This window comes from Gymnoscopelus braueri (assembly GCF_963280865.1).
Source record: "Gymnoscopelus braueri genome assembly, chromosome: 12".
In the NCBI taxonomy this organism is placed as follows: domain Eukaryota; kingdom Metazoa; phylum Chordata; class Actinopteri; order Myctophiformes; family Myctophidae; genus Gymnoscopelus; species Gymnoscopelus braueri.
The window spans coordinates 30059714-30131802 of record NC_137614.1 but is presented as its reverse complement, the minus strand read 5'-3'; the positions used below and the strand labels follow the sequence as shown (position 1 = coordinate 30131802).

Genomic DNA, 72089 nt, shown 5'->3' with positions numbered 1-72089 from the left:
GTCTCTCTCTCTCTCTCCCCTCTGGCCCTCTCTCTCTCCCTGTCTTCCTCTCTCTCCCTCCCTCGTTCCCTCTCTCTCTCTTTCCCTCCCTCCCTCTCTTCCTCTCTCTCTCTCTCCCTCTATGTCTCTCTGTCTCTCTCTGTCCGTCAGCGAAAATTCTCTCGCTGTGTTTGGCTAACTATTCTCTCTCTCCCACCCTCCCTCTCTCTCCCCCTCTCTCCCTGTGTGTAGGGTGCCTTATTCGGATACATGCGTGTGACTGTTCGCCCCTGCCGGTTCTCTGAATTTTTATTTTTAAATAGGCTCTGTCATGATTAATTGACCACACATATGAAGTGAAACAACTAAATTCTATCCAAACGATATGTTATAAGTGAATTCCGTGCCTCAAAGAAGAAGTTTGAGAGCGTTTAATAAGCGAAAATAAGAAGTGAAGGCACTCGCACCCTGACTCGCACAAACAACAATGGCTGCCGTTCGTCTTTTTTCAGGCTGCACTCGGAGCCATTCGGGCTCACTCGAACTCGCCACCTGATTGGCCAACTTTTGCTGTCAATCACAGAACGATGAGCGACGACGCTGATAGGCTCGGAGAGTGAGGTTGGGTTGGCATGTCCAGGTTGCCATGTCCAGGTGTTGTAAGCGTGAAGTGGGTGTAAATTGGTTAGAGAAAGTGCGTCGACGCATGCGCAGTGCGCAGTGCGCAGCTTTGTGTTTTTTCATGAAGCTGGTTGCTTGTTGCTCGCGCATGATCTGGCAACAGCGGTGCATACGCATGCGCAGTGCGCAGTTTTTTTTGTACAAACACAGGTTCAGCCAGTCTGCCAATTGTAATATAGATAATGCAGGGATTCCCAATCCCAACCTGTTAGTCAGGGCCTACTGGTGGGCCTTGAGGGTATTGCAAGTGCGCTCCCAAATAATTGTCAAAACACTACGATTTTAGTGATAATATATAATATATAATATAATAATATAATATAATGTATAATAGTTAGAAACCGTGTTGGAAAAAAATGTAATGGTATTTTTTTCTTTAAAACCTGGGGAAATGGGTTTGCATTGTGATACTGATAGGAACTTAAAGCCGGAACACAATCGATCGATTCATCATTAAAATAAACATGAAAATGCACGCGGCCCACCCACCGAATGGCTGCTGTGTTAAGTGGTCAGATGGGTGGCCCGCAAACACATTCCAGATTTTCAAGTAGGCCCTGATCCAGAAAAGGTCGGGAACCAGTGACATACAGTAATGCATATATAATGCAAATGAACATGAATATCTGTAATATTGACTGTAGGCTCCCATGAACAGTGTAATAAGCATTCTATTTATGTACTGGCTATTGTACTAACTCTAATGCTTTCATAAAAAGTGCTGAGCCCTTGTGGCAGGGCCCATTTTGACTGAGACCGTAAGTATAATAATTGGGAGCAGTTTGGGTTGGCGCCCCAGTCTGTGTCTTCCGTGAGGAAGAAGCCCAACGAATCCACGGTGAGACCTTTAGGAGGGCCATTCAAGCAAGCCGCAAAGGGAGCCTGCAGTACCACCACGGGCCAAGACACCATCACACCAGAATGAAATGTTTGGAGCGGGGGAGTCTGGTGCAACGCTCAGGTCCTGGACCTGGTGAGACGGAGGAGGAGCCCGGCCAGGAGGCCATCCACAGAGCCTAGTCCCTCCACGTGCCAGAGCCTCTCCTCTCCCCCATTCCTGGCAGAGTAGTTTCGGACAAGCGTATTGAGTGGCCCTGTCTTTCCCTATTTAGGACTGACCGTGCTACCTGGGACGTAAGTAGGGGCTTGATCAACCCTGGCTGGGTCACCTGGGCGAGGGTGTATGTTGCGAGACCCGAAACATATGACCCCAGGCTACAACACTGATGATACGTCCCAGGTGCATCTATGTGATGTTTTTTCGTTATTGAATGCTCAAATAATTTACACAGTTTTACATTCGTAAACTTCATCACTCATTTCCCCCATTTTCAACGTGATATAATTGATTAATTTGCATTCACAGTTATGAAGTAAAAGGTAATCAGTTTGAGCATACACACAGAAGGACACAATTTTGTTAACATTAGGAAAACAAGCAATGCAACAAGAAACCTTTCTTACTTCTTTTGTTTTTTGAATCCTAATGTCATTGTATAATTGTGTTTCCTTTGCTTGATGTTCGGTGTAAAGCACATTTAATTGCCTTGTTGCTGAAATGTGATATTTAAAAAAAAGTTGCCTTGCCTTGCCTTGCCTCTAATAAATACCTTTTTGCAGTAGACATAATTAAATAAGTTAAATCATTTTAGCTAGTACAAATAAGTTACAACATCCAATGTAGTCAGATTTCAGCATGCAATGGGCTTGAAGCTGCACAGTCAGACCTTTTTGAAATAAAATGTGAGTTGAGAGTGTTTTTTTTTTCTTTATTTAGACAGATGGAATGTTGAGGGAAAGAATGGTCATTCATCTTAATTAATCATAGCTAAACTGTGATTAATCTGATTGAAATGTTTATTCTTTTGACAGCCCTAACAGCAATGTATTGAAATATTAATTTCAAATTATATGCATGTCAGATACAGGCCATTAAATACAGTTATTTGAAACATGCACAGAATAATTTAATGTATCAGCTGTATGAAAATAATTCAAAGAACATCACCATTGTACCATAGGTTACTTATCATTGCATTGTGGCTGGTGTGGCATGTCATCCAGTATTATACATGTGGACAGTAGTGTCCTCTAGTGGTTTCGTATATTATTACATTACCTACAATGCTGTGTTTTTGATCGTCATCTTGCTTTTTCTTCACCCTGGTTGGAGCTGGAGATAAATGTTTTTGCCCCTGTGTCTGTGTGTGTGTGTGTGTGTGTGTGTGTGTGTGTGTGTGTGTGTGTGTGTGTGTGTGTGTGTGTGTGTGTGTGTGTGTGTGTGTGTGTGTGTGGCCAGCTTGTAATGCTGCTTTTTTTAAATTACCACCTTCCTTTTCTTCATCAATTGCATCTTGTCACATGGAGTCTATTATGGGCATATAACACTATTGCGAATTAGTTGAGAATCACAAGTCAGTTGATAGGAGAAGGAAATGCTGCCACTCTTCAGATTTTTTTTTTTTTTTTTAATTAAACAAATATATATCATTTTAAAAGTCTATATACACACTTATATATTAAAACAATGATGTATTTAACTTTGGGGAATAAAATATTTGTTGAAAAAGGTGAAAAAATGTGAAAAATTTGAAAGAAATCGCGGGACACATGTGAAAAAAAATCGTCCCCCGCCCCCCCTGGCATAAATGACTTCCAGCGTCCCTGATCCACAGGTAGGTCCAAGGAAGAGCAAAAGTTTAAGACCAGCCTGAAAACAGCCTTGTTTAGCAGTCTGACGGGGGAGCGTAACGGATGGAAGCCGTTCATGAACCTGGTGGTGTTGCTCTTGATACTGTGGTAGGCCTCCTTACCCGGCCGCCGTCGTTGCATATCAGTTGTTGTGGACAAGAATATTTTATGATTATGTTGAATTTGTAGGCCTATTGACAATTATAATGCATTCATTGGTTTCACTGTAAATGCATTTTAGAAATTAAAAACATTATTAAGTGTTAGGTGGCAGATGATACTGTATACTGTATGCTTGCGTACTCAGTATCAGCAGCACTGTGTTGTGGCAGACATACAGTAGCATGTCCATTATGATAACTGTGGATGGCAGTGTCCTCTAGTGGTTTAAGATATTATTTCATATTACTTCGATTATGCTGGTAAAGCTGCTTTTTCTGTTCGCCACCTTCCTTTCCCTTCATCATTTGCACTATGTCACATGGGGTCTGCTATGGGGCAGGCATGTAACCATTGCACTTATTGCCAATTAGTTGAGAATCACAAGTCAGTTGATAGGAGAAGGAAATACTACCACTCCTCAGTCCACAATGATGCGATCCTCCTCCTGCCTGGATGTCTGCGTAACAATTACCATAATGCTGATGTTCGGAAGGATCTATTTCCCACACCTCCAAGACTAGGTTAATGTGGGTGTTGACATTACCAAAGTTATAGGTTATATACCAAAGTGGATCATGAGAGCTGATCATATGGGTTTGATACCGTGTACCTCCATGGATAGCCTTTACGTATATCTCTGGTTGAAACCACCAGTCCCCATGGATATTGTAGCCCCTCTCCACTACAACTGTGAGATGACCCCTCCCAGCCAATAGGGGGCAGCAGTCAGGAGAGAGGTTTGGCTTTGGGGTACATATCTGTGGATCATTTTTTTCAATGCCATTTTCAATTACATACTCACTAATGGCTGTTTGCAGGTTGGACCTAATATTTGGGTCTGCGACCAACTCGTGCAGAGGTGACATGGTGAAAGACAATATGTCAGGCAACTTTTTAAGGCTGTTCTTCCATTTTGTAAAGCCGTCAGAGTCCTCTGTCGTCAGAGAAAACGCTCCGCTCCAGCCGTTTCCTCCAACCACCTCAGTCATATGATTCAGAAAACCCTTTTCGTAATTTGTCACAGTGTCGCGGTTGTTGACAACCTTTGTACATGCCTCACTAGTCATATTGAGGGCCAGGTTTGCGAACCCCAGCCCCACCTTGATCCCCATGCTCATGCATTTCTCCACCTGACCTGCAGTGACAGTATTCAGGGTGGCCAGACAAGTGCGCATGGTCGTTACTTTGTTCAGTCGACCCCCCAGGTCCACCAGCCGAATGTAGTGCGTCCCGTAGATGTCAATAAAGCGCCGGTATGGCGCGGTGGTGTTGGCCGTGTACTCCAGTGGAAGAGACTGGATTTCTCGCTGGAACTCCCCTGACAGAGGATATCTGTTGGACACTCGAAATCTACAGCATGAAGGAGAAGGATGGCATATTTAGCTTGAATTATGGTATGGTTAGTTGTTAGTTGTTGTACAGTTTGTGTCCTCATAACAAGTGTTCTGACGCCTTAATGGTAAACGTATTCATTGAGCACCACAACTACTAAATAACAAATAAAGAAATATAGCTGCAAGCAGCAATAAGCGGGTTCGAGGGAGAGGGAGAGGGAGAGAGGGAGAGAGGGAGGGAGAGAGGGAGAGGGAGAGGGAGAGGGAGAGGGAGAGGGAGGGAGAGAGAGAGAGGCAGTGTGAGAGAGAGAGAGAGAGGCAGTGAGAGAGAGAGAGAGGCAGTGAGAGAGAGAGAGAGAGGCAGTGAGAGAGAGAGAGAGAGGCAGTGAGAGAGAGAGAGAGAGAGAGGCAGTGAGAGAGAGAGAGAGATGCAGTGAGAGAGAGAGAGAGAGAGAGAGAGAGAGAGAGAGAGAGAGAGAGAGAGAGAGATAGAGATGCAGGCAGAGAGAGAGAGAAGAAGTGAACATGCATAACAAAGTCATGATTTTTGTTCAGTAAATTATATTTGGACTGGTTAAATTGGGGTTTGAACCAGGGACCTACAGACTGGCAGGCAGACAAAGTATTGACTGAGCCATTGGATATACGGAACTGGATTTCATGTGTGGTAACTTATCATACAGCATGGATTGCTTATTATATATATACAAGCTCATAACGCGTCACATTGTAGATCGGCTATATGTGGTTACTGTAGGTGTTGTATTAATAATTACATCTGCAAAGTAACAATAACTAAAGCTGTCATATGCTGTAATTGGCAGCATATGACAGGCATTTGGCATTGGGCGCTTAAAGTTAAATATTTGAAAAACTACACATTATTTCAAAGAAAGAGCCACCAGGCCACTAATGAGTTGTGACAGGTGTGATTGGTGATGAGTGACAGGAGGTGAGAGGGGTGGATCCAATCCATGGGAATAGGGGGAAGTTTGCTGACTAGATGACTCTTTTCTACACCCACCCTCACTAACCTTAACCTCAGTAAAACAACGACCTAACCTCAAGAAACACTATTTGTAAAACTAAGAATTCCAAATGATGATCACCTCAACACATTGTTGGGGACAGGGATCAAACCAGTGACCTATGGATTCACAGGCTGCCTCTCTTCTCATTGAGCTAGAGATATGGCCTCCTTGACAGTGTCTGTTGATATCTATAGCTTTTTCCGTCCGTTATGAACCAAGCCTCTGTTTCGTTAACTACTCTAGATCACTGGTTCACAAAACATTTACCAATAAAGATTGTTTTTGTCTCCTCGGAATGGAAACTAGTGAAAATAGTCGATCTACAAGCTCACAACGCGTTGCTATCTGAAAAGTTGTGAGATTGTAGATCGGCTATTTTCACAAGAAAGTATGTCATACATAAAAAACAACTACTCTCAAAAAAGCAATTCATGTTATTTTTTAAAATTGCACATGTCTGAATTAACAGGGTCATGTTTTGTACAATGCAATTTAAATGTAAACTGTAATGAGTGGGATTTGAACCGGGGACCTTCGGAACATGAGGCTAAGACTTTACTGATCGAGCTATTCAATCCACAGCCTTGGTGAGTGACAAAGGAGAATCCAACAAAACAAAACAAAAGGGGGAATGAAGTACGTCATACATTGAAAATAACTACTCTCAAATAAGCGTTTCATGTTACATTTAACAATTGCACATTTATTCATTGATTTTTTTTGTCTCCTCGGAATGGAAACTAGTGAAAATAGTCGATCTACAAGCTCACAACGCGTTGCTATCTGAAAAGTTGTGAGATTGTAGATCGGCTATTTTCACAAGAAAGTATGTCATACATAAAAAACAACTACTCTAAAAAAAAGCATTTCATGTTATTTTTAGAAAATTGCACATGTCTGAATTAACAGGGTCATGTTCTGTACAATGTAATTTAAATGTAACCTACTTTGAGTGGGGTTTGAACCGGGGACCTTCGGAACAAGAGGCTAAGACTTTACTGACTGAGCTATTCAATCCACAGACTTAGTCAGTGAGAAAGGAGAATCCAACAAAACAAAAGGGGGAATGAAGTACGTCATACATTGAAAATAACTACTCTCAAATGAGCATTTCACGTTATCTTTAACAATTGCACATGTATTCATTGATACAGTCATGTTGTGTGCAATGCAATTATAATGAAGTCTGTATGAGGTGGAACTCGAACCAGCGACCCTGTGGTTTCAAGGCAGATGATTAAGCAATCAAGCCATTGGACCAACAGACCCGAAGTGGTGAAAAAGGAGATCAGACATTTGACACAGTTTCACGCAAATTGCTCAGAAATCCTTGGTTTAAATGTTTTTCAAACTGCTCAATATGGCGTAAAATCTGAGGGCGGAGCTTACTGGTCAAAGTGATAGATGTGTTCCTCATGAGTCAAGGCACATGTGTAAGCCAGTTTCACGACTGTCGGCCAAACGAGGCATGACTTTTGCCTGTTTAAAGTTTGCATGTTAAAAAAATAGCGCCCCCCTTTGACCAATTGGAGTAAGATTGGTTTCAGTGATACTTGGAATGACCCTCTACATTATTGCAAAGTTTCAAACAAATGTGAGTCTGTATGTATGTGTTAGGGGCAGACGAAAAATGTTCATAAAACTGCAATATTCATTGGCTCATAAAAGCTTAACGTTTTCACTTCCGCTTGCTCACGTCTGTCGGTATAGGTCCAAAGTTCATGTGTAAAAAGTTTTGTGCAGATTGCTCAAAAATCCCAGGATGCTATAGATTTTTACTGCTTTTCATATAATTCGAAATTATGGGAGATCTAAAGGTCAGAGGTCAAAAGTCAGACCACGGAAGTTGTTAGGCATGAGGAGACGCATGTGTGTATCGAGGTTTAATGGCTGTGGTTCAAACAGGGCATGAGCTGTACCTGTTCAAAGTTGGCATTTTCAATTGAGTGCTATAGCGCCACCCTTTGGCCAATGGTTGTGAGTTTCGGGCCTTGGTCGTTTGGCATTGCCCTCTACCATATTGCCGAGTTTCGTAAAAAGTGACCACACGGTTAGGCCAGAACTGCAAAAACTGCGGAATAATCAATAATAGTGAAAGTGTAGAGATGCAATAAGGCTTCGAGCCTGATAGGCCTCGAACCCTTAATTAAATACATAAATAAGTATTCAGTGCAATAAGAGCTTTTTGTCCAGCTGTGTTATCCATTTTAACCACACAAACCCTATTTTAGCCTATTATGTCATAATACGCAAAGATAGGTGAACGTCAGTTAAAATTGCAGATCTATAAACTCTCAACACGTCACGTTGCAATGCCTTGTGAGAAAAGAAGGGGGCCAAGGAGACCCCTGGGGGACCCTGGTCAAGAAAGTACATAGGATTTAAGTGATTCAAGATGTTGATGATCTTGGATCAGCCCTAATGACTTTAGATATAACAAGCAAAGAGCAAAAACCATGATCTGACCTGTAGTGAATGCAGGAGAACTGGTTGACGTTGACTGAAGATTTGTCTGACTGGAAAGAAGAGGATGCAAAGCTATGCACCTTAGACTTACTGCCCGCCATCTGCACACCCACTTTGTCCCCCAGGCCTAGCCCGATACCCCAGTCATTCCGTATCACAGAACTGGAACTCTCCACCACAGAGGTAACCGATGAAAAGGCAGAGGTCTGAATCACTCTCATGCATTGGTTCTGAGGGCGCCAGTCTGCCATGTAGTAAGGCAGCTTCTGCAACTGGCCGCCCATCAGAGGATTAGTACAAATCCTGCAGGAGTTTGTTGGGTTCAGGTAGTTGTAGACGTCAAACACATAAGCACCTTTACGCTCCAGCTTCACCACGTCGTAGCCCTCTCCCGCTCGTTCGTACCCCGGTACGAACGGGAGAGTGTGACATTGTTCCAGGGTACCTGTGCGGCACGTGAGAGCTCCATCGAGGTTAGAAACGATCAGGAGACCCAGGAGCATCAGGTAGTGACACATGACTGTAGTCACCATTGTCTTTTGCCTCCAGCAGTCTACGAGGTCTCACTAAAAGAAAGCACCTGTTACTTTACTACAAAATGCGCTGATGTATTAGCCTTAGGCTGGTCATTGCAGGCTACTACTGAAAACCATTTTGTGTGTAGTTATTAATACAAATGTAGTCTGCATGATATGTTGGATTGACTAATACAGTATATCGGGCCGGTGTTATATTTGTGTTTGTTTCAAAATAGTTATGCACATTGTTAGTAAAACATTTTATTATCTGTTATAATTCCAAAAACTATAACTGATAATATTATTAAAAGATTTATTGTGCGCAGACAATGAATCAGATGCCTTTTACGGTACAAAGTTCACTACATTAATTATGGATATTTAAATTTTTGAGAGAAAAAATAAATCTGCTTTCCTGTTCTCCATAATATAGGAATCAGTATCAGACTTCCAGACCAGACTACCTCAATTTACATGCATTTGAATGCTTAATCATCAAATACAAATGCACACCTATTTGATTATCAAGTATCAAAGAATTAATCCCAATTCTTCAAGTGACAAGATAAACGGTTCATACTCACTGTGTGGCTCTTTGTCCGGACTGTAGGTCCTGGTGAAAGCAGTTAACTGGGTGTTTTCCTCTTTATCATGACTGAAGGGTAATGTTCTGTGAGATAAGCTATGTAAGCTGACATTCAGTGATACTAGATGCTTTGGTCTTTGGTCTATTCATTTTGGCATCAGAGCAGCTTTCCCTTGGCCAGCGATTCTGAAGCATGAAGTTGGATGGATGAATGAATGGGTTATGATATATTAGCACTAATAGCACATACTATAGAAACATATAACAACCCAGATCTTTTTTTATCTCAGTTCTTTACAATTCTAAGAACAGCCTAAATGGTTGAGTTGATGTTTTCCAGACATCCTTATACAACACTTTCAATTAAGGCAACTGGTTGTAAATAAGTGAGCAAACCTTTTTTGCAATCAATCATAGTTTACCATCATTTGAGGATACATTAGATAACACTGCCAGTAAGCAATAAAACACAAGGAGCTAAGGCTTTTTGCCAAAGTGTTATGCTTATATTCTTCTGTGTTGTTGTTGCTATTCAGTTCAGTGATTTACAAACTTAATGATTTGCCAACTTTGGAGTTTAAACCAACACGTTTAAAAAAAATTCATGGTCAAATGATTCATTATAGTATTTCATAAAATTTGAATCAGTGTCTATTGCTTTAAAAGTTGACTTGCCTGAGCCAGAAACTGCTTATGCTCTTGAAGTGACTTGAAGTGAAGTTCCAGCAGATCCAAGCTGGGGTTTGCAGCCATGCAGCCATGTCCAACACACACTGGTTCTGTTTCTCTCAACATTGAAGAGACTTCCTTGTGGACCTTTTTCTGGGTGGTGAGTGCAGACAGTTTCCTCAGACAATTAACACATTTTAAACTAACATTTTGCTTTAATTTTTTTCTCTTTCCCCAACACAATCAGAACTTTCCATTGACTTTGACTGCATTGTCATTTCTGGAGACTTATACATTTATATCGACAATCCCTACAATTCAGATACAAAACAGTTGATCAATGTGTGGCATTCACATTTTCAAACGTTACAGGGCCTACTCACATAAAAGGCCACATGTTCAACTTGGTTATCTAAAATTCTTAACATCAGTAACCATTTTACAATCCCAGTAAATTCAGCCATAATCATCAAGCGTTTCACCGATGCAAAGACAGCAGTTGTTTATCAGTGACTGTACAGAGTTCACATTGCCCATCAATGTGATGCCAACTGTAACTGTGACCTGTTCTGAGACAAATCGATTGATTTGAACTAAGCAAAGCTCCTTGGAGGAGAGAGAACAGAAGAAAGCCTGTCAGAAGCCCAAACTTAAATAATGGTTGTGATGGTAAAGTTCCTGGTTGTAATGACAAATGTAATCACAAAGAATATGTCATCAATATGACATAGTAATGACACAAGTAAGACGCGCGAACGCGGGAAGCGAACGCAAAAAAAATAAAAATATTAATGATTTCTTTTTTTTTTAAAGTAACCAAAAAAAAAAAAAAAAGGAGCATCTTAGAAAAATACAAATTCAAAAAAACGTTTTTTTGAATGTTTTTGAACAATTCAACAAAGTGTTTGAAGTGCCTGTTTCACCCACTTCCGGGGGGCGGAGCCAAAATCCGAGGCCAAAGTATTTGTTCGTAGACCCCCACTTAGGGGGGGTAGAAAAAGTTTGGGAGCGATTCGGGCACTTTTCATTTAACATGGGGTTTCAATGGGGAGTTTTTAGGAGCCTTCTCCGGGGCGTGGCTTCCGGGGGAAGGGGCGGGCTTAAACGCAACCTTGACAGGTGTGTTCAGTTTTCAAAGACCTTTCATTTGATGTATGGTACGTCTATATTGGACATTTACTTGGCTGCACACAGGCAGTGCACACAATAGTGCACACGGACACACAGACACACAAGCCGAGCACGGTGTCATAGTAAGCTCCACTTGAGCGGATCATAGACTGGCCTCCAAGATAACTAGACGGGCACCGGCCTACTCAGGAACGATGCAAGTCGGGAATGATGCAAGTTGGAAATGTATGCCTAACCCAGTTAGCAATACCCGTTGTATGAGTTATTGTCTCCGCCAGGCCGAAGGCGAGTATGTTTTACGTCTTGTGTGTGTGTCCGTCTCAGCCAAGCTAACATTGGTCAAGCTTCACGTGACATCACAATATGTAATATAAATAGGTAAGACAGGATTAATCAGGAACAGTACTCGCCTGGCGGAGACCTGTGCTCCGAGGAGCACATTTTCTAGTTAGAGTATCCGTTCCACCCGTCTGTCTGACGGTGTCGGTTTTATGCCCATATATGGAGATACAGTATATGGGCATATCTGTCTTATCCATATCTGTCTTATCGGCGGTTCTTGACAACTGCTTATCCGATCGACTCGACACCACAGCACTCCCTCTGGTCGTCGGCGACACACGCTCAGAGTGTGATGATGTCATTTGATGTCACCGTGTGACATAACAAACAGCAAAGGATTACATCACTTGATATAATCTTGCGTGGTGATTCCAACCCATTTACAGTTGGAGTCTATCCGTAGGATGTCCATTTATTGCACTGAGTAGACAATCTCAGGCAAGTCGGAGGCATCTGGGACCATGCTGTCTCGCCTTTTCAGACTTTATGGCCTGCTGGTGGCATCCAACCCATGGGAGGTAATTGTGGCCACCATTGCCCTCACTGTCTACTTCATGTCCATGAATGGCCTGGCAGTTAACAACGAAGTGTGCAGCTGGAAGGAGTGTCCCAAGCTTCGGGGAGAAGTCCCGGGCAGTGACATCATCATTCTAACTGTCACACGCTGTATGTCAATTGTCTACATGTATTTTCAGTTCAAGAAACTTAGACACCTGGGCTCAAAATATATTCTGCGTATTGCTGGGCTCTTCACCATATTTTCCAGCTTCATTTTCAGTGCAGTGGTCATTTACTTCTATGGGAAAGAGCTGTGTGGCCTCAATGGAGCAGCACTACCATTCTTCCTTATTGACCTGTCCAAAGCCTGCACATTGGCCAAGTTTGCCCTCAGTTCAAAGTCTCAGGAGGAGGTAAGGGAGAACATATCTCAGGGCATGGCCATCCTAGGTCCCACCTTCACACTAGATGCACTTGTAGAGTGCCTGGTCATTGGAGTGGGCACCATGTCAGGTGTGCCCCAGCTAGAGATCATGTGCTATTTTGGCTTCATGTCTGTTGTGGCCAATTACTTTGTCTTCATGACCTTTTTCCCTGCCTGCGTCTCACTGGTCCTGGAATTGTCCAGGGAAAGCCATGACGGCCATCCTATATGGCAGCTGAGCCACTTTGCCCACGTGCTGGCTGAAGAGAACAACAAGCCAAATCCTGTCTCCGAAAGGGTTAAAATTATCATGTCTCTGGGCTTGGTCCTGGTCCATTCCCTCACACGATTAGCTGCTGAGCACACAGGCCAGAATCATATAGTCAACAGATTGGACTCCAGCAGTTCCATGTGGCCTCTGCATGTGACTACCCTGGGACTAGCCCTGCTACTGGCCGTGAAGTACATCTTCTTTGAGCAGTCAGAAGTAGACATCCTGACATATAAGCTGGAGGCTGTTATGGATACCCCAGAGCGGGGGGTGGCTATGAGGAGAGAAATGCTGTCATCCAACTTACCTGACCCTTCTGCCATAGCTCATCTACCTTATAAGGACTATGATTATTCTAAAGTGATGGGCACCTGCTGTGAGAATGTCATTGGATACATGCCTGTTCCAGTAGGTGTTGCTGGTCCTCTTCTATTGGATGGGAAGCGGTTCCACATTCCTATGGCAACCACAGAAGGCTGCCTGGTGGCCAGCACTAACAGAGGTTGCAGGGCAATTGCTTTGAGTGGTGGTTGCAGAAGCATGATTCTATCTGATGGCATGACCAGCGGTGCTGTTGTACGGCTGCCTTCAGCGTGCCGGGCTGCAGAGGTCAAAGTCTGGCTGGACTCCATAGATGGATTCAATATTATCAAACAAGCATTTGACCAGACTGGTTGGTTTGCCCGTCTAGAGAAGCTGCGAATAGACTTAGCTGGGAGGAACCTGTATATTCACTTCCAGTCCCAGACAGGGGATACTATGGGCATGAACATGCTCTCAAAGGGAACTGAGAAGGCTGTGAGCAGACTTAAGGAACATTATCCAGAGATGGAGGTGTCATCAGTCAGTGGGAACTACTGTACAGATAAGAAGTCTGCTGCCATGAACTGGATTCTGGGCCGCGGCAAGTCTGCTGTTTGTGAGGCCACTATACCTGCCAAGGTGGTCAAAGAGGTCTTGAAGAGCAGTACAGCTGCCTTGGTAGAGCTGAACATCAATAAAAACCTGGTTGGCTCAGCCATGGCTGGTACAATTGGTGGCTTTAATGCTCAAGCTGCCAACATTGTAGCTTCTATCTACATTGCCTGTGGACAGGACCCTGCACAGACTGTGGGCAGCTCCAACTGTATAACTCTGATGGAAGCTGCTGGTCCTGAGGGAGAGGATCTTTACATAAGCTGTACCATGCCATCTATAGAACTTGGAACTGTGGGAGGTGGCACTAATCTGCCACCCCAACAAGCCTGTCTGCAGATACTTGGTGTTCAGGGCCCCAGCCCAACTCAGCCAGGCGAGAATGCCCGTCAGCTGGCCAGTGTGGTTTGTGCTGCTGTCCTGGCAGGAGAACTCTCAATTATGGCTGATCTTGTGGCAGAGTCATCCGTGTTTCTTAATAGTCCAGTCATCAGCTCCCCTCCTACACTGAGACACAGAGGGACAACAGAAGACTGTTGCAGAAGGGAGTTGCAATCACCCAAACCACTGAAGAGTGCAGCTGCCAATTCCTCAACACCAAACCCCACCCTTCTCACTGACTCTAAATCATCTGAGCCTGACATGGTCTCCAAACACAAGGAGGTGATTCAACCCCTGGCAGGCTCAGTGGAAATGATTTGTCCCTGTGATTCAAGTGAAATGGATTCTTCTGGTGAGACCCCCTCTTCTCAATGTGTTATAACCTCAGAGCCTCGAAAGCTGGACAAATGTTTGGCCATCCTCATGGATCCCCAGATGGGTCCCAGTTTCCTTACTGATGCAGAAGTGGTGAACCTGGTGATGTCACGCAAAGTCCTGAACTACAAGCTGGAAGCTGTCATGGATACTCCAGAGCAGGGGGTTGATATTAGGAGAAAAATTCTTTCATCAAACTTAACCAACCCTTCTGCCTTAGCTTATCTACCTCATAAGGACTATGATTATTCTAAAGTGATGGGCACTTGCTGTGAAAACGTCATTGGATACATGCCTGTTCCAGTAGGAGTTGCTGGTCCTCTTCTTTTGGATGGGAAGCGGTTCCACATTCCTATGGCAACCACAGAAGGCTGCCTGGTGGCCAGCGCCAACAGAGGTTGCAGGGCAATTGCTTTGAGTGGTGGTTGCAGAAGCATGGTTCTATCTGACGGCATGACTAGGGGTCCCGTTGTACGGCTGCCTTCAGCATGCCGGGCTGCAGAGGTCAAAGCCTGGCTGGACTCCATAGATGGATTCAATATTATCAAACAAGCCTTTGACCAGACTAGTAGGTTTGCCCGTCTAGATAAGCTGTTTATACGCTTAGCTGGGAGGAACCTGTATATTCGTTTCCAGTCCCAGACAGGAGATGCTATGGGCATGAACATGCTCTCAAAGGGAACTGAGAAGGCTGTGAGCAGACTTAAGGAACATTATCCAGAGATGGAGGTCTCATCAGTCAGCGGGAACTACTGTACAGATAAGAAGCCCGCTGCCATGAACTGGATTCTGGGCCGTGGCAAGTCTGCTGTTTGTGAGGCCACTATATCTGCCAAGGTGGTCAAAGAGGTCTTGAAGAGCAGTACAGCTGCCTTGGTAGAGCTGAACATCAATAAAAACCTGGTTGGCTCAGCCATGGCTGGTATCATTGGTGGCTTTAATGCTCAAGCTGCCAACATTGTTGCTGCTATCTACATTGCCTGTGGACAGGACCCTGCACAGACTGTGGGCAGCTCCAACTGTATAACTCTGATGGAAGCTGCTGGTCCTGAGGGAGAGGATCTTTACATAAGCTGTACCATGCCATCTATAGAACTTGGAACTGTGGGAGGTGGCACTAATCTGCCACCCCAACAAGCCTGTCTGCAGATACTTGGTGTTCAGGGCCCCAGCCCAACTCAGCCAGGCGAGAATGCCCGTCAGCTGGCCAGTGTGGTTTGTGCTGCTGTCCTGGCAGGAGAACTCTCACTCATGGCTGCTCTTGCTGCTGGTCACCTAGTCCGGAGCCATTTGACACATAACAGATCTAAAGTGAACCTATAAGAAACACCCATGTCATAATCAAGAGAGTAGTGACAGAAACGATGATGGTCCATCAGCATGAGCACTTTTGGATACAATGGGAAACCTGGATGTCATATAAAGCGAATAATTAGTGACTCTATTATGTGTTTTGTGTCACACATTGAAAGGAGCATTAGCTAGTTTGCAAATGCTTTATAATTTGCTTCAGTTTAAGTTTTTTTTGCTTGCTAATGAGTTAAGAGGTTTTTTAGAAAATAACTTCAAAAGCTCTACACTGCACTGAATAACGGCGACAGAGATTGCTTCTGTCGGTTCTGCGGCCTGAGTTTATGTGACGCAAACCATATAGTCCAGTTCTATATGTAATTTCGTTCAAATTTTCGGGGGATTAGGAAAACTATACATTTTTGGAAACTTCAGAGTATAACAAATCAGAAAATCCATGATTCCATTTGCGCAGAAGCCAATATGGCGGCCATCTTGGATTTAGCAAAATGGTGACCTTTGAATATTCGTTTTTCAATATCTCGACTTTTAGATTACGTAGGATCTGGATTCTAGTGGCTAAATCTACATTTTTAGGGTCAGGAAATCCAATGGTGCTAATTAAAAATATTTACAAATGATCAATGGCACAGATTTGGGTCATAATCCTTGATTTTGGGGGAAAAAATTTAGAATTAAATATTTGTTTTTCCACTATTTTGACTTCTAGATTACATAGGATCATGATTCAAGTGGTTAAATCTACAGTTTTCAGGAAATCCAATGGTGCTAATTAAAATCAGTGATCAATAGCACAATATTTACGCAATCTAGATCTGAAGAGACAGAGACAGATGATTTCTCTCATTGACACAAGGTTGCGTCATTTATTTACACAAACACAAACTAGACCAGTCTATACATCATCCTCACTATCATCATTGCTGTCACTAGCTTATGTATCTTGACAGTCTTCATCATTTTGGCAGTCAGCAGTACACTGACATAGCTCCGTACAGGGTAGCCCCACTGATCTGCATGAACATCTAAGTGAAGAACAGTCTGCTTTACAGTGACATCTGACCATCTCAATGATTGCCTCTGGTGCTGGGAGGGACTCAGTTGTAACTGGTTTCAGCTGGCCGTCCTTGTCCTTGTAGTAGCCATTGTTGAGTGGGTCAAGGAACTCCTGCTGAGCAATGTGTGCCTGACTCCATACTCTGGCCTGGATATGGACTCTTAGGACATGCTGCTTGAGAGCACCAAGGGTGGGTGGAAGCTTGTCCCCTTCTGCCATGTGTTTGCAGAATAGATGCCATCTCAGCTCAGGGATGTAAGTATGCAGTGCATACACACTTAGCTGCTGTAGTTAGCAGATCCTCTGTCACATCACTGGTTTGAGAAAGCATCTTCAGAGCCTCGAGGACATCATCACCAGCTTTGAGGTAGCTGTCACCCTCAGCGGTGACTGGGTTACCATGACTCAGTATGGCAGCCTTAATTGTCACGAGTTCCTAGTCCAGGATGTTCTGTGTTGTTGCCAGCTGTCCCAATGCCAAACTGACTCTCGAACTCCCTCGACAGACGTGACAGTTCAGGTGTAGCCATGAAGAATCTCTGTCTAGCGTTGGCATTGTTGGAGATTCCAATAAATCCAGATTGAGCCTTCATCTGCTTGTTGAGATGTTCACATGCATGGTCTGCAACTTCCTGCAAGTTCCTTCCAGGTCTCAGGATGATTGGTTCTGAGGTCATGCATATCAGCAATATATCTGGGCCAAAGTCGCTTGTATTTGATCCGGTCAAAAGCAAAGAACATCTTGCTGAGTGCTTCTGCAGCTTGCAGATGGAGTGCCAGATCAGCATTGCGAGATGCAGCCACAAAGAACAGTACTGTCTCCACTCTCTTCAGGTAGTTCATGATGGACCTGAACATGGCATTTTGTGCTTTCTGTGCTTCCCACTCTTTGAAAGCTTTCTCCACTTCAGCAGTGCCCAAGGCTTCCAGAAGGGTAGCCTTGGGACGAATATTACATTTTTAATTTTTCCCCCCAAAATCAAGGATTATGACCCAAATCTGTGCCATTGATCGTTTGTAAATATTTTTTATTAGCACCATTGGATTTACTGACCCTAAAAATGTAGATTTAGCCACTAGAATCCAGATCCTACGTAATCTAGAAGTCGAGATATTGAAAAACGAATATTCAAAGGTCGCCATTTTGAAAAATCCAAGATGGCCACCATATTGGCTTCTGCGCAAATGGAATCATGGATTTTCTGATTTGTTATACTCTGAAGTTTCCAAAAATGTATAGTTTTCCTAATCCCCCGAAAATTTGAACGAACCTTCTTTTTTGGACATATAGAACTGGACTAATATGCACATTATGGTTTGGCCATTGTTTTGTTGGAAACACAAGCCCTATTCAGAGGCTATGTCACTTGTTGAAAGCTGAACAGAAGGATAAATACAGAATATGATACTCCTGATGAATAAGCACTCCATTGTCTTAGTGTGGGTGCTATGTAAACCTGGAGAGCCTACTGTGAAAAAAGAAAAGAAAAAGGAGATGTCATGGAATTATTCAATGACCTGGAATTGATTATCAATCAATAATGGTTGGGCTGGTTTACATTGTGTAACACACATCTCACTGAGGAGGGTGGTGGAGCTTTCTGGGTGTTGGGGGTAAAATACCACAGTAAGAATTTAGTACCAACTGCCTCATGTACAGAAAACAACAATTTGCAATATACAAAATAGGGATGAAAAGTTAAACCAAGGAGGGAACTATCTCATCTGTTCATCTGTAATGCAGGTAACATGAAATGTATGCATAGTCTTTATGCATTTGAAGTTTATGGCACTCTTTTTTATGCTAGCAGATGAGGTCTGACCCTGACCCAGTAACAGTCTGCTGATATTGATCAGCAGATGTGATTAGCTACATCAGCAATAGCCATCATTTTATGTGTAGCCTACTGGGTGAAGAAGTACTAGAATGATAAACTATAACTAACATTGCGGAAATGTATATCTTATTAATATGATAACATTAAAGACATGAAGCAAAAACAGAACACAAGTACAGTAAACTAGCAATAATTTATTCCATGAATTTATTGAGAATGATTTTCAATACTATTGCTTTTATCTGTCAAAGCTTTGAATACAAAAAGAAAAAGAAATTCAACCAATTTATCCTTATGCAAAACAATGCACTTCACGTCAAGTAAAAAACTGATTAAATGTAGATAATGATAAAAGAACCAAACCATTTAAAACAGACAGAAAATACAATTTGGAAAGGAGATTGAAAAAAGAAAAAGTTCCGACTTCTTTTGACGAAAATCCACAAAGGATTGAAACATTACTAGATACAGTGGTGGCAATGTTAGCCTAGTGTGCAGGTTTTTCTTTCTTTATATGGACAACGGACATACTGTAGGACATGACCTCTGCCAAGAACCTATCAAGAGGTCATGTAACTACTACCTCTTTGTAAATATTAAACAAAAACAATTAAATAAAATACAAATTGAACAGCCAGTGGATCAGTCCAGTTCGGCTGATGACATCATTTGATGATGGTTATGCATATCAAAGACAGTGATTAATATTGATTATAGACATTCCATTGATTGGTTATGGTTACACTGTAAATGCATTAGGAAAAAAGAAAACATTAACCAGTGTAAAGTGCTATATATGACTGCACACATAGTATCATCATAACATGTACATACTTGCATATAAAAATTTAGATGATTGCATCAACTGTCAGTGAAATTGATGGTGAACTTTGCTCGTTTTCTTGAGAACCTTTTTCATGCTACTTTTTACATATTTGTCATCAGTGGAGATGTCAGGGAAAGTTCTAGGATTAACTTTTTTTTAAGGACATTTACTCACATTGACCTGTTCCAAGATAGTTTTAGCAGAGGTTTCACCAAACCAGCTCAGTACCAGCACACTGTCAAGGGGTTACAATCTTCCCCCTGTACATCGTTATTGTATCCAAGATTGAAATAAGCTGACAGTGGCATGGACATAAGAGTGGACGTTATAGTATCAACATGCTCCATATTAGCTGCATCATAGAAACACACTTGTTTGGATGAGCAGTTAAGGTAAATTCCAATCCTTTGATGTCTGCCAGTAAACGTAAGCTCTCTTTCAAAATTGCCATTATAGATGCTATACTTTTGCCCATTATACCTCAGAAAATGGTTGTATACCCCTAGTTCCCAAAAGGCCCTATTGCCTACCTCTATTTCCCAATAATGCTGACCTTCACCGAATTCATTGGCACTGAATGTCGCTGTGTCTGTATGGCTTTGGCGAGTATGACAGGGAGAACCACCAAAACCACTTGTTTGTTGACCAAAACCTCTTGTTTGTTGACCAAAACCTCTTGTTTGTTGACCAAAAGCACCTGTTGGTTGACCAATAGCACTTGTACCAAAAGCAAAAGAAGAAGTAGACCGCACATTTTTCAATTGACTCTTATGAACAGACCAAAACAAACTGCGTCCATCATCAGAAATCATTAGAGCTGTATTATCTCTTTTCAATGTGAGCCTCTCTGGTAGGGGATTGACCACCTGTAGCAACTCTTTCCAGACAAAGAACTGCAGGTGGCTCTCATAGGGCCCCAGAGAGACAGATGAAGAGGTCACCTGAAGCTCCATTGCTCTGGAATTGAATAGGCTTTCTGGCGTTGCTGTGCTGGTACCTTCAGTCCAGCTCTGTAAGAACTTCTCTGGGTCTGTCATTTCCAAACAAGATCTTGCCCTGACTTCTATCCCTTTACACTCTGACAAGGCTGTCTCCATAGCGTTCAACTTCTCACTCATCTTCTCTACAGCCTCTCTCTCTTTCTCCTGAAGTTCTTTCTTTATTTCACCCTTTCGCTTTGTCAAAAACTGGTACATCTCTTCAAATTGGGCGTTGATTTGAGTCATCAGGTGACTAGACTTCTCTTTGGTTGTTGTTATTTCTTCTCTCTGTGCCTGGGCTTGCCTCTCAATAGCCAGGACATCACTACAGAGGTTCTCCACACCCTTCTCCAGCTCCCGCCTCAAAGACACAGCAGCCTCTTTGATTGGTTTAAACTTGTGTCCCTCATGCTTCTCCCCATCTCTGCAAATGACACATGCCAACTGCTGGTCTGTCTCACAGAACAACTTGAGCTTTTCGTCATGTTCAGGGCACAAGCACTCCTGTGACAGAGAGACAGGGGGCAAAGAGGAATTATGCATTAGTTTGTATTGACTGGAAAGGATCAGAATGTTGACACTGGCCCCCTAAATCAGCTTGTTGAACTATATATTTTATAAAGTCATCATAAAACCACATGTAAACCGATTTAACAAATACGATTTGAATCACATAATCATTCCTTAGCCATGTTCAGACAACATAAAAAACAATACGACTCCAATCTGGATAGGAAATCAAATTTGGGCAGCCAGTCTGAAAAAGGAACCAACAACCACAGATCAGTGGTGTAAAGTAACCAAGTGGTTAAGGTATTTTTTACTTTACCGGAGCATTTCCAGTTTTCAGTAGGCGGGCCTACTTGCAAATATTGTACTTTTACTCCACAAAAAATATTTGAAAACTTTAGTTTCTAGTTACTTTGTAGATTTTGATTATTATTACAAAACATGTATTAACCACTACCACTTCTTGCCCTTTATACATTTCGGGCATTTGAAAATAGCCGATCTACAACAAGCTCACAAAGCAATGCATTGTGGGCTTGTAGATCTGCTATTTAAAAAAAAAAAAAGTACATTTGGAAACTTGTGAAATGGGACATTCTGCATAATGAGTACTCTTACTTTCAGTACATAATTATAAAATATATTTTAATGCAAATACTTTTGTATTTTGTTTTACTCAAGTAATTTTTTTACTGACTTTTATTTGTAACATTACAGTATTTCTAAATTGAGGTGTTGATGCTTTACAAAATGTGAGTACTTCTTCCAACAATGCAACAGATTAAATCACTGTCATCACTTATTTACCTGCAATTGTACTATTTTCATCGTCGCAGCTTCTTTTGCTTTCTCGGCCAGGCTCTTCAGAATGTGGTTCGTCGGGAGGTATTTCTCCTCTGTTGGAACAGTTTCATTGCACTGTGGGCACTGGCTCGATGTAGACAGACATTTTGTCACACACTTCCTACAGAAAGAGTGTCCACAGAGAAGGCTCACTGGATCAACGAAGAAAGTCACACAAACGGAGCAGGTCAGATCCTCGGTGTAAAGACACGCCATGTTGTCTTTGAGTCGACGTCTGTTTCCTGGATCTGACAGAAACACATAATGACCGTGGGGCGGGCTATATTTGATGGTAAGTTTCGTTTTCCAAGAAATAGGAAATAGCACCCCACCAGGTTAGAGTAGATTCAGTGGTGGAAAAAGTACTCAAATGTAGAATACTGCAATATAGAAATACTCTGTTACAAGTAATTGTCAATTTACTTGAGTAAAAGTACAAAAGTATTGGTATCAAAATGTACTCAAAGTACCAAAAGTAGAAAGTACTCATTATGAAGAAGTTTCACAAGTTTTCAAATGTATAAAATGTATACAAATCTTTTGAAAATAGCAGATCTACAAGCTCCAATGTGTCGCATTGCAACACACTGAGCTTGTAGATCGAGCTGAAGTGGTAATGTATATTTTGTAATAAATATCAGAATCTGCAAAGCAACTAGTAACTCAAGTTTTCAAATAATTGTAGTGCAAGTAAAAGTACAATATTTGCCTTTGAGATGTAGTGGAGTAGAAGTAAAAGTACTGAAAATTGGAAATACTCCATGCATTAAAGTAAAAAAATACCTCAATATTGTACTTAAGTACAGTACTTGAGTAAATGTACTTAGTTACTTTACACCACTGAGTAGATTCCATTCAACAGTTTCATAAAGAATGTGTTGTTTTTAAGCACTGAAAACACAAGTAGGCTACATGAATGATGAGTGAATGAATGTGGTGGCATCATTTCTTTTCGTGGAAGATGTAGTAAACAATAATGATCATGCATTGCCCTCTAGTGGGGGAAGCTTGGTGCTGCTGTGCAGCGGCACTTACAGTTTTTCACAATTGTTAACACACGTTTCTCAAAACAATAACGGCTTTCTCAAAACTGCACACACAACTGAAAACCTCACACACAAAATGCTAAACCCCACACTGCCTTTGCAAGATGACTCTTTGCCATCAAATCTTTTAACTGTTCACAAAATGGAACTCGTGTTTTCATTTGGTACACAGCCATATTTTCAAATGACACACACATACCATTCATTACAGTACAAACAATAAGCATGTGCTGCACACTACCAAACATTTACAGCACACTGCAGGGCAAAATTGAAAACACAATCATAGAAATAGAACACACCATATGAATGACATTGACAATTTCTTTTGTAAAATGACTCAGTGTATGTAGGCCTACTTTTTTCATAGTCAAACATAAAACAAAACACAAATATGCAGCCAAAAATGTTTTATTTCTCTACATGATTTAGGCATCATGCCTCCGGTTCATGTCTGGCCAGAGGGCCTCATTCACATCATAGGCAATGTTCTCCCTGTACAAGCAGCGTTGGAAGAAACGCCTCGAGTGGCGCATGAAGCCCTGACAGGCCTCAACAGTGACTAGGGCTGCAATCGATTTTCACGATTTTTGTATAATGACATTTTTCGATTTTGAATTGGAAGAAAAACATATTTTAATCGAGAATCGTTTGTTTTGAAAAAATCGGAAAAGAATCGGAATTGTGACCCCAAGAATCGGAATCGAATCAAATCGTGAGATAGCAGAAGATTCACACCCTAACAGTGACGTCGCCACAAGCCTCCTTCATGGCCTGGAGCAGTGGGACCCGGCTCTGTGGGTTCCGTTCATACTGTATACCTTCCACCTCCAAGCTCAAAAGAACTCCTCAATGGGATTCAGGAAAGGAGAATAAGGTGGAAGGTACAGAACGGAAAAATGTGGGTGGTCCTGGAACCACTCACTGCAGCACGGTGGTGCAAATTGCTCACCAGACCTGAATGTTTAGAGATTTTACTATTTGTGTGTTGTAGGTTGATGCTTTGAGATTTTACGTGAGAAGTGTGTGCAACAACTGAACATTGTGTGTAGTGTTTGGACAACAAGGTGTGTTGTAGATTGATGCTTTGAGATTTTATGTGAGAAGTGTGTGCAACAACTGAACATTGTGTGTAGTGTTTGGACAACAAGGTGATCATGTAATGATAGTGATGAGTGTAAAGAAGGAAAGTCAGAGTCTAGTGCAGATAAGGGAGTGTGAAGTAGTGGCAAATTGGGTCGAGCGATTAGTACATGAAGTTAAGGTTGTGAAAATTGTGCAGAATTTTCGCTTTTTGTGTGTTAACAATTGTGAAAAACTGTAACTTTGACATTCAAAATACACTGCACAAACTAAACCAGTGTGTGATCTTGTCTGTACATGCGTACACATCAGGTAATTGGCAGTGGTAGTAACAGGGCTGTATTTAATTGTAGGGTAAGTGATTTTCTTTGGTTAAAATAAGTGTTAAATAGCTCTATATCCTGATAGTACTCATTGCTATAGAGCAGGGGTCTTCAACGTTTTTCAGCCCAAGGACCCCTAGCTGAGAGAAAGACAAGGCAGGGACCCCCACTACATTGCATACAATTGTGTTGCAGATTAAACGTTTTCATAGATTTCATAGATAGCTTCATTGATTGCCATCAGTGCTGTGTAAATTAATGTTTTTTGTTCATTTCAGACATTTCACCACTTAAACCTTCAATACTTGGTACTTGATTTGGTCCTTTTCCCCCCTACATCAAACCTCTTTGCCAAAAATAGCCGATCTACAAGCGCACAACGCCTCGCAGCGCAGGAATAACTCTGAGGACCCCCTAGGGGTACCGGACCCCCTGCTGAAGACCCCTGCTATAGAGTGTTTGTTCAGTAACAGGATGGACATGATCGTTCTTGCTAAATCCAGTGTATTTACACTACATTTTATACGTAATGTTCATTAATATGTGCTGTGCTGTCCAAATAAACATCAATCTAAAATCTCTAGCTCTTTATTAAACAGATAATGCATTTTCAAGTCAGGATACCAATTTTATCCAATCAGGACGGAGAACTCAGTTAGGGCTCTCTGTTGCAGCTACTGTAGGCTGGGTTCAGCAGTATCAGATCCACATCCAAGACTACGTGTTTTGGAAAGCCTGTCAATGTCACTCTGTGACGGTTTATGTTAATGCTTGTGTACAGTTTTGTGTTTGTCACATTTTTTTTAGCAATAAAACTAGTGCTCACAGAGCTGACCCTGTGTCGTGTCCCTCATTTGCCGTGGTTAGTGACAGGTCACATAGTGGTTGGTTCTCAGAAAGATCCCCACATTAATATGTATTTGTCTGTGGACTCCAAATAGCCGATGTATGTAGGGTTAAAGTGGTCAAACTGATGTTGATGCATTGCTGTATTAACAAAAAAAATTATTGGGGACCTCCCGGAACCCCCCCCCCCCCCCCCCCCCCCAAGGACCCTCATTTGAGACCCACTCAAACAGTGCCACACTTTAAGAAACTGAAAAGAAAGTATGCCAACTCGTGCAGTTGTGTTCTGTATAATACATTTTATCAATCAATCAATCACTGTAAAATCATATTTTAACCATTAATTTCATTTAGATATATCTTCCACACACTCACTATACTTTTGTATAGGCTATGAAAGATGTAATGTGTTAAAAATAACACGAAGGAAAATATCAGCCTCACCAAATATATTATACATACAGACACGCTATAACAGATTTGTGTATGGCAAACTTAATATTGTAGCCTACATGACAGATAAAAAGATACGTAGGCCTACACGTATTACAGTGATAGATAGATCTCTCTCACACACACACACACACACACACACACACACACACACACACACACACACACACACACACACACACACACACACACACACACAACATGACCAGTTACAGCTTTGATTGCAGTTGTCCAAACAGACATGTTGTGAATTTCTGTGGCTTCACGGGTCTTCGTTTCAGAGAGAGAAATGATCAAGAGAGTGAGGCATGAGAGGCATAAGTGCAGAAAGCGTGAAATAGATGGTCTAAAGCTCATCTACCTAGAGCTACTATCGAGTTTTACACAGTAATTATCAGTCATCCTATCCGTCATTATTTCTAATACATCCATTAATCATGACATTTTTTAACATTAGACTTTTTGTCCATCAATTCCCACCATCTCAAGTTTGGCTTGGCACGCTCTGTCCTTCTATGAACTCAGTTTGGCTTGTCACCTCATCTGACCCTATTCTTAATTATCGGACATGTGGATAGTGATGTCCACCCCGATATATATATAACCCTGTGTCCACCAAGCGACCCAGGTGGTCCCTTAAGGTCGCTTAAGGGATATGCAATCCCTTAATGGTACGTGTTTCGTGAGATGGAGACATTTGTTATTTCCTATCCTTCATTGGCACAGTGCCAATACAGTATATTGTATGTAGAACATCTCACATAATCATGTAGTGACATTTACTTGTGATATTTATACTGGAATACATTTATTTCGCTAGATTACATTTCTCATTAATACTCTCTCTTTCCCTTTAATTGATACCATTATATCTAATTATAGAAAATTCCTTTTATGCCTTACTGTAGACTACATGCCGTACTTGCAGTTTTGTCTCACACCTCCACCCAAGACAAGATATGAACTTTGTGTAAAAAATATTTCATCTTCACAGCTTCTTTAGCTTTCTCAGCCAGCCAGCCACGTTTCTCAGAATGTAGTTGTTCGGGAGGTTTTACTCCTCTGTTGGAACAGTTTCATTGCACTGTGGGTACCGTCTCAATATCGACAGACAGTTTGTCACACACTACTACAGAAAGAGAGTCCAAAGAGAAGGCTCACTGGATCAAGGCACGAAGAACGTCAGACAAATGGAGCAGGTTAAATCCTTAGAGTACGAAAGACATGCCATGTTGTCTCCAACGTCTGATAGGCTCTGACAAAGATGAAGCTACGTTGATCAGCTTCGTTTTCCAAATAATACCACACCCATAAAGGCTACATCAGATTCCTTACAACTTTCTCAATATCTAGGCAATTATTGTAGTATTCTATGCAGAAAACCTGAGCCGATTACACACGTAAACTATTTAAAAAAAGATAAAAGATAAAAAAATGTTTTTTAAAAGTAAGATTTAGTTAGGCGATAACAATAAAGTATATGTAGCACTGCTCTCTGGTGGGGAGACCATGGAACTGCTACCAGCAGTACTTTTCTACAACCTCCAGCCGATCGAATGCATATATGTATAAGAAAATATATATATATATATATATATATATATATATATATATATATATATATATATAATAAAACAACAAAAACATTAGTATACTTTGTCACTGAAAAACTCATGATATACTGGAGACATGATTATTGTTGTTGTGTCATATTATTTGAGATATATCTTGCATTAGGCCTATTCATTACTGTATGCACCAGTCTGTCACTTTGCCACATGGATAACAATGAATTGAACACATTCCAACATTAATTATTACACAACATACAAATACTCCTGAGCCCCTATACTGCCCCATAAGGAGAGTAGAATGAAAGTGTCTAAAAATCTGCAACAAAGCTGCACTGATGGGAAATGTTTATGATCATAAAGATATTATGAACTGATCTATTCCATACACAAAAATAGAAGTGGCTTTTGGGTATCAAAAGAAAGTGCTGATTGGAAAATGTACAGAGGACAGCTGACCACGTCTGAAACACAGATGTACAAAGAAGTTACAAAACCGTGCAGATCCCCGGCATATGGACATGTCCAACTGTTAAAACCCTGCAGAACACCATGTTTACCATGTTTATGTCTTCATTTTTAAATGTCTTCATTTTTACATGTCCAAATTGCGGTTCTTGGCATTGCCCAATTTGGTTCCTCAATTGTTGTTGTTTGTCAAACCTTTTGGGCTGACCCTATGTCCGGCTGACCCTTAGTCTAGTCTCTCCATCCTCACTTTAAAGGATAATGTTTTAATGTCCTTTGTTAACATAAAACAATCAGTCATGATTAATTCCACATTTCTATTATAATAAACACTTACCGGTAATTCCATCACTCATAAGCATCAGATCACAGCTCACTTCTACCCCATTTCATTATCAGATGTTGTACACATATTCTAATTACTACACCTCAGCCAGTTCCCCTTTTTTCGTGGTTTCCTATAGCCTGATAAACCCCCCTCCCTTCCGTTTCCTAGGGCCCCTTGCTCCAACTGTCACTGCTGCACAAACAGCCCCATACTTACATCTTGCTCCACTGTCACTGCTGCACAAACAGCCCCATACTTACATTTTTCAAGCTGAGTACAATTCAAACACATGATTCAAGACATACAGTAATACAGTATGGTCATAAAACAATACAATAAACCAAAATAATATAATCACATTCTTGATTATTTCTTCAGGATCCAAAAAGTAATATTAGGGACGGACTCAATCTCAAAGGATCAACATGAATTAAATCAACAATAATTCACAATAATAACCCTTTTGTCAAAATCATAGTACATCATAGTAAAATGAGTTCATGTAATTAATATCACACTTTAGCATCATTTATAGTTGGTTGTACGGTATAACACAACCAAATTACAGATTACATTCACATTTCTTCATCCTGTTTGCCACTTCTGTTTGACCATTCCTGTCGACATACTAGGTTCATGACTTTCGTGTCCAGTAACCAGTAACTTTTCGTGTGTATGCATTGCAGTAACATCCTGTCCCCAAGATGTGTCTTTGCCAGACCCAAGGGGTCGGGCTTACATGAGGCTTTGTACCTGTTTCGTCCATACATGGGCATGGTCACTTTGTCCTCCGGCCCCAGCCAAAAAAAAGTCTGTCACTTTGTCCTCCGGCCCCAGCCAAAAAAAAAACTGTCCCCTTTCGTCACAAACTATTCATGACATCATTATTATGTCACAAGTATGTAATTAAGTAAAGCTCATTCTGGGTCTGGCAGAACCAGATCTCCTGGTCTTGTTTTAGCAATACAAGCTTTACACACACAGTATTATGCAGTAAAGTGATTTGATTTGATTCATTCTTCATTATTGTAAGCTTATAAGGTTTATGAGCCCCGCTGTGCTATACTCTTTCCTATTAATTATTCTCTTCTTTGACCATCGTTTAATAGGCCTATTAGACAGACATGGAGACTCATATCAACTTCCCTGGGCTTGGATTTGCCATAAGGGGTCCAAGGTACCCAAGGTCACACACACACACACACACACACACACACACACACACACACACACACACACACACACACACACACACACACACACACACACACACACACACACACACACACACACACACACACAGTACGGCATGTGCAATGTGTGTGTGCAATCAGGTAGCTCTCGTGCACATCCAGCCAGAAAATCCTCCACTATATCAGTGCTCCCAAGTTCACATTATGGCAAGGAAGTCATGGAGTTGGCCAAGCAAGTCTGTGAGTACAGTCCATGAAAAGCACCGGGCAATGCAAGATATAGCATGATAATTAAGCCATATAAGGGTAAATAAAAACAAGCAATTATAAAAACGAATTTAGATCTAAGCTTTCATTCAAGCCATATGGCTCCTTTGAGTTCAATGTGAAGATCCAGTATGATTCCCTTTGCAGTAAAAGTTTTTTGAGGTCACCCCCTGGGTGGCAGCGTGACCTTCTCAATGCCCACAAATGTAAGCGTGGCTGCAGAACCATATCCTCTCTCACTCTAATGTCTTGCTATAGTGTACTCCATGTTTCCATTTCTTATGGCTGCCATGTGTTCAGCATTTGGTTTGACCAATATAAATTACTGCAGGGACACTTCAACATGTAAACTGCATGGGTGGTGTTGTTGATTAAACTTAATTTTGTATTTCTGTCCTGTATGTGGGTGATAGAAGACCTTAGTGTTTGAAGTGGGTGTGGCTGAGCAGTGGGTGCATCTACCACAAGGATGGTTACCACACAACTCCTCCCTCAGCCAATTAGATTCAGTTTCAGTTTCAGCTAGGTGATCTTTTAAAAAATAAATAAAAAAAAATATCCCACGATTTTGTAACCCTTATTTTTCACCCGGTGCCAATTTTCTAAGTGATCCTGGGCGCCACACTCCCCTCTCCAGCCTAGGGAGGCCAGGGCCGAGCTCATGCCTTCAATGCATGAGAGCCAACTGACCTTCTTGTCACCTGACAGGGGGGAGTTTCCCTGGTTGGACGTGGCGCGTGGAAGGAACACGTTATTCAGTTCCCTTCTCCTCCATCAGGCGCCCCGGCTGTCATGGGGGAGGCGGTATAGCGACCAGGATTACTACATGTTTTTGTGAGGGTATTAACTACCCTGAGAGACACGGGGAGAACATGCAAGCTTCACACAGAGTAGGCCCTTTCGCCACCACTGGTGTGGAAGGGAATTCAACCTAGAGGAACTCATATTGTTTGTTAGTGATGTGCTTATCACGGAGTGCAACATCTTATCCCTATATCTTTAAGTAATTGTTCAGTAGGATTGTGTGGAAGAGATTTATAAAAAGTAATGTTACCTTCAGTGACATAATACTTATAGTATTCTGTACCACAATAGAACCAGGTTTGATGATAATTGTGTGAATTGAGAATTGATGAATCAATTACGTGCTTTCCTTTCAAACACAGACAGATTGTGAGAAAGAGGATGACTTGTTTAATTTATTCAGAGGGTTAACAGGTGTAGACAGACTGATCTGTATTTCTGAAATGATGCTTTAGATTTAGCAATCTGAAAAACTTATAACAGTCCACTTTAAGTTTGAACATGTTAACCTTATTATTAGGAACAAACAAAATACCTTTTCCCAATACTGAAAGTTGAGCAGAAGTAAGATTACAGTCTGAGATATGAATCGCCCGTTGCTATTGCTCCTGTATGCTGATGTGTATGCTGATGTTTCTTCTTCCCCCGCCTCGTCCTCTTCCTCTCTTTCGTTGGCCGTGGGATCGTGCGTCTAAAAACGCTCATCTTGAGAGTAGGTGGAATCACTGGATTGAGCAAGATCGGATTCGGATGGTGGAACCCCTGGTTCCATGTGCTGCTGCGTGTGTAGCGTTCTCTCTGGCGTGGGACTCAGTAGTCTTCAGCATTCTTTTCTAATTTGCTTCTTTTGAGGGCCGTAAGTTCAATCTCAAAGAGAGACGTTACAAAGAACCCGTTATACACACAGGAGAAATAAAATAGACATGTACAAAGGGAATCCCTCTTAGAGGATTGGTCTCTTCCAGGATGCATGCCCCTAACTACAGGTTTTGCCCCTTGCTCACCAGGGAGTGACCCTGGACTCTGCATGGCAGGGGTGTCCTCCTCCCTGAGCCAGGCTTGCACCTGGTGGCCTGATGGTTGAATATGGCAGGTTGGTGTTGGAAACTCTCGGGGCACTTCTGTCAGGCCCACTTCAGCCAGTACCTAAATACCAGCTGCAGGGTCTTCAGCTGGGAGCCATCCTTCACTGATGTTTCTCCCCTTTAATCACCAGAACATCTCAGGATGGTGGGGCAGTGGTCAGGGACATCTCCCTGCCTCTCCCTGCAGCTGAATTTCGATACTTTGCTTTTTACACTACGTGGCATCTCGATTCCCCCAACTCCTGTCTTTCCTTCGCAGCCAGGAAAGGGCTCATAACGAAAAGACAACTCAGATACTAATACAGTAAAAAAAAAGAAGAAGAAAAAAAGATCTGAAAATAGGCTATAATATGATGATGGTAGGCTATACCTTATAGTGTATATGTGACACTATGTTTGTGGTAGTGATTATGAACATTGGCTTGGTAAGTGAACGAAAAAGGTATAGAATTCTTCTCCTTTTTTTCTATGTATGACTTTTCTTTTTCATTCTCAACAGTTGGTGTCATTAAGGGAGGGCTGATACTTACCACTTAGGATTGGGAAGGGTTATAATGTTGAAATAATTTTAGATAGACCTTTTCAAAATACCAGGATTTGCCACCTGGCCTGGGCCCTTACTGGCTATATTAAAAACCGCTTTAGTAGATTGGACCTGAGTCGGCTCTGTACTTGGGCTGCTTTTTCCCCTCAAGGCCTACACCAAAAATAGCCAATCTACAAGCTCGTTGTGAGCTTGACTGTCTGTATATAGAGTGTCTGCTATTTTTATGTTTCAAGTGCACAGAAAGAACAGCCGTACGACGAAATATAAACTCCCTTTCCATTCCAAACAGCCTATCACAGCGACGGCCTCTTCGGGCTATGGGATCTATAGGCAGTGTTGCCAGAGTTTGAGACAGAAATGAGCAACCAGGTATATGAAAACAAGCCCAAAATAATTCAGCGACTAGGCTATGGCTTTTTGAAAATAGCCGATCTACAAGCTCACAACGCGTCGTGACACGTTGTGAGCTTGAAGATCTGCTATTTTCAACAAAGAAAAATGGGGGGACATTTTGAGGAGGAAAAAAGGTATTTTTTGAATATTGGGGGTCCTATGAAAATGTTTGAGAACCACTGGTTTATAAACAACATTAAGAAACAAGCCCAAATACCGGTAGGCAACTACACTTTAGATTCGAAACAAGCCCCAAAAAACCGCAACCACCAATATTTACAAGAAACTTTACAGAAAAACAAGCCCAAAGTCGCTTGTAATAAACGGACATGGCAACACTGTCGACTCGGAATCAGAGGCGCTTAGCGACCGATCGACGCGCCCCCCCCCACCCCGTTCCATCCATTGCACGACAGAGACGCATATAATGATGAACCGCGTTAATAGCAGTGTTGACTACAGACCTGTGGATGAGATAACGACAACTAAGCCTACATTTTTCCTGTGAGTATTTCAAGGTAAGAAGACCATTTTGTCTGTACTGCAATTGCATAGTGGATACATAAAAACATGCACTGATCAACAGTGGCAGTGCGTCCCTGTGCCCAGCATCAGCAGCGTGTGTGTGTATGTGTGCGTGTGTGTGTGTGCATGCGTGCGTGCCAGTGGTATGTTCATCACTGTGGCCCACACATGTCTAGCGCGATGGCAAAAAAAGATACCTTTCTTTTACCACCGACACCGTCTACAACAACGCATGTTGACAATGTGATCAAAGCACCGCAGTTCTATTTATCAGCCACAGCTGTCTATAATCTGTATCGATGCATGCCGTACGTTGTCCAGTTTCAACAACTGCATGCATGCGTGTTAATCCGTTACATTCAGACGTGGAGACCCTGAGCTGTTATATTTAATGAAATCCACAGGGCGTGTTGCTGTTGCACAGGCATTTGGTCTAACGGAGTCGGTGTGCGCAGCATTTCATGTCAATTGTGACAATTCCGTTTCATATTTATAGCTCAACGCGTGGCGCACTTACATTCCTCTGTCGTTCGACAAAAGAAATAGCCTGCCTATTTGTCTATAATTTGCAAATTTGACCAACATGTAGCCATGGGTGTGCCACTAGCTGTCCTTTGGGAAGGAATACCCAACCATTCAAAAATGACATGCTGCCACGTGCGTCATCTGTTGAAACTCTTGTTATTCTAAGACACATTGTTAAATGAAGATTTACTGTGACATTTCACCCTCGTGCAATCATCATGGCGTATCCAGATCTAGCATGTGTGTGTGCGCTGCTTCCTTTGTGCTCTGCTCAGAGTCAGACAACGTAGCTCATATGCCAAGCACAAAATACAACGTCATGGGCATCATTCATTATGGTTAAAATCGTTTCTAGGCCTACCCTCAGGTCTCCCCTTAGATCAGCAGCAAAATAAACCACTGGATGCTCACTGCACAATAAGGTCCTTTGTATAAAGTGTACAAAGGGAACCAGTGCCTTTGGTTCCATTTGGTACTGTCAAGAGGGTGCAAGATGGATTGCAACTAAGGGGGATCGATGTTAAGGTAACACTCCGTATTTTACAGTGTGGAATCCCCTGAACATGAACCATGAGGTGCACCTGTTCTGTGCAGTGATTATAGACCTACAGTATGGTCAGAGAGAGAGAGAGAGAGAGAGAGAGAGAGAGAGAGAGCAAAGGTCAACTCAGAAGCTGTTATTTCATTGTGTTGAACTTGTTTTACATTAAACATTATTTAATCTTTCTGTCACCTTCTAGCCTCACATGGTGCAAACACTTCCCATGTAATACAGAGAGGGATAATTAATGAACACAGAATTGTTCTGTTTAATATGCCCAAGGCTTGACTCACATCCCAGTATCTCTACATTTAATCATTCGTAAGCTGTATAATCATATAGATATGCTTGTGATACAGGAAACTGTATCCCTAACAGAGTTTGTATTGTACCACTTCTGACACCGTAATTCTTTTCTATCTACTACTCCAGTCCTATATTGTGCCTACAGTACTTCTTTTTTCGTGTATCTTCCTCAAATGTCCAACTCAGTAATGTGTAGCCACGCCCTTGCCTCTGGTGGTCCCACTTGGAAGAGGCCGGCCTCTGAAGGTGGTCTGTACAGGGGACAGGTGGTGGTTATGTGTTCGGCAGTCTGCTCAGGCTCGCCACACTCGTCATAAATTTGTTGATTTGAAGCAGCCGTCCCCAGTACGCAAACGGTTTATCAGAGTCCATTGCCGGCGTGCTAGATCTTCTACAGGAAACTGTATGCCTAACATAAAGTTTGTACCACATGACATCATCATGTTTTCTATCTATACTTCTGTAGGCTATCAGTTATGATTGGGCAAAGGGTCCATTCCATTCTCTGTGTGTGTGCTCAATAAACTGTAGAACTGCGGTGTCACACTGCTGTTCTCAGAGCTGGTGCTTGCTTGCAGATGGGCAATTCAGCTGAATGACCACCAGTCACCACCTTTAAAACCATGCAAGGCTTATTTCATGCTTCGTCATACGGCGGTGTTGCATGGCAAAAATAGCCGATCACAACAGATTGACAAAAACAATTGTGTTGCATAGATTTCACAGATAGCTTCATAAACCTGTTTGACAGCACTATCATCAGTGCTGTGTTTGTTTACACTTTATCTTTTCAATTAATGTGTTGGATTCATGTTAATAGCCGATCTACAAGCTCACAACGTGTCGCAATGTTACCCCTAGAATAGGGTTCAAGTGGTTAACGTAAGAAAAAGTTCCTATCACACAAAGATTTCTTGTATGTATGTATGTATGTATGTATGTATGTATGTATGTATGTATGTATGTATGTATGTATGTATGTATGTATGTATGTATGTATGTATGTATATTCTATTTATGGCAATAGAAAACACAGTGTTGTAGGTCTAAGCTAAAGTGATCGTGAAGGTGCTTTTGGGAGATCCTCCTGCCCAAAGCACTTAACAGCAGCAACAAAAAAAATCTTGGTTCTACTTTGGGGACACACCACCTGCTCTTCATTTTGGGCCTGGCAAACGGATATTGCCTGGATGAGATCCAGTTGGCACACAGCATTAGAGATAAAGGCTAACGCATCAAATCATACTGACCAATAATTTTTTGGCTGCTCTTCTTACGGCATGGCCAACGGCCGATCTATCTAGAAGAGTGGTTTTGTCTGTCCCCACAAAAGCAGACAAATCACGACCCAAGATGACCCAAGATGCCACGATACCAAAGCTTAATACCTGATTTATACATGGTTGTGCACCGTGTCACGCACCGAAAATAGCAGATCTATAAGCTCTGCGATGCGTTGTGAGCTTGTAGATTGACTATTTTCATTGCCTAACACTGGCTTATATCTTGCTGTAACAGAGAACAGAGAGGCACACCGAAGATTTGTTCACAAAGTGGCCACCGGTAGATCTGTAATGACTTGCTATCACTAGCTGGAGATTGGACAGGGAGACCACGCTGTTACTAGTCTTGTTTTGCATGCGCGTGTGTCAAAGTTTGGGTGCATGTGTATCTGAATATGTGTGACAGTGCTCAATATTACTGTACTGCATATAATTAAACACTTTGTTGTACCTCTTGTTATGGAGCCCTCTTGCCCTTTTTTTTAAAGACCCCCTTGGGATGAGGTGTGTCAGTGCTTTTCAAATAATATTGTCTTTATCCATCTTCATTTACAGTGAATGTTGTAATTTACTCATCATTGTTAAGTGTTTGATACTTTTTTAAGTCGACTTTTCCTTTGGTTTGTCGAAGGTTTGCAAATTACATTGCTTACTGTACAGGACAACTATTTAACTGTTGTGAAATTAGGTGAGAACCTGTTGTGGTAATCTGTATGGGTTTATTGTTTCCATCAGGCCGAAGGCGTGGCCAAGGCCCGAGACTATGTTTTCGCCCCTGTCAGTCCGTACGCGTGTGAGTGCGTGTGTCTTGTATTGTCATTCTGTCTGTGTTGACAAGTTTTTCACATCGGCCTGTTATAGCGCCAGCAGGAGGCCGATTTTTGCAAAACAAATAGTTTGATATTAGGCTACTCCTACAACTTTTGTCCAAACATAATCCAAATCGGTACATATTATCTCTATAGTCACGTCATCAAGACAGATCTATCAGATTCTTCATATTCCATCCTGATTGGCTAAGATTGGCTTCCAAAGTTTGCAGGAGTGGCCTGTTTTGAACAAAATGCCTCAAATCATGAATGCAGTGTCCGATTGCTGTGAAACTTTGCACGCACATTCCCACTGGGTACATTTTTCATTATTGATCATTATTTGTTTTATACATGGACCACTTGACCAATGGCGGTTCTAATTGTCATCAAATCAATCAACGGAATACAGATTTTACACATGTGTGTGTACAGTATAAGAGAGAAGTAGGAAGAGAGGAACTAAGGAGCTAACAATGGAGGATATACAGAAGCTGTGGGTTATTGAATCTAATTCACAATCGAGTGATTACAAATAGAACTGTTATTTATAGTAAAACAGGAAGCCGTCTATGGTGACGACATTTTTTTCTATGAGCCCATCAGCTTTTACTTTGTACTTCTGCTCATCACTTCTGCGTATTACAGCTTCAATCAAGATAAGTCACATCCTGGACTGTTGCTGTTATTTATGCTTGATGAGGCAGGCTCATATCGAGCAGTTAGTGTACGTGCATACATGCATGTTTGCATGCTACACACTATAAGAGGGTATGCGCATGCTTAAAGTGAATGGCACATCGAGTGGCAAAGCGAGTGGCAAAGCAACATGCAAAGTGAGTTTAACATTGTTTAATGTTGTTTAATGCAATCAGATATGACTTTTCTGTTTGGATGCATGGGCTGTCAAGGCCAGAAAGTATTTTTTTGACACTCAGTAGGCATTCCTGCATAACTTCCGGGTTTGATGATGATGTCACACGCATACCCTCTATATGTGAGTACTATGTCTTGTAGCCTAGTTTGCAGTCAGTGCATCCTGCACGTGGGCTGTCAGATCAGTGACTCAGCATTTCCTGTGAGGTTGAAGAGGTAAAACGTCTTCTACACAGCTGTACCTTGCAACCCATTGCTTTATTCTTTATTTCTTCATACAGGTGTTTGATTACTAGTGTATAACTCTAACAGAGAGACTTATACACATGCCTATGTGGTGTGAGACACAGAATTTAAACCTCGGCCTGATTTTTGGAGACTGAGCAATAGTTTCTTTTTTAACCACTTGAATCCTAGCAATCCTATTCTGGGGGATCATTCATGCTGCGTTCACACTGGCAGCTACAAAGATACAGGCTACCATTTATTTTTCAATGGAAGCCAGCAACATGAAGATACACAGATACATCCAACGTTTGTAGCTGCTACAACAGCTACAACAGCTACAAAGCTACACAAAAGTTGAGCTGGTTTCAACTTCAGCTACAAAGATACAAAGCTACAAATATGCTGTGTAGCTTTGTATCTTTTGTGTCTACCAGTGTGAACGCAGCATGAGCTCACAACACATCGCAACATGAGTTGTGAGCTTGTAGATTGGCTATTTTGTGTTTTCATATCATTATGATCAAAAATATATTTTGATATATTTAGGGGGTTTTGAGATATCTGTGATCTGTGTCTTCACTTTAGCGAGGTCAATTTGCTGGTGCTCACACTTTAAGGTCTCCATCAGAGTTGAACAGAGGTGAGCATTGTAATGATTCTAATAGGGCCTTGAGCTAACAGGGGGGCTCCCAAAAGATGTCATAGTTTATACTGTAGGCTTTGGCCCACCTTCTCTTCATGAGTTACCATCCTACACTTTTTATTGCCAAAAGAATGTACCTAAGTGTAACATTAGTTTGAGTGTTTTTTTTTAATATGACCCAAGTCATGCTATCCCAGTGCACTGCAGTACAGGTCATTTATGGTTCAAGACATTTTGCCTGGCCTCATTCTGACAGAATAGATCACAGTCTAGTTGGGTGTGCTCCCACAAGGCTTTTGACCCTAGATGAGCTGTGAAATAGAGAAGGAAACACCACTGATTAGGCTTTATCTCTTTTTATTAGCTAAACATAATAATAATGGTAATTAAACCCTAACCCTAACCCTTTTGATAGATACAAAAATAAGTAATACAATTGGTAAAAGTTATACAAAAGATAAAAAGTATATACTGTATTAAACTATTATGAAAAGAGAATTTCACTTTAATTATACAATGGCTGCCTGACATTGTGGGAACAAGATGGTGCGCTGAACTGTTTGATTGACGACTTGATATGAATGTATCAGGCACGCATGAACACACCTACTGGAAGTGAATGAATACGAATTTTAAAAGCAAACAATATGCAAAAAGCTATATGCACAATAAGCCATAGAAACAGAATAGATTGAACTTGAGAGAAAGTAGCCCATGCAATTAACAAATGAGCATTCTAAACAGCTGAGCAGAATGCTGAGCGATTGTGGATATTGTAATGAATCCATGTATTGTGGATTAAAGGGATATTCCACCGCTCCTCAAGCCAAATTAAGGCTGATCCGGTCCCTCTCACTATAACTGAATAAAGAATGCGCTGGAGCAACTCGGATGATTGGAGCCTTTTTATTTTAATAGCAGGGTGCAGAGCACAGAAGAAACGAGGACAACGTTTCGATGTCAGATTACATCTTGATGACCGTACGAAGATGTAATCTGACATCAAAACGTTGTTGTTGCCGAGTTGCTCCAGCACCTTCTTTATTCAGGTATCTCTGTATTGTGTTGCTTATAATGCAGAATTCAAACTTAAATAAAATATTTATTTTATCCCCATAGCGACAATAATATTGTGTGGTTAGTCGACATTGTGTGGTTAGTCATATTTCGACAGTGGATGTCATGGGTGCCCTTCTACCACTGTAAGAAGTTTGAGAGAAAAAAATGCCCATTGCCTTTAAGCCTAAAATATCAAATACAGTAAGCTACGTAGCGCCGCCTTTTTGTTTTCACAGGTCAATATTGGAGGTCAGGTTACTGTTTATAATAATAAAGACCATATGATCCCAACAGGGGAAACTAGTTTTCAGCTTTACCCAGCTGAGGTGGTCATATTTAGCACTCAGAGGAGCAATTAGGGGATAAGAATCCCATTCATGGACACCTCACCCCATGGCCGGGGACAGTAATCGAACCATTGACCTTCGTACTCACAGGCTGCCACTCTACCCATTGAGCTATGGCCAGCCTGTTGGTATTTGTTGATGAGCGAGCATGAAGTAATTTCCTTCTGTCATGAACTAGGCCCCTGTTTCACTAACACTACTCTAGATCAGTGGTTCACAAACCATTTACCAAAAGAGAAATTTGATGTCTCTCCGTAACCCAAACTAGTAAAAATAGCCGATCTACAAGCTCACAATGCGTTGCGATACGAAAGGTTGTGAGCTTGTAGTCGGCTATTTTTATAAGGTAATATGTCATACATTGAAAATAAATACTCTTACTCTTATCTTTAAAAAGCGCGCATGCATTCATTAATACGGTCATGATTTGTGTGCGGCAATTTTAATGAAGCTTGCATAAAGCAAGGCTTGACCAGGGACCATGTGACTTACTGTACAGACAGTGACGCTACCTCCTGAACTACTGCTACCCCCAAACTGTGATTGAGAGAAAGGAACCTATACAGCTATCTAATGAGCATTGAAAACAGTACTGAGGGATTCTGGGTATCGTAGTCTCTTTATTTCACAATATTCATTGGCTCATGCATGGAGGCTCTTCAACTGGGATTTGGATTGGTCCATAGATTGTGTGTAGACAGATGTGTTCCTCATGAGTCAAGGCACACGTTTAAGTAAGTTTCATGACTGTAGGCCAAACGAGGCATGACTTATCCCTGTTCAAAGATTGCATTTTCAAATGATTGCTATAGCGCCCCCCTTTTGCCAATTGGAGTAAGATTGGTTTCAGCACTATTTGGAATGTCCCTCTACCATACTGCAAAGTTTGCAAAAAATGTGACTGCATTTATGTAGTAAAACTGAAATATTATTGGCTCATAGAGGCTTAATCTTTTCACTTAAAAGCTTTTTCCCAAAAGCTTTTTTAGATATCGGTCCAAATATTGTGTATAGAACGTTTTGTGAAGATTGATCAAACCCCTCAAGAGAAGTTGGAATTAAACAATAACAAATGGTGGGAGATCTAAAGGTCAGAGGTCATAGGTCATAGTGACAAAATTGTTCCTCATAAGGAGACGCATAATGTGTAATGAAGTTTCATAGCTGTAGGTCAAACGGTTCATGAGCTATGCCTGTTCAAAGTTTGCATTTTCCGATTGAGTGCTATAGCGCCACCCTTTGGCCAATGGTTGTGAGCTTCATTTCTCTGTAGTCTTTCATAACCCTCTACAATACTGCCGAGTTTCGTAAAAAGTGTTCGAAGAACACTAACAAATACAATAGGGTGCCTACGCACTACGTGTTTGGCCCCCTAGTAATACGGAATATTGAATGTGTCCGCAGTGGCCATATGCGTAATAAATATGCAAATTGAATGGAGTCTTTTCAGCAGAAATGAGATTCACTGTCATTCCAGTTGTAATTTATAAAATCCAGCCCTACACAGCAAAAGTGTCTGCTAATTTAACTCAAGAGTGTAAAAATGTACTTACGGGTCAATTTTCACACCGTCGGAGTTAAACGAATTCTTGTGCATAAATGTCGTCCTATTTGGCATTTTATGTGTCATTACGTCTCGATTAAATGGTGTTTCAGTGGAAGTGGTCCATGACTCATTGGTTTCCCCAGTTGTGCTTCTAGCTTGGGTGGCGTCAAGTCAGACTCGTGTCAACGGTACTTGTATGATGTGAAGCACTGACTCTTGACATTCACACCCCTAGGTGGAAATAGCCCAGCTCTGAGAGCAGCATAAAGCAATATGACGTTACCAAAAGCATGGCCCAATTCCAATGTGCTCCCTAAGGCTGTAAGCCCTGAATCCTTACAGACTTAAGTGACATCACTTGGTAAGTGCTTGAGTCTGAGAGGCTCAAAATGATATAAACGGCTATGGGACAGCACTTTGAAGGCGAGTCCTTCATTCATGACAATTTCCATAACTTTTTAAACTCTTACACTGTGCTTACCGGCAATTACGCTTTTCAGTTCTTTAAAGGCTGTGAGTGTTTATTGCGAACGCAGCGGAAGGAGGCGCGGCGAAGGCGCGCCTCCGCGCAAGTGGAGCTTACTATGACACCGTGCTCGGCTTGTGTGTCTGTGTGTCCGTGTGCACTATTGTGTGCACTGCCTGTGTGCAGCCAAGTAAATGTCCAATATAGACGTACCCTACATCAAATGAAAGGTCTTTGAAAACTGAACACACCTGTCAAGGTTGCGTTTAAGCCCGCCCCTTCCCCCGGAAGCCACGCCCCGGAGAAGGCTCCTAAAAACTCCCCATTGAAACCCCATGTTCAATTAAAAGTGCCCGAATCGCTCCCAAACTTTTTCTACCCCCCCTAAGTGGGGGTCTACGAACAAATACTTTGGCCTCGGATTTTGGCTCCGCCCCCCGGAAGTGGGTGAAACAGGTACTTCAAACACTTTGTTGAATTGTTCAAAAACATTCCAAAAAACTTTTTTTGAATTTGTATTTTTCTAATATGCTCCTTTTAACGCAGATTATTTTTTATTTTTTTGGTTAATGAAAAAAAAATCATTAATATTTCTTTTTTTTTTGCGTTCGCTTCCCGCGTTCGCGCGTCTTACTTGTTATTATTATCTTTAGTTTATTCTGTTCTCTTTAATTGGTGTTTAGTTAAGGTTTTGTATATCATTATTCTCTGTTTTATTATTTCCTTATTCTGTATACTATATATTTGCACCTGTACTAAACTTGACTAATTTATTTATCTCTTGTCCTTCATCGATGCTAAATATCTCTTCATTCCTGCATTCCGTCTCTCTTTGAGAATGGTGTGAAAGCACTGCTGTTTGTTGTAATTCTTATGACTAATTGACAAAATTGCATATTTAATGATTGACGTTCGGAGGATACCCTGTTAACTCCGTATTTAATGTCACAACAACGCTATGCATTGTGGGGTATACCCCAGACTCTGAATTAAAAGTTTGTGAGTGAGGGCTTAGGGCTGTCACTATCACATTGTAAAGTCACGTGCACGAGTGCTCTGAGAGAGCCCTTTATGTACCCTTTACGTCTACATTTCTGCAGACTTAAGATGCAATCTGTAAGTTTCATGGTCCTCCTTGGGATTTGAACCCAGGTTTCCTTCGTCAGGTGGAAGACCACATTTCTACTGCTTTTCCAAGACATAAGCCCTGCATGGCCAGTAATAGGGGCACCACCACCTCCAACCACTGCAGGTGTTATATTATTGTATTAACATAATCTACCAGATTAGTAAAAGATTAGTTCAAATAATGTTTTATTCATTAACATGGTTATTTATGGCAGTTTGGCTCTGAGTTCATAGTAAAAAAAAGTGCTTAGGAGCCGAGATACAGCCTTTTCTAGTAAGTAGTTAAACAAAGAGTGAATGGAGCTCAATATTTTCAAATCATGATATCTTGGGTTCTGAACATTGTTTTTAATTTTTTTATTTTTTTGTTTTTTTCAGAATTTTCTATGACGTCTTAGACGTCTCGTGGCGCTCAGGGCGCTCAGGCCACGTGACGTCTTAGACGTCATGTGGCACTGAATGAGTTAAAATACGTTTTGGATTGCAGCTTCAAATTCACTTTGGGTCCATTTGTGAACTCTCAGGAGTTTACTGTGTAATCTCTGCATGAACCTCTTTCATCTATGTAGCTGTGTGCAAACTAGTTTAACCAGTGTTATGCTGTGGTTACAGTACATTCTAGTGTTACATTATTGTGTGTTAAACACAGTGGTGTACAGTAACAAAGTAGATTTACTTGAATATTGTACTTAAGTAAATGTTTTGAGTATCTGTACTTTACTTGAGTATTTGTATTTTTGGATACATGACTTTCACTCTTTCAAAGACAAATATTGTACTTTTGACTCCACTGCATTTATAGGAAGGGCACAAGTACATTATGAATTAACCACTTAAGCCGTATTTCAAATATAGTGAAAATAGAAGCTCAAGTCTAGATCCTTCACGATTATCGATATTTTAAAAAATTCTGGAAAATCTGAATTTGGGGGGAAGATGTCTACATTTTAATACAGCAATGCAATGATATTAAAAACAAAGTATTTCAAAATTTGAATACTTGAGTATTTCTAAAAGCAAGTACGCCAGTACTTTAACTCAAGTACACATTTGACAGAGAAACTTTCACTTGTAGTTGAGCAATATTTGACCAGGAGTATCTATACTTTGGCTCAAGTATTGGAGTACTTTGGTGAGTACTGTCCACCACTGGTTAAACACTGCTGTTGACCATTTCACTGTGCACACAAGTGTGTGAAGCTGCGCATGGCTCCAGGCAGGCAGGCAGGCAGGCAGATAGGTCGTAAGTGTACAGCTTTCTAGTTGACATTTCTGCTCGGCGATCCCCTCCACCGCCTCCTTTACTAGGCCAGCGAGTCTGGAATCTCAGCCTCTGATTGGCCGACTCTCTAGGTCGTTTCTTCCAGATGGTTACACCTACGAGGCAACACGACGCAGTGAGTGCTGCTGGCATGTCTGGCAGCAACTAGGGCAGTGTGTGTGTGTGTGTGTGTGTGTGTGTGTGTGTGTGTGTGTGTGTGTGTGTGTGTGTGTGTGTGTGTGTGTGTGTGTGTGTGTGTGTGTGTGTGTGTGTGTGTGTGTGTGTGTGTGTGTGTGTGTGTGTGTGTGTGTGTATGTGTGTGCCGCATGCGTGTGTGCGACCCGTGCGTGCGTGAGTGTGGAGGTGTGCGTTGATGTAGCTGAAATATAATTTTAATAATACTGCTATAGACATCATAGTGTGTATAGCAGCATCATTATATCATACTCCTATTGTTAGAATTAAATTAACCTGTATGCAAATTAACTCACCTTTAATGTATGAAATTAATCTCTATACACAAAGAGTTTTGTTAATGAAGAGCTGTTTTGTACCATTTCTACATTGACAGTGTCCATTCCTAGAACCACACCCATGAAGTTCTTCAGCAGACCCATGCCAATTCAGTAACTCACACCACACACTGTGGCTCACTGCAACCTATCAAACTTTAGTGCCAGCCACTGCAAACTACTCCTCATTGTGATTGGGCTAAATTAACTATCGATTTTACAGTTGGCTCCTGTTCTTTTAGCCTTTCTAATGTTCTTTAATTATGTCTATGACCAAAACCTTACAACAGCGTTGTAGTCAAGTCAGTTCAAGTCACCCAATCGCCAGTCCAAACTCTCGGTTGTGGCATAGATTATGCAGTAGATGAAAAAAACTATTCCACTCCAAATCCATTTCACATGTAATTTACTGTACCCTCCTCCACTGGCGCTCGAATGATACAGTTTCCTGGAAGTGAGTTTTAACACTAGCCTGCACAATCATTCTAGTGCACTGTTTCAGTGTTTCAGTGGGTCGGGACCCATATGTGGGTCGCAGACCAATTTGTATGGGTTGTAAGTGAATACCCCTTTATTTTCTGTTTCCTACATTCTGTTTTTAATTATTATAAAAGATTTTCAAAGAAACCGATGATGCTTACTGTATTGCTATGGTTGCAGGGACCTGAATGCATTCAGAACAATTCTGCATTGAACAAACGTGTCATGGAGGCTGCCATGGATTGATTACGTCCTCTTCCGTGTTTGACACAGAAGCACAGTGTTGCTATGCTAGGAAAAGTTTGTTCTATACGTTTGTATTTCTATGGTCCTGTATTAACAGTGTTCTGTTCAGCCCTTGTATCTCACTCTTTCTTCTGTCCTCCTGCTTCCTTCTCTTTCTTTTGTGCGAGCGAAAGGCAGGCCAAAAGGAACACTTGATCGCAGCTAGGCGTCTTGCCCAGCTGGCTACTGCAAAAACGACAACAAAAAAGCAAAACAAAGAAAAAGCTTACATTTCACCCTGGAGAGAAAGGAAGATAAGGAGTGAGCTGAATTGTGTAGTGCTGTAGCTACAGCGGCAGAGATGCTCCGCTGCCATTGAGGTGAGAGGGAGAAAATGAGCAGTCCTCTCTGTTGCCTGCGGGGCCTGGCTGATGTTAGCCCTCTGCAGCTGCAGCCAAGCGGAATGACCAATATTGGGTCAGTGCCTGCTTTGTTAATTGGGGCCTCAATGGGGTTGATCTGTTGCCTGATACTTGATACTGTATGCTGGCCTATTACTGTATGGGGAGTTGTGATGGGGACTGGCCTGCCTATAGATAAAAGTGGGCATAAGCTGTGGGGACTCGCTCTTTCTTTGGTGTTATGCCCAAGTGGGCATGGTTATATGCCTATTCCTAACCCTAATCCTAACCTTAACCTCACTAAAACTATGCATAAACCTAACCTTAACCTCACAGAAACCTAACCTCAGAACAGAGCCCACTTGGGCGAAACACCAAAGAAAGAGGGAGTCCGATAAGCTGTGAGCCAAAAACCATAAGCGCTACAACCACCTACTTTGATGGGGGACCCAATGACACTTATTGCTATGGATTACCAAATAACCAACGCATGGATTGTTACCTCGTCATCCATGTTTGGACACGGAAGCCGTGTTGCTATGAAAGGGAATGTTCATTCTGTGTATTTCTATGAGCCTGCCTTGGTTGATGGTACATGTTCTTGAATTTAAATGTGTTAAGTTAACATTTAAGGATCTATCTTATCTTTAGTTCTTAACCACATGAAGAACTCTGTTCTGGGCATGTAATAGATAGAAGATATAGAAGAATGTACACTGAAAATAGAAGAACATTTGGCAAAATTTGTACAACATTCAGTAAACATGAAGAACATTTAGAAAAAATAGAAGAACATTTGGAAGAATAATGGGCAAAAACAGCAGATCTATAAGTTTGCTTGTATATCTGCTATTTCACTATTTGAAGTATAGGGTACTAGTGTAATTGTGATGTGTCTGATCTGTGTCTTTAAGGGTAAGAACTTGCATGAAACAAGCAGATACACATGTGGAGCAGAGCAATGGATTTGGTGGCCGATTCCAAGGTCATTTTACATTATCTGCTGTTGGAGGTTGTTTGAGGCACCTTGCGTGAAGTGAGAAGAAAGAGGCCAGCACAATGTAATGTCCTTTCAAAAAGTATTTAGCCTCACTGGGACTGCGTGTGTTTGCTCTTGGGAGAAAGGTTTTTCTTGAACTGAGCCCAGCACACTGCTCTTAAAGTTAATGAAAGCGATCATTTGATGATCATGATTGAATGCACCTGCAACACACCCACTGATATTCTGCCTAATCCAACCCACCTTGCTACCTCGCCGTGGATACACCGTTGACTGTTACTTCACGATGGTTTGCCAGTTTCCCCAAAATAGCGCCAGGGAAAGAGGGTATATTTGTCTTAAAATCAAACCACTTAAAGGTAGGGTAAGTGATATTTTTGGGTTAAAACAAAAAGTATTTTGTTAAAAGGTTAAAGCACTATATACTGATAATAATCATTGCTATAGAGTGTTTGTAAAGTAACAGGAGTCTCCCCGTCTCTCCAGCTCTTTAATAAACAGAAAACACATTTTCCGGTAGGTGTCAAAATCTCAGCCAATCAGGAGAAAGTACAGATTTTTAAGCCTCATTTTTATAGTGTTCCAGTTCCAATTTTGCCTGTTCATTTCTTAGTGTCATCACTTCCAATTTCACTTGTTTAATCTATATCCTGATTGAGTTCTCTATCCTGATTGGATAAAATTGGAAATGAAACTGAAACTGAAACGAAAATGCATTTTCTGTTTTATAAAGAGCTGGAGAGACAAGGAGACTCCTTTTACTGAACAAACACTCTATAGCAATGAGTACTATCAGAATATAGAGCTATTTGACACTTATTTTAACCAAAGCAAATCACTTACCCTACCTTTAAATCTTATATACGTTTCCCGTATCCCCCAGGGCTCTATACTTGTTCTGCTCCTTTTTTTTTCCTCTACACCAAATCTCTTTGCCGAACATAGCCGATTTACAAGCTCACATCGCAATGATGCTAGGGTTCATGTGGTTAAAAACACATCATGAACATCAAAAGCACAAAGTTGTTTTCAATACAAATTCACTTCATTCCCATTTGTCATTTTGAAAAAGATGTCAAAATCAACAAGTAGCAATTAACAGAGAGAGATGCAGGAACAGAGACTGTAAAAGCAGGCATGCTGAAAGACAAACCAACAAATAGAAAGGGGAAGACAGATACTCACCATGCTTGAATGCTCAGGTCAGGGGGACTTGGACAGCTTTCATGTGTCGTGTTTGACCGAGGTGAAATGCTCCATGGATAGAGAGTGTTTATGGTACAGTTACAGTCTGATTCCAGTGGTGGAAAAAGTACACAAGTTGACAAGTATTGGTATCAAAATGTACTTAAAGTACCAAAAGTAGAAAGTAGTCATTCTGCAGAATGTCCGTTTCACAAGTTTTCAAATGTATAAAAATCTACAAGCTCACAATGGCATTGTGAGCTTGTAGATCGGTTATTTTCAAATGGCCGAAATATATATACGTAGGGCTGAAGTGGGTAATGTATGTTTTGTAATAATAATCAAAATCTACAAAGTAACTAAAGTTTTCAAATAATTGAAGTGGAGTAAAAAGTACAATATTTGCTATTTTCTAACTCTATCTCTCTTTCATACACAGAATGAAACTTAGGGCGGATTCAGACTATGGTCCCGGGTGCGCACCCCGGACCACTTGGGTTGGTGTGAACGTTGCGTATCGTTCCCCGGAACGGATCACCGTACCGTACCCGAGACCGCCTGGGGAGGTAGTCTCGGGTCCGATTGCTGCGCACTCGGGAACGGAACGCTGCAATGTGAATCCATCCGTAACGACAGGAGGAAGTGGACTGCTAATCATATATCATTTATATATTTTTATAATGACACATTATTTTAGCTGGGTTATACCTTCTCATAGTTCTACTTGAATGTTGACAAGAAATAATAATCCCGCTAGTGTTTGAGTAGCGCGAGCCGTGAAAAAACATAAACAAAAAACAGCGAACGTGTATATAAGGATAAATATACCAAGGATTTGTCCGTGACGTCACTGCTAAAATACCAAGGATGCATCAGTGACGTCACTATCATATTGATAATAACAGAGACGCGAGAGACGACGTTACATTCTTTCATTTTAATGTGACAAAATATTTGATCTTACCATCTGTTGCTGCCTTCAACAATCCTTTAAAAGAAAAAACCCATTAAAACCATATGACTGGTGTTCCTCAAGGGTCTATACTTGGTCCCATCTTTATTACATCTACATCAATCTATTCGCCAACATGAGCTTGTAGATCTGCTATTTGTTTTTTAAACTTTGCCCAATATAGGGATGCGAGGGTTCATGTGGTTAAAATCTGACTTGTATTCAGATGTAGCTACTGGAAGCAATTATCTCACGGGTCAGTAAAAACTGATGCTTTGATTTCATGTGTTTCCTGGAAAAAAACTAGAAAGAATGACTTGCAAACGTAGTTGATCCTAACATCAACAATAGGTTGTGTACAATCTGTTTGATATTGGGATATTTCTGGAAGCTCAGGAAGTTAATTCATCTCTTATTTGATCTGTGACATTTAAACAGTGCACCTCTGAAGTAAAGGGGTTGAGCAGGAATGTCTGTGGTTGTCACAAAGCTCAACAGCGAGATCACCCCAAGTAGCCGAGTATAAATGGTTCACTAATATAATTTATGGCTACTGATAGGCTCACACACTGAAGTGGGTGCCCATATGATAACCATTAACACCCAAAATAAACATTTTAAACGCATACATACAAGCCACACACAAGCATATCTCCATTGAACCTTTGAATCCACTCTCTTAACTTATTACTAATGTTACATGGAGGACAAGGTTAACAGGGTACTCTACATTAGATGTTGTATGTAAGTATAAATTATGCTACGCCTTGGAGTGGACTGTCCATTTGCAGTTTTGCTAAATTAAATGACATAGTGTTTTGCATTCAGTGTGGCTCCCCCTACGGAAAGCACATACGGAAATATGTGCTTTTTGTGCAATACCATAGAGACTGCTGTCAGAATATGTTGGTCTGTTTCACTGTTTGAATACACTTTGAGTATGAGGTTAAATACGCTTTTCCTGTGACCCATTGAGATCAGCCTGTAAACCTTTTGACCCCAAAACACTAGTGGAAAACAAGACAATAAAAATAATCGCTGACGTAGTGCAGGATATACTTTAGCTAAGATAGCAACAAGATAATAACTGTTTAATTACTGCATCTCTTTCATCAAGTCTGTCATGATGTCATTTGGTATGTCACTGTTTACCTTGAGGCCAAGCTGGCACTGAACGCTATGCTCAACTGAAGGATCACATGAAAACAAGTACCCAGGACCTTTTAGTCTTAATGTGCTGTTTACATTTCTGACTAATAAAGTATTAAATCAATAAAAAAAAGCGCGTAGATAGATAATTAGATAGATAGAGAGATACTTAATGGATCCCCTGAGGGACATTTGGTTTCCATGTAGCAACACAGAAAGAGGAAAACATAGTATAAACAAGACTAGACAACACACATACTGTAAGTAATAATAATTCAACAAAAAACTGAAGACAATTAATACAAAATAAACACAGTCATTAAAAACAATCACACCTGTTCTTATTACTTAAAAACAAAACCAAAAATGCATTAAAATACAAATCTGAACAACATTAAAATCCTATCTCGTGCCATGAGGGAGCCAAAGCTCCACTACCCGGCAGCCGGAATGAAAGAGCACCTAATACATTCTGTGGAGCACCTCAAAATTATGAGCTGTTGGCTGAAGGTGCTCCGCTTTGTCATCTCTCTCTCTCTCTCTCTCTGTTAGATCAAAAAGTATCTCTTCTCCTCAGTCTTTCTAATATGAAGTGGAAACAGACAAAGAGAATGTTCTAAAGAGAGACAGCAGAGACTGAATGAGTCACAATCCTGCTTTTACAGGACCAAGTATAGATGGATATAATAGGTCTTGTCCTCTTTTGTGAACAAAATAAATGGGAAGGCTAGTAAGATAGGTGTCTGGGCTAAGACTGCTTCCTCTGCTTCAAATTGTGGTTGAGTGGATTTTGTCCAGACCTCACAGGATGTATTGCGTCATCGGGGCCTAACAGACAATCCTACTGTTTGAATTGGGTGCACTACAGTATGTGTCATTCTTGTTCTTGTTCAGCATCTATTCATGGCCCGGAGGTAGCAGGTCGAATGTGGTAAACATGTCATTACCAACCTCTGTGTGTTCGAGCTACTGTACCAAGGTAGTAAAAACATGGACAGCAGCTCAAGTGTGTGTTTTGTAGTTGTTTTGCATCATGCATTAAGTTTTTGTTTTTACCAACTAACTCTAGGCTAATGTTGATTGAACTGAAAGCATACCATGCTGAAACAGAATGTTATTGTCACATCACAGGTTTACAGGTGCAAAGAAGTGGGTGAAATTATTTTGTGAAAGCTCCATTTGTAGTTTTTTAGAAAAGGTAAGAAGAATAGACAGAACAAGGAAAACCAGGATAAAAGGTCAGATATTCAAATATTCCTGATATGAGTACCGTAGACTGAAAATTATATACATAAGTAGGTCAGCTATTCCAAAATGTTCATGAGAATGGCAATGGCATGAGGCAGTAACAGGCTTTCTAAAACTTATTTTTTTATAATCTCGTAAGTAATATTACATAATGTTGATGTTGTGCGCAGCCATGTTATATGATGTCAATTTATAACAAGTTGCAAACTGGGGTTTGAGAAAACATGCCGGAGCTCCTATCTGGAAGCTGCCATTTGACCTAGTAGGAAATGGGAAATACCGACTGCCGATTTCCGACTTATATTCAAAAGCAGCACGTTCATTCATTCAAAGTTCACTCTGCTGTAGTGTTTTCCTTTAGGGAAAGTGGTAAATAAAATAATTATAATAATTGAGTTTTTCAATATATTTGTTTTTATTTGATTATTGCTATTTTTACCACAAGTTTTGTGTCCATTGATGACGGTTATGATAATGAGCTTTATTTATCGAAATGCAGCTCTAAGTACTGCACAATACAGCACAATTCTAAACAGATGAAAACCCCCTGCAAAAAACTGATTAAAACCACAAACACTTCAAACATACCCATACATACTACACAGAAAAAAAGTGTTAATTTAACGGTCAGAGTTTACCCTTACCGATCAGTTTTTACACTTTCAGTGTTAATTTAACAGGATTTTGCTGTGTAATCAGAGTGTTATAGAGGTAGCTACTTTACATCGATCGAAATGTCCTGAAATGTTCCTTATCCATGAGAGTGACTCTGTCATGATACTTCAGAAGCCTTTGTTTGCCAAAAAAGCAGGAAAGCCCCCACTCCAAAGCAAACAGGTTTCTGCTGTGAAGTAGAAGGAACTGTTAGGCAGGAGGAGACCCTAAGGCTAACTCAAACTCAGCGTGTCGCTCTGATCTCCCTTTGAAAACAGAAATGAAAAGGCACAAGAGAGAATTTGATATAAAAAAACCAAGTTGTGCTTTAGGATGTGTATGCACTATCGCCCCTCTGCAAATAAACAGCGGTCTGGGACATCCTCGCCCCACCGTGGTGCATTGTTAGCGAGGGTGCCCCAGTTCAACCCTCCGCAATCACACACCCCAGGCCATCCTCTCCCCATCATCACCTGATCATGACCACATGCTCTCCAAAGCCCCACCTCCTCCTGCTCTGTTCTCCGTCTCTCATCGCATTATTTCAGCCTCGCTTTTTCAACTGCTCTCTTCAAAATGTCATTCATATTTTGGAGAGCTTGGTGTCTTTACTGTGAGCATATGGGATGTTCAAGTAGGATTTGATCTCATCACTATTGCTTGCCTCTGTATGATCGGCTGCCGATGGGGCGTTATGGCTGTCATATTTGTCTTATTATGTGAGGAGAGTCATTTGATTATGGTCTAGTTAAAGGGGTTTGACTGCATGTACTCAAAGATAATGGGTCTGTTGCCAACGGGAGAACTTTTTCTCACACACACACACACACCCTTGTCTTTGAGCGGAACTAGGTGTGTCCTCTCTTGGCCATCTATCAAGCTGTCATTTAGAATTCATTAGGATTTAATTGGATTTTATGCTCCAGCTTTTCTTCCCTGAACCTTATTATCCCCCAATTATTATGAGTGATCAGCTGAGGGCAGACAAAGAATGCAGATAGCTGAGGCCCAAGTCTTCTTTTTTTTTTTGCGTTGTCCAGCGAAACGGTGCTTTGTAAAAGCCTTGCTCATTAGCCTCTTATAACATTGGCCCTATGTTGTTGTGCATCAATCCAATCCGGTGGGCGTTTGTCCTACGTGGTGAGGGGTCCATGATTAGAGCCCAACCAATGGCAGTTTTTGAGTGCTGACCCACCGTTTATTTTGTCAAAAAGTGCATAATCTATTCTAATCAATTTGAAAATAGATTTGATTTGGAAATAGATTTATTCCTTTTTTTTTTTTTTAAATAGATCTATAAGCTTACAATTGATCACAGCGCGAAGTGTTGCGAGCTTGCAGATCTGCAGTTTCTGAATATAGTTTTTCCAATTTTTGAAAACTATTTGAAAATAAGGTCGGGACATAATTGGCGAGTTTTAATTTAACTCTCAGAGTTAGAAGTGGGTAAATGACTACTGACCCTGGAAGACCGTTCTGTACATAAGGTTTATTTCCTCTCTTGCTGTTTCCGTAACAAGATACACCTGGGGTTCTATAAAGACGCAGGCCCAGAACTAACCTCGCATCACCAGGCTTTCCACCACGGAGGAAACCCTGGTATTCATTCTAAAGCCTTGTGATCCAGTTTAGAGAAAAGTAAAAAAGAAATGTGTTCCGGTGGTGTCGCATTGTTTTTGTTCCCCACATAATGCAAATCAATGAGTTTATTCTCGCTAGTCGCGTCACGAGTTAGAATAAAAGATGGACATACCAAACGATTATATACCAAAAGAAACAAAACTATTATACCAAACTAAACACATTTTAACTAGGGGAATCATTTTGATGGTAAGTGCACGGCACCGGAGGCTACGGTCGCGTGTTCCGGCCGCCTGATGACGTAAAGTTATTTCCGCTCCAGACCGGATCAGAAACCCGAAAAGGTATTGGTCCCAGGCTAGCCAGAACAGACAGGGGTGGAAATCCTTTGGGGCTGCCCCTCCATGCCAGCCGGCATAAAGGGCAGTAAGTAAATTAACAATGAGGATTTTACTGTACAGTTTATATGTGGCAAGTTAGTTACAATACTTACTGTAGCTGAATGTGATATTGATATAGTTCTATGTCCGTACAGTACAGAGAAATATGCATGACAACATTGGTGAATGTCACAATTTTCCTCAGAGCAGAGTCATCCTTGAGTGTGATTTGAGGGCTTAAATCCAACGTGTGTATTCATGATACAGTATATGCGTTACTTTGATCGTCCATAAGCATCAGAAACACTGTCAGAAACACCTGAGATCTGCTGTGGTTGAACACAAACTGAGAACATAATGTAGTGTGTGTGTGTGTGTGTGTGTGTGTGTGTGTGTGTGTGTGTGTGTGTGTGTGTGTGTGTGTGTGTGTGTGTGTGTGTGTGTGTGTGTGTGTGTGTGTGTGTGTGTGTGTGTGTGTGTGTGTGTGTGTGTGTGTGTGTGTGTGTGTGTGTTTTTTACCCTTTGGAAGCTATACAATTTTAAGTAATCTTATGCACCAATTCATTTATGTTTGTGTGACTGTGTGTAAGGTGCGTGTTATTCTCTGTCCAGTATGTGATTGATTGCTCATGCATTCACTTTATGGGAAGTCACCCCAGCTGGCCTGCAGTGGGAGGGAGCTAGCCTAGCGCACGCTGCCGAATCAGTGAGCTATTTTCTGGCAGGTAGATTATGAAGCCTGGGGGCAGTCCCTTCACTCCGCAGTCTGTCTTGACAGTCATTCCCTTCACTCCACAGTGTATCTTGACAGCCAGTGCTGAAGAGACAGGGGAACTTGTCTCACGTGCTGCCTCAGTGCCAGATTTTAAGAAGATTTGAGAGACAGAGTTTATAGGACCCCCGGCATGGACGCCTCTCTCTGCCTTTCTGTCGTTACCTTACACTCTCTCTCCAAGTCGTCTTTCATAGCATCGTCTTCGTCTTCCATCTCTAAACGTGACCTGTTCCTGTCTCGTCCAACCTGTTGATTTTCATCAGGACAACTGGAGGTAAATGGAGGGTGTAATGTTCTAACTCTGAGGGTGTAGAAATGGACAATTACAGGTCCATTGGTACACTCTGAGAGTTGAATGAACACTCATTATTTTAGTGTGTAGATTGTGTTTTCATGTTAGTGTTTGGGATGTTTAGGGTTTCTTGTTTTGTTTATGTTTGTTACCTGGATAGTGTTTCATATGCAAATACAGGGGAGAGGGAAGTTGCTGTCAACAGCAGATTTTTTGCTAGAGACCTGTTGTACCAGTCCTGGATGTTTTCATGACAATCATAGTCAATCAGCACATTTCTTACTGTACATCAAGAGCAGTGCAATGCGCTTCACAGAAGAGGTTTAAAAAGAAAAGACAGGACAATAAAGAACAAATAAAGAAATATATAAAAAAATACATAAAAGTACATTTAAAATAAATTAAAAGCAACGAGAGTAATGTAGAAGCCTAAAAGGCAATGCTTAAAAGGTGTATGTTAAGATTTAAACTGCTTGAGGTCCTGTGGTTGTGGTCATGTGGAGTTAAAAAACATTGCTTGTAGATTGGCTATTTTCGCAGAATGTTTGCAAAATGTTGATCCATTTCTGCAGAATGTTGATCCAATTTGCCAAATGTTCATCCATTTTTGCTGAATGTTTGACTATTATATGACATGCCCAGAATACGGATGCTGGGGTTCATGTGGTTAACTCTGAAAGGGTCCATTTGGTTACATTTGTACACTACAAGTTACAAATTAGCGGTTATGATTGTATTGTTTGTGTGAAAGGTGAGCAGCTACTGTACTTGACATTGTCGGAGCTTGTTTTCATCACATACAGTAGCTACTAGCTGTACACAGCATTTAGTAATTATCTGTCTTTGAGGTCGCTTTTATTATGAAATTATGGTGAATAAGCACTCATATCCGGTCTTTAACTATCATGCTTGGTCGGGGTGGAAGTTTAACTACTAAATCAGAGAGAGAGAAACACACTCTCACACACACACACACACACACACACACACACACACACACACACACACACACACACACACACACACACACACACACACACACACACACCTTACTTAAACACATACACCATAAGAACAGGAAATATATGTTGAGGATAATGATAATTTGCCTATAGAAAATGTTGCCACTCTTGATATTTGCATAGTGCAATGTTACAGAAAAGTGTAAACAGATGGCTGGAACATACTGCATATTGTTTTAAGGGACATGATATTTAAGCAGCTCCGCCATTACCAGAGCCTATCCCTGAACACCATACAGTCTGTGGTGGGATTAGCGTATTTCAGTGTGGCTAATGTGAAAGTACTTTATCTTCATAAAATAACACACTGGGGACGATTCATTTACAACACACTTGAAGATGCATATAAATAAACCATGCAGGTACACTATATAATCAGACCAGTGTGTTTTAAGTGCTGTTGAGGAATTCTGGATCAGTCAGTAATTGATGAAGCAAATGAGTCAGAGACACTTATTGAAAGGTGGTGATGTTGTGGTTTCATACATGATATCATAGACACACAGTCAGGGTGGCACAGTAGCTCTGCCACGAACACAAGAAATCAGACCATAGTTATCCTCTAATGTCACAAGGACAAGTTACTGCATCAAACAAGACAAACTGTACCAAAACAATAGCTATTAGGCCTAATCAAAGACATCTTGACTCTTATAACATGCAAACTATCAGAGCATATCATAAGGCAAAAGACAAACAACATAAGGAAAAAGTGACAGTCGGAAAAAGGGTAACATAATAACTAATATAATTCTACCACAATTCCTCCTCAGTGGCACTGATTAGTTGAATAGCTATTATGAATCTGATTATGTGCTACTAACAATATGCATGACATGTTATTGTAACCACAGTGACCTCTCTCTGTCGGCCTGTCAATGCCAGTGGTGGTGTTAGTGTGAGGTGTGATCTGTCTCAATACTTGCTGAAGCAGAGTGCACTTTTATGGTTGATCACCAGTGTGTGTGATCCAATGTGTGAGTGTGTGTGTGTGTCTGCCTGCCTGCCTGCCTGCATGCGTTGTTACAAGTGTAGTTGTTAACCAAAGTGTAAACCAAAGTGTACAAGTGTAAACACCCTTTCTCTGTGCTCTGTGCTCTGATCTTTGTGACAACTGTGTGTGTGTGTGTGTGTGTGTGTGTGTGTGTGTGTGTGTGTGTGTGTGTGTGTGTGTGTGTGTGTGTGTGTGTGTGTGTGTGTGTGTGTGTGTGTGTGTGTGTGTGTGTGTGTGTGTGTGTGTGGGGCATTTGGTTTCATGTTACGTGTAGTTAGCTAGGTGTAATTCCATTATGAGATCAGATCCAACATGCAGGAAACAGCTGCACCCATTCACAGCTCATCTCCTCTCAGCATCACACTATGGCTCTCTGGAGCAGAAATGCTTGCTCAATTAAGTGTTCATTTAACTTGAAAATTGACTCTCTTCAGGTGTATTTTTGCATGCATGGAAGGAAGGCATTTTGGTATTTCTACTAGTTGTGTACCATGTTGGTACCCTGAGTCCTGGTGTCAGCCATGATGGGCAGAGTAATTGGCCAGTAGTAAATCATTAGTGACCCTTAGGGTCACTAATGATCACATTTGTTCACTCTCAGAGTTACAAATGGATAAATTAGCCCTGAGGATTTTACTGTGTACAGAGGCATCATGCGGACTATGAACTGGTCCGCACCGCTGGCAGAGATGACACTGTCGGTCTGCTACACATCACAATAAAAAGGATTATTCATGGGGCATGGTTCTGAGCGGCAGTCCATTTGTCTGCCAGCCGATGTTGATTTTTCAGTGTCTGATTCAATCATTAAACTGTGGAATGATTTGCATATTTTCCAGATAGGCGCTTTTCATAAAGCCATCGGTGGTCTTTGCCGCCGTCTCATTTCGCTGCGGTGACGCAGATCATGAAATCCCTCATTAACCATTCCATCTCTGTCTTCTCTCTCGTCTCCCCATAGGAGAGTGGCAACATGACGGCGACCTCACTATGAAGCGACCGTTCCCACCTCTTGTGTAGAGAGGCAGCGAGGACCACCTGCACCGCAGTGTCAGATTCCACACATGGGACACGCAACATGATCTGGGATTAGGTAGATTTAAGACCAAGTACATCCTAAAGGCTACATTGAGTTCCAAATTTAGCCCCAACTGACTATAGGCTTGTTCTGGCTCACTCCTGAAATACAGCGGAGCTCTTCCCACCTCTGCACTCTGTCTTTGTGACACGGGACACTCCCTCCCCCCTCGACGTGCCCCTCAGTGGGGCGATGCCGGTCTTGCTGAATGCCGATGCCTCCTTCAGCTCCATGCAGGAGCTCCTGGACCTCCAGGACTGCCCCCTCAGCCAGGGTCCTCCCTTGGACAACCCCAGCCCCGTGGACTCTCAGTCGGCCAGTCCCGCAGGCTCGGGCCCCAGGAGCCCCGTAAGTCCAACGGCCAATGGCACGGTGGAACCCATCATTTTCACTGGGGCCTCTACAGTCCCGGGGCAGCTGTATGGGGAAGAGACGATACCCCATGGCGCCGGGGCTCCCATGGGGTTAAATCTGATCTCGGCTGACTCTGCCGAGGAGCTGTGCGGCTGGGGGGGCCTGACGCCCAAAGCCATCCAGGTGTTCAACACCCCGCGCGGGGTTCTGTTCTTCCTGTGCGTGGCCTCGTTCCTGCAGGGCATGATCATCAATGGCTTCATCAACACAGTGGTCACCTCCATCGAGCGGCGCTTCGACCTGCGCAGCTACCAGGCCGGCCTCATCGCCAGCTCCTACGACATCGCCGCCTGCGTGTGCCTGGCGTTCGTCAGCTACTTCGGCGGCACGGGACACAAGCCCCGCTGGCTGGGCTGGGGGGTGCTGATCATGGCGCTGGGATCCCTGGTGTTCGCCCTGCCCCACTTCACCACCCCCCCCTACCAGGTCAACCTGCCCGAGCACACGGGAATGTGCTCGGCCAACCGCACCAGCCAGTGCCACGATAAGGAGGGCGGGGGAATGTCCAGCTATCGGTTAGTGTTCATGCTCGGACAGTTTCTGCACGGCTTTGGCGCTACCCCTCTGTACACGTTAGGGGTCACATACCTGGATGAGAATGTCAAGTCCAACTATGCACCAGTTTATATAGGTGAGTCACGTACTCGTCACTATCTGTCTTCTGAAACTGCTCATAATTAGATCTGACTGCACAGCAGCTGATGACTCACATCCGTGTTGACCTTCAAGACTCTGGTTACTTAGTACTCTACTGTAAAGTAAGGGTCCATTTGGTTCAATTTGTACACTCTCAGAGTTTTGTTGTTGTTGTTGTTGTTTTGCTGTGTGTGTGTGTGTGTGTGTGTGTGTGTGTGTGTGTGTGTGTGTGTGTGTGTGTGTGTGTGTGTGTGTGTGTGTGTGTGTGTGTGTGTGTGTGTGTGTGTGTGTGTGTGTGTGTGTGTGTGTGTGCGCGTGCGTGTTTGCGTCAGTCAGGCAGCAAGGGTTCACTTCTGGGCTCACAGCACACCATGCAGCATAACAACTGATTTAAAAAACAATACTTATCATTCATGTATTTGGATTTCTTACTCACAATGCAGACTTACAGTAAATACCTCAATCTACTTGTGCACCAAAGTTTGTATATGTCTCACCATCATGTGAATGCTTGACATACATGTTTTGAATTGCACAGAAATCAGTGAGATGACACATCAACCACGCAGGGGCATCATTACAATATATATTTTTCCCACAGGACACATTGCTTCATTGAACAAAATTATGTCAAATATGGGTCGATTGCTAGTTCGAAACCACCACAGGCTCTTGAGAAATGACTGAGAAATAACTCACTGAAAGCAACCACTTAAATGGAGACAGGCACTCACAGGGTTTACTGTAAACACACACACACACACACTGACACACACACACACACACACACACACACACACACACACACACACACACACACACACACACACACACACACACACACACACACACACACACACTGAACAGTAAACCTTTCCCTGTAATACCGTGCCCATGGTAATTTATGTTGCCTTCTTGCATACAACCTGACCCAAACAAATACGTTCATAATGGAGGACCTTTGTATAAAGGTTCATAAGGAGAACCCTTGTGTTAAATAATACTAATGAATAATACTTTCAGTTAAATACATAAAGATACACACGACACACATACACAAAGGTACACACACACATTTCAGTTCAATAAAGCAATAGATAATACATTGTAAATGTTTTTGATGAGCCATAGTACGTTATATTAAAAGGGGGAAAGAAATTAAAACCATGAAATACATAAATACACCAATGATATCAATGCTTCCTCTACAAGCCTGCCTGGTCACCCTCCCCCCCCCCCCCCCCCCAGGTAATTCCTGGAAACGTATATCAGGGAACAATAGAATCCTTTTAACCCCCTAGGACAGGAAGTAGACAGTAAGAAACAGGAAGTTAGACAGTCAGGCCCGTCTCTCTGATTCTGTGGTTTCTCTCTCTAGGGATCTTCTACACAGCGGCCATTGTGGGTCCAGCCGCTGGTTACCTGCTGGGGGGATACTTCCTCACCATCTACACAGAGGTCGGCCTGAAGTAGGTCTCTCTTGCAATGGAATGGAATATTGTGTTGATGTTGCCTTAGACCCGTGTCTACCACCATGTCACTGATTGTATGTTTATGAGTGAGTGATGAATAAACCCTCTCCATTCTTGATGTATTGTGCTTTATCCATTGATGTATTCATGTGTCTGCAGGACAGAGGTAACTCCCGAGAATCCATTGTGGGTGGGGGCCTGGTGGATTGGCTTCCTAGCAGGAGGGGCTGCATCGTTGCTCATTGCTTTCCCCATCCTGGGCTACCCACGACAACTACCAGGTATTAACCCAAAATAGTATTATAAATGTTTTTGCAGCGAGACACCGTCGTACAACTAAGTATAAATCAGGCTTCACACACTGTGGAGATGAAGCAAGGGCGGCCGGATATATGGGTTATTGGGTGAGTCAGATTGAATCTAGGCCCTCCCAGATTGATACGCCTGATTGCGGCCACTCTAGACAACGCTTGTGATTCCACCAGATGCGTTAAGACATGTCCCAGAGACGAGTGTGTGTGTGTGTGTGTTCCGGAAAAAATGCAACATTTTTAAAACTACGTTCTTAAAAGCAGTTGCTAATGAATCACCAATGAAAATGGCCCTGGAGGAACGCTTTACAAAACATTCTGGGGATTTCAGCAATTTATGTTCTTTGAACATAAATGGGGAGATTACACCAGAGAAAACCAGTAGGCCCATCTGTAGCCAATGAACTTGTGGATATAAGCTTCTAAAAGTCCAAAAGATTTTAAACTGGACAGATTATATATTTTTTAAATAAAGGTAGCAATGTTATTATAGGCTTGTGTCCATTCTTAGAATTATATCTAACTCATTGGCAATGGCAATTATTAGTTCAATGCCACTATGCATCCATTAAGCATGTAACAACTTGTAAACTTTATTTAAACTTTTAAACATGCTTAAGACCCACCTTTTCACTGTAGAGGATTCCTATAGGTCTACTTGTTGTGTTGTGTTTTTTTGTGGGTTGTGTGTGTTTAGTTTCTACTCCCTTGACTAGCCTCGGTACCCAGGCTTTAATTTTAGTTTGCGTTCGGCTCAAAAATAAATGAAAGTTGTGACTGACTGACAGTGTGACTTAGTTCTTGTTGTCCTAGTCTAGTCTTCTTTGTCTTGTCCTATGTTTTTCTCTTTCTTTACTCTTTCTTCGTACTGCACCCCGGGACAGTGTAATAACTGGATGGGGGGTGCACTACAAATCCTGAACCTATATGTACAATGTGCTATACCAGTACAGCTAAGCACATCAAAACGAAATTACAGACATCTCAGAATATGATTTTTTTCATTGTTGTGTGCCTCCGTTACAGGCTCACAGAAGTACGTGGCCATGAGGGTTTCTGAAGCCCACCAGCTCAAAGATGGCAGCCAGACCACCGCCTCGGACCCTCAGTTTGGCAAATCAGTCAAGGACATGCCCAGGTAGGATGCGCACCTGTGCGACGTTTAGACGCCACACAGGTCTTCATCGGGTCTTTACAACAATAGCGACGATTAAGGTCAGGGTGAAAATGGCCAAATAATAACTTACTAGCCAAACTAGCTTTGAGGAAGAAAGCTATAGCTGAGCTAGCTGTCCTGCTACTGATAAAAAAACGCAATAAAGGATTAGCGTTGAAGGAGTGCTAAAACGGTGAAACGCTCGCCACGTTACACAACCCTGCTGACAAAACGGTCCCGGGGGGCACCGAAACGGGTCGTTAACAAAGGGTTAATCTGCCGCTGAATACACACACATTGATTTTTACTGATCCTTGTTTGTTTTTGGCTAATCAATAAATATTTGTGGCCTTTAACTGCTTCTCCCCTGTTCTTTTGTTGTTGTTTTGCGGTCCTCTGGTACCCCTAGGTCAGGGTCGAAACAAGTTATACGCCAAAACGTTAAAGTGCCACCAAGAGGCCCATTCAGAAATTGGCAGTTATTCTACCATGGCCTACTTGGAGTGTGTGTGCAAAGTTTCATGACAAATGGTCCAGCTGTGCCAGAGATTAGCTATTCACAGACGGAGACACACACACGGACGGGCAGGGACGGAAAATGTATCTCTAGCCTTCGGCCGTCCAGCCTGGCGGAGATAATTAATCTTGAACCTTTGACTCAACTGAGGTTGTGTAATGATGTAATGAATACTGAACATTGTATCGGCTAGTAACAAGGCAGACAGCTGCATACTTTCACTTTCATTTGTGTCGGGAATCTTTTCTAAGAAATGGCCTGATGATCTGCACTTTAGGATGGGCGTTATGACCCCTAGGCACACGTGCGCGCACTACAATCTGTCTCAACAAGTTGTTGTGTTGACAGACACAAATGTGAGGATTTTCCGACCAATCAGTAGTCGGAAGCTTTACACGTCTCTGCTTTGGCCCTGTTTGGCCTAGCTCAGACCTACCCTGGAGTGGTGCCAAAGCAGGCACCCATTTTGACCCCTTTGACACCACTAACCCCAGGCCCTTGTAATGGAAACGGCGGCACAAGAATGCGGTGTCGTGTCGTGTGGTTTGGTGCCTTGCCACTGGAAATGGGGCACGGGTCTTTCATTAGGTGTAACACTAAAAACACACACAAATGTGAACCAAATTACAAATACAAACACAAACAAATACACTACAATGCAACAAATCAATTATTAATAGTTGATGCAAACATTGTAGTTCACACTAATGTAAACTGCTGACTAGGATTTAAGTATGCAGTAGAAATCAGTTTAATGTGGTAGGGTGACTATAGCGAATTATAGCACTTCAGTCAGGAACACACTCATCATAGATGTAACTATTTATTGCAACAAATGGAATACAGTTAAACTGCTGATGGCTCCACTCTTAAGATGCTCCATGAATTGGCCAAACAACATGCTAAACTAAACCAGGCAGCATGATGCAGAAGCCCCCCATTGGTATCCAAGAGTGTGCCCAAAGCATAGACATTTCAGTATAACCTTTAAGCCATGCAAGGCTCTGAAGCAGAAAGGTGGAGGATGTGTTGGTGGAGGCAAAGCTTTGGCAGCAGCAGTGTGTGTGGCAGCATAGAAGTAGAGATCAAGGAGGGAGCCAAATTTAAATGGACCGCCTTGTGAGAATTGGCGCGTACAATTGCTTGGATGATCAATCTGCAGGCTGACAGCTGAGGGTATATGACTTCCATGTCCTGCATAACATGATGCTTCGTTAATGCTGCTAAAAGGAAAGAAGCCCCTCTACCTACACTACATACACGAGCTGATGTTGATTGTCGGTCCTCCTCCTTCCCCACTCACTCTTTACATTTAGCACTCTGTTTACACATGTGTGTTTACTATGATGACTTGCAAATGCAACTGGGAAACGGCTCCATGGCAACGAGGGATCACAGCTACTGTAGGCAGCAAGGCAGTAATCACATCACATCACATTACATAACATGGACATATATCTTAGGGACTTGCGCACTAAAGTGTTTATCTCTACTGGATTAGGAACATCTACAAAGGGGGTGGTCCTTATAGCAGGGATTACTTTGTCATGGTTTAATTAAAAAATGAAATTGAGGATTAGCAAATTAAGTTTTCAATTTCCTCACCCCGTTTTTTATACACATGAAAATCCAAAGAGTTAATGTAACTGTGAATGTGTAAAAATGGACCTAACCATAAGAGTCACTTAGGACATCACGTTAAATTAAAACCTTCTCCTCTTCTCTCCCTCTCTCTCTCTCTCTCTCTCTCTCTCTCTCTCTTTCTCTCTGTCTCTCTCTCTCTCTCCCTCTCTCTCGCTCCAGATCGGTTCTTCTCCTGTTAAAGAACCCGACCTTCCTCTTTCTGTGCCTAGCCGGAGCCACAGAAGCCACCCTCATCGCTGGCATGTCCACCTTTGGTCCCAAGTTCTTAGAGGCTCAGTTCAATCTCAGTGCATCAGAAGCTGCCATGTGGTTTGGTGAGAGACATGTACAGTAAAAGTCAACATTGTACTGTACTGTACTGTACTGTACTGTACTGTACTGTACTGTACTGTACTGTACTGTACTGTACTGTACTGTACTGTACTGTACTGTACTGTACTTTATGCTCTGATGATTTGCTTACCTCAGCTATCCCACTATTTATTTACCCAAGGATGCTGACACACTTACATACGATAATATATACTCATAACATGGCCACGGATAATACTTATTTCTGATTGGCTGGCAGGTGTCCATTAATATCAGAGATTGGGACTCATCAAACATAGTCCCAGTCAACAGTTTATTTACCATTCTATATGAATGAGCAAATGAGCAGCTCCGCAGTGTTTCCCAACCATGGGGTTGTGACCCAATTTTGGGTCGCAGACCAATTTGTATGGGTCGCGAATAAATAGCCAATTTTTACATACAAAAATACATCAAATAAAAAAAAATCCCCCCCAAAGACATTTTTAAACAATTTCAGAAATGTCAGAAATAGTGAAAATAGCTGATCTACATGCCGTCGTGTCGCATTGTGAAGATTCGTGATGCATTGTGAGCTTGTAGATCGTCTACCGGTATTTTTTTAATAATTTTTTTTCTAAATAGGGCTTAAGCAATTAATACGTATTACGTGATGTATATTTGTATACGTTTGGGTCCTGGGGAGACACCAAATTTCTCTTTTGGGTCTCCAGCGGAAAGGAACCACTGCACTAGAGCATTTAGAGGCTATAGGAGCCCATGCTTCATCCAGATTTTCTCCCCCAACTCAGGCTACATGGTGGTGCCAGCGGGCGGAGGTGGAACCTTCCTGGGCGGCTACATCGTGAAGCGAATGAACCTGCGCTGCAGAGGCATCATCCGCTTCTGCATGGTGTGTGCCATAATCAGCCTGCTGGCCATCTTCATCTTCCTCATCCACTGCCCCAACTTGCCAATGGCCGGGGTCACAGCACCCTACCACGGCACCCTGATACAGAACCAGCGACCGGACCAGTATCCTGGCAACAACACTGACCAGAGCATGTACCTGTACGACCAGCCCAGAAACCTACGCCTGCGAAACAGGTGCGGCTCCCAAACGGCTCCATTATAGGGGTTCCCAACATGGGGTCCAGGGCCCCCTGTGGGGCCAAGATCAGAAGGTGTCATTATATTATTAAATTATTGTCAAGAATTGTAAAAAAAAAAGGAAGTAAATAGAATAGAGTATAGAATATAGCATACATGAATCATTAAGTGAGTTCCTACAGGATAAATCAGGCTGCTTTAATCAGCAAATCCTGCCATAATTTTTTTGTAGTCTCTGTTTACTACTTATATACTTACTTTCATATTGATTGTGGTGTAACCCAACCAACCACAGCTCATCTTAAACAGAGTTGCGTCGCGTTGTGAGCTTGTCGATCGGCTATTTTCAGCAAAAGCTTTCCCCACAATAACAGAAAACAGAAAAGACACTAGTATTGAGCGCTGAGGGACTCCAGTTACCCATATGGGTTTTGAATGGTTAAAGACCTGTCCCGGCACTCAGAGGTGTTGTTATGCGATACTATGCCATTATCGCCCCGCCCATTTGTATGCGAGAACTTCTGGGAACTCAGATTATCATATTACCAACACAGGGAATGATCGCACTTGTCTGCTGAATAATATAGGAGTTCCCAAACATTTCCATGCCGTGCAATGGTCATCCAAATAGCCATACTGTAGCCTGTTGCTGTGACCCCCCCCCCCCCTTTTTGTGAAATCTGAAATGGCTTTTAAAAAAATCACTACAGAAATCAATGTAGATCTGCGCTTTTCTTTTTTTTGGTTGAAATATTTTGAAAATGTTTTACAATAATGACATGCCCTAAATAGGGCATCAGTTCAGTTTGAAAGTGGTAAAAGTGACATAATAATATTATGAATGGGGTCCCCCACTTTGAAAACCTGTTGAATGCTGTACGTGTTTCTCTTCATTTCTTTCTCCCTCGTTTGTGTCGTTTCTCTCGTGTCAATTTCACTGTCTCCCCTTTTCACCTCTTTCCTTCCTTCCTGTCCTCGTCTTCAGCTCCTCCCTGGATATCACCCTGACCGTGGACTGTAACGCAGGCTGTAGCTGCCTCAGAGAGCTGTATAATCCTGTGTGTGGGACGGACGGTGTCATATATTACTCTCCCTGCCATGCCGGCTGCAGCGCAGTCAACCGCACTGAGCTCTCAACGGGCAGACAGGTGCAGCAAAAGCCCGCCCCGGGGCAAAGATTTTCATAGATAAAAGCTGAACTGAACTTGATGGTTTTGTCTCCAAAAGGATATATGTCAGGCATTTGATATACATTACATAACGGTCAATGGCGGACTTTCTTCTTGTACTTTCTAAAGGAAAGCAGGTAGTTTGAGTTAGTGAATTGTTTCTGAGTTACTGAGTAACTAAGGATCAAGTCAATGAATGCAATAGTATTGTTGGTATTTTTGGAGATGGATGACGTTGGGACCATAGTTTTGTTTTCATATAAGCCATACAGAAATTATAGCAGGCCGCCGACCTTAAAGTAATATAATATAATGAAAGCAGGCCATTTAAACACACCAGTAACGTTTCTAATTAGACCCTTTCAGGGCTGGAAGCATGCCTCAGCCATTTGTTTGGTCCCTGTCATCCTAGAACGAAAGGTAATCCACACCTGATTAGGAGTCCGGGAAGCAGCTAATCAGCCAGATTGGTGTTACTTCTCGTCCTTCAGCCAACGCTAGCTCTCTTTCTAATGCCGATGCCTTAACCAATTAAACCAGGGGTATTCAACTAGATAGGCAGGGGGGCACAATTGTTAAAGGAGTAGAATCGGAAATATTTTTTCCTTACTGTTTGCGCCCAGTCTCAATAATTAGCTCAAAGATTACATTTACCCGCGTTTGGTTATACTGGGTTCCTGTAATAGTTTCACGACTGCAGATGCAGTCCTGGCGGGTGTTAATTTGGGACACAGAGTGAGTCACAGACATTCCTCTGAATAGTAGCCTACATTTTATTCTTTAGTTAATGGTTAATTAACCGTTAACAAGTTTTGGTTAACAGTTATGAAAAACATTCAAAATGGTCATTGTTATTGTACAACCAACCGTCCAATAATTATTTAGCATATTACAATGGAATATGAAAAATGTTCCAGGGGCCACTATAAAGTTCCCTAGGGGCAGGATTTGGCCTGCCAGTTGAATATCTAGGACATAAACCCTATACTTTGTTGTACGTCAAATAGTTTATCTGCAGGTTAACTTGTTACAGTTTATGTACGATTTATCTTTGTTTCAACTGATATGTCAGCCTTCCTCTCCATTACCAGTTTTAGTTGGTAATGGAAGTTTCTTCTGACCCACCTTCTTCCCCTGTTTTTTTTAAACAGAACCTATAAGACTATTAACCACTTAAGTCCTGTATACTTCATCATACGACAAATAGTGAAAATAGCCGAGCTACAAAATATGTTGAATAAAAAAAATGTAAATAGTGATGTAAGCTAGGAAGAGGTTAAATGTAGAAGTACATACTGATGAAGGTTGGATAGCCAAAAGGTTTGTTCATTTTAGAGACATGTAAGAAATAATACTCACTCTTGCTACTCTGAGTGCGACCCAGTACTTTTATAAATGTAGAACTGTAACATTTAAAAGATTATTACTGGAATTTCCTTTTATTGTTATAGAATTTCCTTGGGATCTATTTACCTATCTATCTAGATGTATTCAGCATAGAGCTGTGTGCCTTTTGTAAGCCAACAAGCACTGAGCTTACACCTACAGCGCTGTCTCTCTATCTGTGTGTTACTAGGTGTACTCTGGATGCAGCTGTGTGATGGGCAACGTGTCCCGGGGTGGGCTTGGGGAGGGCTTGGCGCTGGCAGGGAAGTGCTCCAGCACCTGCCACCATATGCCAACCTTCCTCTCCTTCCTCTTCATCATCATCAGCTTCACCTTCCTCTGTAGCATCCCAGCACTCACTGCCACACTCAGGTAGGTGGGGAATGGAAATCCTCCAACAGATACATGTGATAGTACTACAGTATGTGCAATGCATTTTATACATGATAAAATGTGAAGGGGTGGGGGTGCTTAAAGAACCATACTGGTGGTCTGGCATGTTTAGTCCATTGACTGTGGAAGTGAGAGAGTGTTCCATTTGTTGCAATAAGGTTTCACAGTATTAACGGAAAGGAGGGGAAGTCTGCACACTGTTAGCTCCCAGTAGAACATTTATTGAATAGTTTCGGCAATCGTCTTCATCAGGTCTGACATGTTGGGATGTGCGTGCTTACCTCTGGACTCTATTCACAGCATTAACAGAATGTCAGTAGAGTATGTGTCTGACATGTATATCTGTTGCCCTCTTTAGGTGTGTGCCAGACAGTCAGAGGTCTTTTGGACTTGGCATCCAGTGGATTGTGGTGCGCTCACTGGGTAGGCCAAATGTGTCCTTTTTCTGCTGTAGATGCGCACAGAATGTGAATGTCTGTCTGTCTGTCTGTCTGTCTGTCTGTCTGTCTGTCTGGGTTGCCACGGTGGCTGGTGTTCCACGGTGTGTGGCATACACGATTACATGACTTGGCCACCGATAACACGGTTTCAATTTTAATTCTAAAAGGAGATGGTCTGAGGGAAGAGTATAAGCGGAAGAAAGAGAAGCAATACCAAGTGTACGCAACACTGGAACAGCAGGAAGCAGGAGCTGACCCGAAAGATCAGAATGGTAGAAGAGGCGCATATAAACCAGAAGCATGGCCAGAGCATCAAAGACATCTCCGGCAGAAACTTTTCTCAGTCTGCCAAGATCCGAGGAGGAAGCACAGAGGAATGAGTTGGTTGGAGAAACTTTGCACCTGCATTTCAAAAAGCTCCTGGGAAATCCTCCTGAAACCGAGGAGGAGGATGCCCCGATAGCTCCTGTCTTCCACGACAAATAATCAAAATCTGCAAAGTAACTTGTAACTAACGTTTTCAAATAATGTCAAATAAACGACCTACCCATACCTGACAGACCATTCACCATGGATGAGTAACACAGGGCCAAGGCTACCATCAAGTGTGGCAAGAGTTGTGGGGAGGATGGAGTGACACCCAAAGTTCTAAAGTATGTGCCCATAGATGAGGAAGTGCTGGACTTTATCAAACAAGCGTACAGGTATGGCAAGCTTTGCAAGAATTGTATGGACCTGTAGTTAAAGATCTATAAGGGTCCATTTGGTTACCTCCTCAAGGACCACTGGTTGAGAACCACTAATCTATGCAGGAGAGACAGCATAGTGTAGTGTACTACTCTCGTTATCATATAACGAGAGTAGGGCGAGAAAGAAGGCCCTGAGCAAGGTTACTTGTCAACAGCTTTATTTACTTCACAACAAATCTGTAGACATTCTTTTCACATTTCACAAAGGCTATTTATCCTTGCGCTCTGAGTTGATAACTATCTGTCTGTTTACTTGAATGGCCCAATGCAGGCGTGTGGAGTAGACACCTACTGGTTGACAACGGTAATGAAATGATTTAAATTAGACACAAACTGAAGTAAAGCAGACTATGCGCATCCAGTGTTGCTGTTATATCATTTATTTTCTGTAGGAATGTATTAGTTGGTGGAAACATCAACAAATCGTGGCACCCTACTTCCTGTCTGTCTGTCTGTCTGTCTGTCTGTCTGTCTGTCTGTCTGTCTGTCTGTCTGAGGGATATAACTTTACCATGGTAATAGTAAATGTCATCCAGTGTCCAATAACCCTGTCTAATAAATAAAAAAAAGAGTGCTAGACCCAAAATCCAGTATACATATCAAAAATATGTATATGCTATGTTTTCATAGCTGAAACGCGTAAGCATTCGTTTATTGGTGTGTCAAACCTGTCTAATACTGGTTGTTGTTTGGCCTATAGGTGGTATCCCCGGACCAATAGCCTTTGGTTCAGTGATTGATCTGTCCTGCTTGCTGTGGCAGGACCAGTGTGGAGAGCAAGGCTCCTGTTACCTCTACCACAACGCTGCCATGAGCCGGTACACACTAATAGCCGGCATTATATATAAGGTAATAACAGACTAGTCTGCAATTAGACATTGTGTGTGTTTACATAATGTCATGTTATAGGTGGAATGTAGCTCCACGCTTCCCAGACTCTTCTCCCTTCTGGCTCCTAAACTGTGGAACGAACTCCCCATTGCAGTTAGAACTGCAGACTCACTCCCAATCTTCCACCGTAATCTGAAGACTCACCTCTTCAGACTCCACCTTAGACCATAGCACTTGTCGTAGCACTAGCCTTGACGACCGTGCAGGCTTATGCAAAGGCTAAAATGTAATTTAGATAGCATATTATGTAGACAGATGCCAGATTCATTTGTATACCTGGCATCCTAGTGTGTATAGTTTCAATGTACAGATTATTTATTTTTTGATATTATGCTGTTAAGACTGATGATAAATTCTTGGTTTACCTATGATCCTAGATTACTAGTTCTATGCATTTCATGTATTACCTCATGTTCACCTTGCTTACTGTAAATAGCAAGTGACAGCAGGGACCCACCCCGCACAATACTGCGCCATCATTGCTAGTTTACAGCAAGGTTATTATAGTTTAGCATTTTGAATTTGTTTAGATGGTTTTCATTTTGTGAAAAGGCTTAGTTTAAGTTTAGTTTTAGTGTTTTATTGTAATATGGATTAGTCAGTGGCAAGATTCAACAAGGTCAGAAAAATTGCAAAAAATAGCAGATCTACAAGCTGACATAAATGTGAGCTTGTAGATCTGCTATTTTTGCAATTTATATTCATCATATTTCTAGAATGTCCAGACAGGTTTCTCCTGGTAGCCAATAGCTCCCCACCAGTATACAGGTGTACTTTCTTCAAAACAAGGGTAGCTTGAATGAACACTTATACTGCTCAATTTAATTTAATCTCTCTGCCTTGCCTTGCCTTTCATTCCTCCTACGCGGCAGACACTGGGGACAATCTTCTTCCTGTTGGCCAGTGTAATGTACCAGCCTCCTCCGGAGTCCCCTCAGAGCAGTTGCGAGAGCACGGACCACGGGGCAGGGGATGGCGGAGGGGGCGTTGGTGACCTGCCCATCAAAGACGAGCTGCCTCAGGACGGCGTCATCGCCAATATCCATGCCAGGTGATGACCCTGGAAGACAGACCGCTGACTGGCTGCTGACTTTGTGTGCATGCGATAGAGCGTATACCGACTGATTCTTGAATGCGTGGGTGGGCGGTTGCGTGTGCGTGCGCTTGTGGGCAGGGTGCTTTCTCTATATACCGACGGCCTGTGTCAACAATACCCCGCCCCCCCCCAAAAAAAAACAAACACACAGACATACATTATGGACTCATACACACAGACACATACAAACAACTGCCCAACAAAACGTTGCTCTACTTATCATCATGTATGTCCATGTGCATGCGCGCGGGTTTGACTTGCACACATTTCTATGTCGCTAAAAAGCATTTCCACAGGAGAACAAACGCAAAACAAACAATTTGGAATGTATGTTTGATGCAGAATGAGAACAGTTTGATGGTATTTTTTTTATGTCAAGACAATGGAATGACTACAGTCAGTGTTTTGTGTGTCACACTGTATTATGCCACAAGTATGAAGCATTTATAATGTTGAGAAAGGCATTTACTGTGATATTCCTTCTGTTGTTTCCCTGGTAAGATGACTGCACTACTTTATTTTGTATCTGGGGTCTTGTACACAAAGTGCTCAATGCCACTATTTAACGGGTAAACCAGGTCATTTCCATATCATATATAGTATATCATATTTTAAACATACATCAGCACAAATATATTTTAACAAGGGAAGACCATGTGTATTTTTTGTAGGTCAGATTTATATAGCCTACTGTACCATTGGCTGGAGTTCAATTGT

The 72089-nt window shown here is 41.9% G+C and overlaps 4 protein-coding genes across 7 annotated transcripts; 2 read left to right on the top strand and 2 right to left on the bottom strand.

Annotated features, from left to right (window-relative positions):
• Positions 1 to 3931: 3931 nt before the first annotated feature.
• Positions 3932 to 8877, bottom strand: LOC308096474 (perforin-1-like; the record flags this gene model as incomplete). The annotated part of the gene is made up of 3 exons (XM_080443894.1): positions 3932 to 3970; positions 4614 to 4863; positions 8345 to 8877. The coding sequence occupies 3 exons, from the start codon at positions 8875 to 8877 to the stop codon at positions 3932 to 3934; spliced, it is 822 nt and encodes a 273-aa protein (XP_080300020.1).
• A 3171-nt stretch (positions 8878 to 12048) lies between these two features.
• Positions 12049 to 15777, top strand: LOC308097772 (3-hydroxy-3-methylglutaryl-coenzyme A reductase-like; the record flags this gene model as incomplete). Its single annotated transcript, XM_080445795.1, has 2 exons — positions 12049 to 12999; positions 14155 to 15777. The coding sequence occupies exons 1-2, from the start codon at positions 12052 to 12054 to the stop codon at positions 15775 to 15777; spliced, it is 2571 nt and encodes an 856-aa protein (XP_080301921.1). The 5' UTR covers positions 12049 to 12051.
• A 3089-nt stretch (positions 15778 to 18866) lies between these two features.
• LOC308097049 (zinc-binding protein A33-like) lies at positions 18867 to 22047 on the bottom strand. The gene is made up of 2 exons (XM_080444630.1): positions 21784 to 22047; positions 18867 to 20970 (listed from the first exon to the last, which is right to left on the bottom strand). The coding sequence occupies exons 1-2, from the start codon at positions 22033 to 22035 to the stop codon at positions 19708 to 19710; spliced, it is 1515 nt and encodes a 504-aa protein (XP_080300756.1). The 5' UTR covers positions 22036 to 22047; the 3' UTR covers positions 18867 to 19707.
• A 10579-nt stretch (positions 22048 to 32626) lies between these two features.
• On the top strand, positions 32627 to 71488 carry slco4a1 (solute carrier organic anion transporter family, member 4A1). 4 transcript variants are annotated; one of them, XM_080445305.1, is made up of 12 exons: positions 32627 to 32744; positions 57581 to 58742; positions 60126 to 60216; positions 60379 to 60500; positions 61557 to 61668; positions 64007 to 64161; positions 64951 to 65245; positions 66234 to 66396; positions 67994 to 68175; positions 68555 to 68619; positions 70086 to 70234; positions 71149 to 71488. In XM_080445305.1, exons 2-12 carry the CDS (start codon positions 57890 to 57892, stop codon positions 71329 to 71331), a joined length of 2370 nt encoding a protein of 789 aa, XP_080301431.1. In that variant the 5' UTR covers positions 32627 to 32744; positions 57581 to 57889; the 3' UTR covers positions 71332 to 71488. The 4 variants fall into 4 exon arrangements, with proteins under 4 accessions (XP_080301431.1, XP_080301432.1, XP_080301430.1 ...); XM_080445306.1 differs by having other exon boundaries at positions 32634 to 32730; XM_080445304.1 differs by lacking the exon at positions 32627 to 32744 and adding an exon at positions 54319 to 54585.
• Positions 71489 to 72089: the final 601 nt, after the last annotated feature.

Bases quoted from the DNA above. Each gene is read 5' to 3' on its own strand.
- LOC308097049 (XM_080444630.1), bottom strand. From the start codon at position 22,035: ATGGCGTGTCTTTACACCGAGGATCTGACCTGCTCCGTTTGTGTGACT. The intron at 20,971-21,783 runs GTAAATAAGTGA...TCTCTGTCACAG, and splicing joins TGAAAATAGTACAATTGCAG to GAGTGCTTGTGCCCTGAACA.
- slco4a1 (XM_080445305.1), top strand. From the start codon at position 57,890: ATGCCGGTCTTGCTGAATGCCGATGCCTCCTTCAGCTCCATGCAGGAG. The intron at 61,669-64,006 runs GTAGGATGCGCA...CTCTCGCTCCAG, and splicing joins TCAGTCAAGGACATGCCCAG to ATCGGTTCTTCTCCTGTTAA. The intron at 68,176-68,554 runs GTAGGTGGGGAA...TGCCCTCTTTAG, and splicing joins GCACTCACTGCCACACTCAG to GTGTGTGCCAGACAGTCAGA.